At 43.6% G+C, this 72,089-nt stretch overlaps 2 protein-coding genes across 2 annotated transcripts; one reads left to right on the top strand and one right to left on the bottom strand.

The window, feature by feature from the left end:
* Positions 1 to 26,245: 26,245 nt before the first annotated feature.
* kcnj19a (potassium inwardly rectifying channel subfamily J member 19a) lies at positions 26,246 to 47,219 on the bottom strand (the record flags this gene model as incomplete). Its single annotated transcript, XM_080724984.1, has 3 exons — positions 26,246 to 26,916; positions 33,834 to 34,050; positions 46,554 to 47,219. 3 exons carry the CDS (start codon positions 47,217 to 47,219, stop codon positions 26,246 to 26,248), a joined length of 1,554 nt encoding a protein of 517 aa, XP_080581110.1.
* Positions 47,220 to 57,253: 10,034 nt separating this feature from the next.
* On the top strand, positions 57,254 to 70,825 carry znf281a (zinc finger protein 281a; the record flags this gene model as incomplete). Its single annotated transcript, XM_080724998.1, has 7 exons — positions 57,254 to 57,386; positions 59,875 to 60,332; positions 63,926 to 64,027; positions 64,361 to 64,487; positions 65,122 to 65,205; positions 67,924 to 68,042; positions 69,176 to 70,825. Exons 2-7 carry the CDS (start codon positions 59,928 to 59,930, stop codon positions 70,823 to 70,825), a joined length of 2,487 nt encoding a protein of 828 aa, XP_080581124.1. The 5' UTR covers positions 57,254 to 57,386; positions 59,875 to 59,927.
* Between the last annotated feature and the right edge of the window lie 1,264 nt (positions 70,826 to 72,089).

Raw genomic sequence — 72,089 nt, 5'->3', positions numbered from 1 at the left:
AGAAGTATCAAATTGATATTGCATTGTTTTTCATGATAGAAATACAAATACATTTTCCACTGAGAACAGAATGATGCTTCATAGCAATGCTGACACCACTTCACCTTAATTTGTGTTTGCACTGGTAACCAATGAGCATTCCAGTATCAACTAATGAACAGAAAAGGTTGCTGATACATCTAACCTCCCACAAAGGGATGGTGTCTTCAAAGTCTGCTTCACAAGCTAAATACAGGAGACCTGTGGTTTGCTTCTCAGCACACAAACCTGTCAGCATCATTTGGAAGTCTGACCGCAGTAGTGAGATGCTGTCAAGGCGGTGTATTTGGCTAATGTTCCCCCACTTAGGATTCAAGACAATTTGCATTTCACTAAAAGAAGCCATAACAGAATTTGTTTACTCTATTAAGTCTTCTGCTTGTACAGAGTAGAGAGCGTTGGCTAAAGCACACACTAGCACAGATGTATAGGCAGCGCCTGTTTTTGAGTCTGAGTTTTCTCACTTTGCTAAGTGGATCTGATTAAAGCATCCCCTGTTCTGAGCAGTAGGAGCGAGATCATTTAGCGACCTACAACCGGGTCGCGACGTGGTCGGTAGTTTTCAGCGACCGGGTCGCTAAATCGAGCGACCGGGTCGCTAAATCGAGCGACCGGGTCGCTAAATCACCGACCGCGCCGCTAAATCGACCGACCCGGTCGCTAAATCTACCGACCTGCCTGCAGTTTTAGGTCGGTAGATTTAGCGACCCGGTTGGTACATCTAGTGACCCGGTCGGAAGATTTTGCGCCCCAGTCGGTCGATTTAGCGACCCGGTCGCTCGCTTTAGCGGCGCGGTCGGTGATTTAGCGACGCGGTCGGTGATTTAGCGACCCGGTCGGTGATTTAGCGACCCGGTCGGGAGGTTGCGTGGCAGGTTAGCCTAACTGAGGTAAGGTTACTGAGGTTAGGTTTAGGGTTAGGGTTAGGGTTAGGGTTAGGGTTAGTAGCCCGGTGGTCGGTGGATTTACCTACCCGGTCGCTGGATTAGCTTCCCGGTCGGTGGAATTAGCGTCCCGGTCGGTGGAATTAGCGACCCGGTCAGTGGTTTTAGCGTCCCGGTCGGTGGTTTTAGCGTCCCGGTCGGTCGATTTAGCGACCCGGTCGGTGGTTTTAGCGTCCCGGTCGGTGGTTTTAGCGTCCCGGTTGGTGGTTCTAGCGTCCCGGTCGGTGGTTTTACCGTCCCAGTCGGTCGATTTAGCGACCCGGTCGCTGAAAACTACCGACCACGTCGCGACCCGGTTGTAGGTCGCTAAATGATCTCGCCCTCTCTCGTTCTGAGCCTCTAAATCTGTCTGATAGAAAATACATTGGATTGGTGAATATTTTCCTCCCTTTTGGACATTAATTTGAAAGGGAATGGAAGGAGTGCAGACTGGTGTTTTATTTTAAATGGCTGATGTTTCTGGCCTGACTGAGCTTTAACACTTTAGAACCAGACTCACTCATCACCCAGCTTAAAGTATACAGTAGTCGTTATTTCTCTACTCCGCCCTTTCAAGCCAAGTGACGCTCTGAATGTTGAGGATGCAATGGAGAAAGTATTAGACATGAATAGAACTACCATACAGTTTTCAGTTGTTACTTAGCAGATTGTGTTTTACTGTACATTTGGATTCTTCTTTTAATATACATTAAGATTCCTGTCTCAACGTTGTTTGTTGTTGTAAAAGTGTGCCACTTCAGTGCAGACTTGAATGTCACAATTTAATTCTGTAGTACAGCACTAAGCAGCATTTTGGGATTCTGTGATGTGCCTTCTACCAAAACAAGATGACATTTTTGATCACATTTCTGGGGTCTCTTTGATGAGAATAATTTCTTCCTGTCCGCCCGTCTACTTGCACTACATTAAATCTAGCAAATACTCTTGGGATTTTCTTCTTTTTTGTTGTTTTTATCTGTGTATTGTGAAGTCTGAACTCAAGTCAACAAACAGAGTCACTATAGCAAGGTTTAAGACGAACAATGGGTTGTTTTATTTTCAACGTCAATCAAACGTAAATTCTTAAACATCACCAGCTCCGGGGAACTCCCCGCATTTTTTGTGTCCTAGTTCATGCGCCCATACATTGTTGCCTAAAACAGAAAGAAACATTGCTATTAGAGCCATGATGAAACATACGGAACAATAAGGCAGGGGCGACAACAAGTGGAGTCATTCACTTACCGCCAGATCAGGAGAGGTCTGCACAGGAGGAGAGCCAGGTAAACAGTGAGGCCAGTCAGCTCTTAAATACAATACCAAACATTATGATTGTCGGATTTTCCTGCAGCCGCTCCAGGTGATTAACTGATTAAGTATGGGGCTTTTAAGCCGTGACATCATTTTGTAGTCAGACCTCCAAGCAGATTTATTGTCAATATCTGTCCCTTGCTATTTCAACAGATCCGAGACAAAAATAACGACTAAAGTATAATTCTACCACTTTCCTTTCAACAACAAAGAGAAGAAAAATTAGTAAATAGTAAAAATAGTAAAAGGATTCGCTTTTTTGGGGGGCAAAAGTTCTCCTCTGCCTACAAAATGATGTCACACTTAACAGCCCCATAGGGACATATTACCTCCCTTCGGTCACTCTGCCCAGGGACTGGCGCTCTCCATGGTGCTGATTCCTGCCTTTTACAAAGGGCGCTGCTTCATTGTCTCCACCAGCCGAAGGCTGAGGGAGAGTATGTTTTCCCCTCCGTCCGTCCGTCCGTCCGTCCGTCCGTGCGTCCGTGCGTGCGTCCGTGCGTCCTCGCAGTTTGCTAATCTCAGTCACCGTTGGCCCGATCGCTGCCAAACTGAGCACACACACTCCCTGGATGCCAATCTAGAACCTCTGCCCCACATTTTTCAAATCAGCCTCATGGTGGCGCTATAACATGCCGATTTGTGTGGCCTGGTTGTTACCAGCTAATCTCCGGCGCAGTTGGCCCGATCGCTGCCAAACTGAGCACACACACTCCCTGGATGCTAATTCAGAACCTCTGCCCCACATTTTTCAGCCTCATGGTGGCGCTATAACAGGCCGATTTGTGTGGCCTGGTGGAGACCTGTGCTCGGAAGAGCACTGCTTCTAGTTCACTTTTTATTCACTTCATGTTTTTCCTGACCTCAATTACACAGAGGCGATGATTGACATGAACTACGCCATCTCTGGTGACTAGGTATATTATCTTTGCTACTCAAAAGGCCACAGAACACAGAGAGAAAAAACCCTGCCATGGCTCCCTGGAGTAGAGTTCTCAGTTTTAACATTTTAATACACGCTTTAGGGACCAGGACAAAGACTTTTTATGATTGCTTCCAACTAAAAAATGTTTAGAGCGTGTTTAAGGACCTTTAAAATACAATATTGTTTTCTAAAACATCATAAAATGTCCAGTTTACAGTAGCGCAAGTAGTGATAAATGCTCACACAAGCATAACAAATGTGTAGTAAATAAGTAAAACTAATTAATTCAAAATATATTTTCTTTCCATTTGTGATAACTAATTACTGTCAGTCACTATTATACATTAAGAGAATGGATACTCTTCTAGGGGCTCATTAAAAGTCAAGACAGGCATCTGTGTAGTATTGTATCTCTCTGTCCTCCCACTGGTAAACGCCAGCCGTGTCTGACGGCAAAAAATGAATTGTCTGGAGACATCTGTCAGCCAGCAAATCGTCGTCGTCGTCGGTGGAAACCCTGTATGTCCAAAACCTTCCCTTTTTTGTTATTTTAAAAACAATTTAAAATTGTGAAAATAGATCTACAAGCACACAACGCCTCGCACCACTAGTTTTGTGCAACAGTCTTGTATGATGAAGCAGGGCTTTGCTTTACGAAAAAACTTGCAAATTAGAAACTTGGGTTAGGGTTATGGTTAGGGTTAGTGACCCTAACCCTAACCCAACCCTAACAGTGACAACATGTTTTCTGTATAAAACACCAGAATTAGCAACAAACTGCGTTTCTGATGGGAGTCTTTCATCTGAGTTTTAACTTTCAGGCAGTTGAATGTGCAAAGCTTGTCATTTTGATGGGAGAAATGGCAGGAGGGGAAATAGCTTTAGTTGGATAAAAGTTGTCAGTGTCAGTTCTTACATTTTGGTTGTTTTGCTCCAGGCACTAGAATATTCAAATCAGAAGTGTTTGAAACATCAGGCAAGGGTAAGATTCATTCTCTCATCCCAACCTGGGACCGCCCTAGGTCTTCGCGTTCACACATCAACTGCCAGGTATTAATGGATTCATCTGCCTCAGACACAGTTTTCAGTGTTTTTGAGTGGTGCACACTGCACACCACTCCAGAGGGTGGGTTCTACCCAGGTAGTGTTCACACTAGGGGTCTGATAACATGGAGCGGGGCGGAGCGAATTATTTTTGGATGACGTCATTTCCAGTTGTATTCTGTGATTTGTTGTCCTGGGATCACTCACGGTTGCGGAAGAGCGTGCTTTCATCGAATCACTGAAAAAGCTGTTGGCGGTGAATGTCTTAAAAATATGAAATATGAAAATATAACTATGTTGGCCTGCCTCTGCTTCCCTCATTGCAGATTGTCCTGATGGTCAGGCCCTCCGACCTCATTCTTTGAAGGATTATTGTTACCTGGCTGCTTGGAGCCATTGGAGGGTGGGGAGAAAGGTGGGGAAATCTCACTTTTTCGAACGCACATCATTTCGACAACGGAGCGTCGGCAGGTATCGCTACTCACCCCACAGAGGTTAGGGTTAGGTTTGGTTATGGGGCTTTTTTTAAAAGGCTGCTTTTTTTTTTTTTACATACAGTATAACTCTTGAACTGTAAGGTCATATACAATATAGCCTCGGAAACCCAGACTTTTATTTTGGTGATAGGAAGAAAACAGATCCCCTGGATTCCTTAGAGCTTAGATCACATATGCGGTTGATTTTAATATATAAGTGTAGATGTGATAAATGTCCTTATGATATGAATTAAAGAGAGGTGTGAAAATGGCTCATGACTATATTATGATGAAGGGAGATTAGAAAATGAGGCTATTGTTCCAGAGAAAAATGTAGTTAAGTTGGAAGAATAAAGTGGAAACAGGTTTTCCTATGACATTTGATTGGGTTTCCTGATGGTCCCAGAGTAGAAAATGTCTAATAACTGGTACTTTGTAATATCTTGATAATCACATCTCACGCATATTGCGCCCAATAATGTGAAAACGGGAGAGGGAAAATCTCCCTGGGAGTCTGTGCTCACTGAGGATATTGTTTCTCACCAATAACCTGTGATTCTGCTCTACTGATATGATGGTTATTATTGGTTATTATTTAATAGTTACATAAGGGGAAAGGGTAATGCAAAGTGAAATTAATTTTGTCAGCCTGGTCTGGCATAACATACAATCTTTGTCACAGGATGTCACCAGGCATGATTTGTGAAAGAAAGAAGCTTTTTTGGGGCATTTTATTTTGAAGTATTACTTATTATTCTAACCAATAATGTTTTAAGATACATATTTTAGTGTGCTGATTAAGTTTACAGTTTAGGCATTTAGCAGACGCTCTTAATCCAGAGTGACTTACAATAAGCTTACAATGACTAATACACAGTCTTGACATCCTGAATGACATTTAAAACGGAGTAGCTCTATAATTAAAAACAGCTGTGTTTGGAGTAGAGTTCTCAACGGGCCTGAAAATGAAGGCCCGGCCCTAACTGGGCCGGCCCGAGGCCCTACCCGGCCCAACTAGTTGGCATACATTTTAGGCCCTAACCTACCCTAAATATCGGATCGGGTTCGGGTATGGTCGGGTTTGGAAAGAATTTGAGAAATCTATCACAGAGTAATAGTAATACAATTATAAAAAAAATATATTTTCTTTTTTCATTGAGCCCGAGCCCTACTCGGCCCGACTAATTAGCATACATTTTAGGCCCTACCCTATCCTAAATGTCGGGTCGGTTCGGGTATGGTCGGGTTTGGGCAGTAGGAGTGAGACCGTGTTGTTGGAGGAATGCTCAGCAATTGGAATCAAGGTGAATGTAATCAAAAGGTTCATCTATATTCAAGAACCCTGTCTGTAGCTGCGTTTACATAAAGCCTTTTTTTAACGTGCATTTTGGCTTATGCGCATAAATCTTGAATGGAAACAACTGAAAATTCTAATAAATCGCTTAGAGGAGGAGGATTTTGGGGCTTAATCGAAAAAAGAAAAAAAACAAGCCAGGTATTCAAGCCATTGCCACAGTGTGCAGGCCCGCGGGAAGTCATTTACAGCAGGTCTCCCGAGAATAGCATTTCATCAGTGGATGGAAACACAAAGATGGTTTATTTTCATTTTCTTTGGCATCTAGTGTTAGGAATGCCCATATGGATAAGCTCTAAAAGTGTGAATAACAGATTTTTTATTTCACTAGGTGGACAGAAGAATAACATTCTCAAATCAATTCTAGAAATCCCACCTCTATCCTCTCTTGTTTAATACCTGTGTGTTCTCACGGTGTCTAATAGGTTTCACACCAGGTTAAATGCCCTGCGGTGCTGAATTTAAGATAAGGCAGGCTACTCATACAGATCACTGGGTTATGTAGGCCCGGCTGAGTCAGGTCGGAAAATAAGCCATTGCTTTATGTCTCCCTTGCAGAAAACACAGGGTTTAGCAGTGGTGTTGGAGAAACAACCCGCTCTTATAATGACTGGAAAGCCAATAGTCAATAACAGCTGTCAGGGAAGCCAGGGCTCGCTGGGATTGCATCCCACAGCGCCCCTGGCCTGCTCATTTACCAATACACATCATCCAATGGGGGAGTCTATTCTCTGAATCCGCTACAGAGCCCTTCTTTTTTGAGGAGGCATGCATGATTAAAGGCCCATACCGATGGGTTAGCCCATTGGCAGGAACTCACAGAATCCTTGGCCATTTTCCAAACCATGCCATAGCTTGTTTGATTTTCAAGAAAACCGTTTGATTTATTTTTTTTCCCCATGGGGTGGTTACAAAAAGATTAAAACAGAATCTATTGATTAGACCTAGAACCAATCAGAGTAGCGCAATGGTGGTACCTACATTTGCATACTGGCCCTGGTTGGTTTCTCACCAATAACCTGTGATTCTGCTCTACTGATATGATGGTTATTATTGGTTATTATTTAATAGTTGCTTTCGGGAACCAGCTGCAGGGTATGAACGAGTGAAGTCAGGACTTTGCTTCTTTATGTGGGTTCGTATAGCCTACATAAGGTGTCACATCTGTGCCGTGTCAAGCAGCTGACCAATTTGGCGGTCGACGTCATTCACTGTTGTTCCTCTTGCTTGCTGTCACTTGTTTTTACATAACATAAATAAAATGTTTTTCAATCAGTATTCGTGAGTCATCTGACTGAACTGCATTTGTTATTTCCTCCCAAGCTAATTTGCCATCATCTGATCTTGGTGCTCTGTTTGAGGTGATTCATTGTTGACAAGTCTGCACATCCTGCACAAAGACAAATTACTTTTCTGGGGCTTTTCAGATACTATGCTGTAGAACCAGACAGAAATACAGATACGTATATGTATTTTCTTGAGATAAGTGATAAGATGTAGAATAAGATATGAGACCTTTATTGATCTTGCGGGGGAAATTCTGTCCATCGGAAATTCAGTCGCTAAAGGCAGCACAGCACTTAACCCTAACCCACTAGTATTGGCTCAGTTTAAATGCTTGTTGGTGGAATGTGGCAGCAACCATAACTGCATTTCTCCCATTGTGTCGGGATGTCAATTAGAATCAATCAGGAGAGAGAAGCCATACAGGATACAGGATAAACAAGTGAAAAAGCAGTGAGCAGGCAACATTGGAACTGGAACACTATAAAATTGAAGTTGGTGGATACTCTTACCTGATTGGCTGAAATTGGCATCCCACCTGAAATTCTATATTTCAGGTATCTGATGGGGAGATTGTTTTTTACCAAACATTATCAATTACACTACCTTCAGATAAGGCAGTAGCTCAGGAGGCAGAGCAGACTTCTGGGAATCAGAAGGTCTCCGTTAGATCTTTGGCTCCTCCAGGCTTCATGTCACCTGGTTAAGAGTCCCTGAGCAAGACACTGCTCCCCCATGCACTCACTCTGGGCAAGCCACTGGAGAGAGGTGATTTCCCCTTGGGGATCACTACAAATCCTCTTCCTAATGCGAAAATAGAGGTATCTAGACAGGCAGACCGCGATCACACAGAGAATGCTCGGGTAAAAGAAAAGAGATAGTGTGGGCTGCGTGCAGAAGTGGGCAATTATAACTTGATGGATTCAAGCAGACATCGAGCTCTCGATCCACATCAGGAATAAAAATCCAAACAAACAGTGGAGGCTTTGGGTTAATTAAGTTGCAAACTAACTGTGACTGGCAATTAAAGTCACTTTTTGAGTGAGACCAAATGTGTGCATAAAAGAAGTGAATAATATGAAGTCTGAATGAGTGTAAATATTGCAACTTAAAACTTGGGTTAGGGTTAGAAGTGAAGCGTGGTATGTCCACGTTCAAAACAAGTTTGTCCACAGCGAAAAGATTAACACTAGCACAGTAAATCCACTTTCACTTCAAACACAAGTCTGCTTTCTTCAAAGAATGAGGAGAAAGTTCAGATAAACCAGTTTATCAACACTATGCCCTCTTAGGCTAAATCTCGATATTCTGACGGGCCGAAAATCGCCTCGTTTGTCCTAGAAAAGTTGTCCTTATGTTTAGAAATTCTAAACTCTGATATCCTTAAATTCTGAGAGGGAGAGAGGGAGAGAGAGAGAGAGAGAGAGAGAGAGAGAGAGAGAGAGAGACTGCTTCTAGCATTTATAGTATACAGTAACTGTACCAATACCGAAACAACGGTCTTAGACACATTCCCATTTAGACCTGAGGCTGATTCAAATGTTTTATTCAAACTATAAAATAATAAATTTAGCTATATAGGTTATACATATAGCAACAACTCAAATGACACAGATGCTGTCCCGGATTGAAAGATGAAGAGCCTTTTTTGAAAGGTACAACAACGTAGGTTTAACAGGTCTAAATGCCTCCAGCTCCTCATATTACTACAGTTTAATATTTAATCAATTATGTATACATTACTGAAAACAGCGTACTTAAAATTGATTTACATCTCCCTGCTCAGGAATCATGGGTTCAACTTAAAGTAAACACAACCTAATCCAACCCAGAGTTCTTTGTGCTCTCGCATCCACTGTGGGAGAAGAATACCTGCTCTGGTTTCTCTGACATGAGTCTTGCAGCTATATTTTCTCCATACCTTCCCCCTTATCCCTAAACCTATTTGCCTTTTTTACAATTTTTAATAAAAAATAAATAAAAACAAAAATAAAATAAATACTTCAAATAGCCGATCTACATCGACACGTTGTGAGCTTGTAGATCAGCTATTTGAACTATTTAAAATGTTTTTCAAAATAGTAAAAAGAAGGCAAAGAAGTTAGGGATAAGGGGTAAGGCATGGACGAAAATTGTGCCCTTGCTCTCTTTGCCTCAGATATGTCCATCAGTGTTCCCGACACCCCACCTCTGCACCAGGATCTGATCCAGGATCACCATTCTAGCCACATCGACGCACTACAGACCCACTCCATTCGGGAGCGTGTCGATATTGCGACGTATCATTTGTTCGACGTCCCATTAGTTGGTGAATGTTAACCACTATGCCTTAACCTAACCCAAACCTCAGTAAAACTATGCCTAACCCTAACACTTAGTCGAAATATGACACATACTGTAGAAATATTGAGATTTACCCCTCCATTCTCCAGTGCTGACGACGCCACTGCCAGGGCCAGCATTCAGCCCTGTGCAGGGTTTTGTCGTCACAGACCCAGGTGTGGAATTCCTTGACTACCTCCCTTAGAACATGTAGCTTGCTGGCATCCTTCAAAACGTCCCTGAAAACTCACCTTTCAGGAGGCAAGAGAAGGAGGTAGTTATCACTTCTCCAATAGACAGGCGAGAAGTGAGCGAAGAAGTGAATTTCCAAAAGGGCCTTTTGGTGGAAGCACTGAAAATAGCAGACCTCCAAGCTCACAGCGCGTCGTGCTGCGACGCGTTGTGAGCTTGGAGGTCGGCTATTTTCGGTGTGTGAAACCACACTGAACTAAGCATAACCAAGTCAGTACTGATGATGTGGCGTAATGGCATGGATTTCTACACAGAGAGGGCAATTCTTTCAACATAAGATTGAACGCTGTCTTCAGGTATGGCATGGAAAGAGGGCATTTGCATTTCTTTCACCATAGTAAAAATTGCATTTATGGTCTGGAAAGGGCAGTTTTTACAGACAGATAAAAGGGCATGGGCTCAAGCCCCCTTTGATGTCTATGTGTGCACGTGCCTGCCTTGTCCCTCAGGCTGCACATCCATCCCAACCCCCCACCGTTTACATCCTCCTCCATCCTAACCCAGCAGCCCCTACAAGGTCCTCCTCACTCATGCTGAATTCAGCCTCGCTTTCTTCACCTACCATATCATCTGCTCTGAACGCCGTCTGGAGGACTATTTTGTTGCGGTCAGGCAGAAACCTGACAACATAAATATTTTAACTTTGTGTTTTTTGTCGTAATTATTGCCCTATTCACCATACAAGATTGTCGCCCCCAAAAGTAGCAAAAATAGTGGTCGTACAAGTTCACAACGCGCCTCGTGCGATGCGTTGTGAGCTTGTAGATTTGCAATTTTTGCAATATTGGAAATGGTTTGTGTGACTGTGGAAATATTGAACCAATGAAAAATGTAAACGAGAACCTGTGACTAATAAGTACATCATTGGAATACAGCTTCTATTTTTTTCCAATTGAGATTGAGATTCCATTTTGCACTGTCATGTCTTAATAAAATGTTGCTTTTGACAAGTAACATGAGCAAATTAAGTATTATTGCCACAGTTGATTTGCAGAGCCTGTCACAATGTTTTGTGTACTGCTGGTCACCTGTCTTCTGCCTTTGCCTGGCATCGTTCACTTCCCAGTGCAGTGAGTGAATCTAGCCTGCTTACTCTTAAAAGTTGCTACAGACACTGTTTTTCCCCCCTTTTTTTAAGAGCAAAGTTTATGTGAGTGCTTTGATGGGAAAGCATCACGATGGAGAAATCACATCCAATATAAACACCTACTGGGTGTGAATCGCTCGTTACCTCATAGGCTAGCCACTGCCCACTGCGTCTTTGATCCGGTCGATTTGAAGAATGAATCCAGCTTTTTGAGGTGTGAACATGGAGAATGCAGAGTAGGCCTAATCATAACTGTTTGGCTAAAGATCCGATACATGGCATATTATGGTTATTATATTATGGTTTTAAGTAGAGCTGGTCAGTCGTGTGCTTCATGTGAGTCAGACAGAGATTGATTTGATCTACTTTTGTGATTACAATAGTGTAATTTCATATGCTCGTCATATTATTTGAGCGGTTCTAACCACTAATACATGACTTTGTGTCCATGTGTTTTTCCAAGTGTTTTCAAAGCCACTTGTCCATATTCCCTCCTGATTGGCTACCATTGCCTTCTAAAGTTTGTGTATGCGACCCGGCGGTCGCTTATCTCCCGTATAGGGAGTCTTACTGGTAGAGTAACCAGAGAGACACAATGTATGTAAATGTGTTTCCCATTTTCCTGGTTAACCAGTGTACTCACAGTGTCTTTGTTTCTTGTGTGCATATACTGTAAACATATTGTACTGATGGTAGTATGGTTATTTAATGTGAAGGTGAACCTTTTTACACAGGAGAGTTGGCAGGCTGACAGATGGGTGGTGGATGTTCAAGTAGCCTGTGTTTTCCTGGAGAGTTTGGCTGCATTTCAAAACAATGGCTGTGTAATGGAGATGAGCAGCACGCTGTGCACTAGTGGGTCAGCCTGAGAAGGAAACACAGAACAGGGCTTTGCATATCCAAGCTCAGGAGGTGCGAGGAAGCGACTGCACATCAGGCATAGTGATCTCGTCTTGGTGCGTTGTGACAACGCCGTCCAGTGGAGTGAAGCTCCTGCAGGATAATGAGTTGGGATTTGACAGAGAGGGGAGACAGATGCAGACAAGACAGACAGCAACAGAATGAAGGATACACAAAGGAGATGGTGTGTACGTGCGTGTGTGCACATACACATTTGTGTGTGTGTGTGTGTGTGTGTGTGTGTGTGTGTGTGTGTGTGTGTGTGTGTGTATGTGTGTGTGAGAGAGCGAGAGAGAGAGAGTCTGTGAGTGTGTGTGCGCGTGCACGCACGCACGTGTGTGTGTGTGTGTGTGTGTGTGTGTGAGAGAGAGAGAGAGAGAGAGAGAAAAATAATGTTGATTTAGAAAAGTAGGTTGTGCTTTAACAATAGGATTCCCTGTGGAGTGTTAAACCCAAAATCCAATATCTGGTTCTTTTTATTTGGCTCATATAAAAAAATGCTTAAACACGTTTCAGCACAGAGCCTTCTTCTGAGCTTTTAAAGTATACAAGTTCAATTCAGCAAGCAATATATACATGGGCAGTAGAGTAGAGTGAGGGAGTGTTGTTTGGGTCTTTGAGAAAGGCACATTTTGTGAGAATGGTGACAGAACAAACAACAGGATTTGTTTTAGTTGTTTCCTTGATGTACTGTATGCACCTTGCTCACTTACATCATCCATCTGTTTGCCAAAGAATACATTTGTCAATGCGTGTTTCCTCCCTGTGAGATTTTTTCTTTTGTGGTTGGAAAGTATCATAAATTACATAAAAGCGATTCAGTCTTGCTATATGACTCAGGCATTGCCAGAAAGGAGAACATTGTTGGCAATGATTACGGTTCTGAAGTGTGGCATGTGAAGATCAATAGCATTTCTTTGTTTTTGAGTCCTTTCAAAACCTCAATTCTGTGAGCTGACTATGGCGATCACTGTATCAATGTATCAATGTATCACTGTCTGCAGCATTGTAGCATCACTATCCTCCATCTAGGCACTGTAGTTGTAATGCAATGGTTTGATTTCAGGAACTCTCATTCTCACTGCTGTGCTGTGATAGGATAACCACATGAACCCTCTGAACATTTTAATACTTCTTGTAATTTCAAAATGTATGTGAATGTGTGCGTGCACGTTTGCACGTGCGCACGCCGCACGGTATGAGTACATGTGCGCACATTTTGCAATTTATGCAATGACATTTTATCGATGTGTTCGCGTGCACGTGGCGAGTATAATTTCACAGACGAGATACCGTCAGACAAATGACTTGGCCGGGGAGAAAAATGCTTATCAGGCACAATATAGCCTGAAGCAGGTAGCCATAAACCGGCGGAAGGGAATAAAATAGTAATAAATAGATAAGTAAGCAGAAAAGAGCAGGAGTAAATAGATAAATGGAGCATGGTGTGAAGCCATTACTCATGTTTACAGGTTTGAAACAGCAGTACCGGAGGAGGCGTTAGTAGAGATACACCGTAAAATTGTTAGTGTTAATTTAACTCTTTAAGTCTACAAATGGAACCAAATGGACCTGGAACACTCACGATTTTACTGTGTACTACTGGTGAATAAGATTAAACTTGGCAGCACATGCACACACACACGCACGCACGCACGCACGCACGCACACACGCACACGCACACGCACACACACACACACACACACACACACACACACACACACACACACACACACACACACACACCTCTTATGAGGAACTCTCATTACTTTTTGTTCAAAACCCTGAGGTATAGTGTATGTAAACGTGTGTGTACCGGTATGTGTGTGTTTGTGTGTGTTTGCATGTGTGCATCTGATTGCATATGAATGGTTAACACGTCTATGTTGTGCGTATAGGGGCCTATTCTAATTGTGGTGTTATGATGGTCCTTGGGGTTTTATCAATGCAGTTCCCCATTTAGCCCTGCTATCTAAATCCCATGCATACTTGAATCTCACACTCACAAATATAGATTTGAAAATATAGATTGCCTCTCCTTTTAGGCAGGAAGTCAATGAAATGATGTTGCTTAATGGATGTTTTTTGTAGTTGACACTGTGTACGGGTTTGTTATCTGACTAGGCTGCTCATTATTTATGTGGACCATATCCATTATCCCCTTTGTACACCATGCAACTCACAGGGAGGAACAACATTTACCAACAATAGCTATAATGTCATTTTATGTAGTTTCAGGGTTCAATTTGCAGGGTGGGCTGGGTAGGAATCTGTGCTTCTGCTTTTGATACCCCCCTCTGGTCATTCATTTGTTTTTTTGATCCATGTTTCTGGTCACACTGAATTAAATACATGCATTTACTCTACAAAAAATAAAATCACACCTAGTGTGAAGTGTGCAGTGCTATTTATGAGTTTAATTTCATTAAGCGTCACGTGAAGCTTGGCCATTGTGACCCTGGGCGTACAACAAACTTTGATCGCTTCGTGCCAAGATGTAGGCCAGATGTACTGTAGGCCACGCTTCAGAGTCCAGACAAAGCCAGATGTTGGAGCTTAGCTCCTTCTAGCGCTCAAAAATATGTCTGATATGTTTAATATCTTTGCTTGATACTATCACAATTTCACAGTTTAAATGTAAAAGCGTATGTTTAACGATCCATATTTTGGGCACATGTTCAAATGTGTTTTTCAAAAACACAGAAAATGGCAGCCCTTCAAGCTCACAAAGCATCGGGGTGTGACAGTTGTTTCGCTGTTTGTTGTGCAATAACATAATAGCGTATATAGAGCTAACGTGGTTAAGAAACCCCCACCCCCATGTAATCTTTTTTACAAATCAATCCCTGCGTACTTACACTCCCCAATGTCACAAACACTGCTTTTACTGAGTGCCATCTGGCCCAAGCATCTCATATGAAACAGACATTTCTCCAGTAAGGCGAGTGTGGTTGGACATTTTTAAAATATTGCCTACAGTTGTATTTGCGTTGACTGTCTGGTCCGGTAAGAGTGACTGTGATGAATGGAGACTTCATAGCATTTCAGTTCTAGTGAGGGTATCTGAGGCCAATTCCCACTGGCTTTGACATGCTTTAAAATTCCCTCTGAATTCAGAGTGTTCCTCCAGCCCCTGCGCCCTATACCCAGCCCCCCCTCCGTCTCTTACAGCACTGTGCAGGGTGGGGACTGGGGAGTGATTACCCAGGTAGGATTGTGTTGCAGCCAGGGTCAAAAGGCTGGGTTGCCGCGGTAAGGCGGTTATTGATTGATCTTTCGATCTTGTGGCCTGGTTACGCAGGGCGGAGCAGTGAGAGGTCCTCCCCAGGGAGGGCGGCTGGGAAAGTGCGTGTGCTGTCTATGAAGTGAGCCACTAATTCCACTAACACACACGCACGCACGCACGCACGCACGCACGCACGCACGCACGCACGCACGCACGCAGACACACACACACACACACACACACACACACACACACACACACACACACACACACACACACAGGGATGTGCAGAGAATGTTAGAGAGGCAGGGGCTGAAATTTCTAAAAGGGACTTGTGGTGAAAATATTGAAAATAGCAGACGCACTGCGACACGTTGTGAGCTTGGAGGTCTGCTATTTTCTTTACTTCATAACTAAACTATACATAAAAAAGGCAATACTGGAGATGTGGTGTGGAATTCTGGACAGTGAGGGCAATTCTTTCAACATAAGATGCTTCATTCATGTTCAGGAGAGTTTGAACAAGGCAATTCTCTTGAATGCTGCCTTCAGGTATGGCATGGAAAGGGGACGTTTGCAATTCTTTCACCATAGTAAAAACTACAGAGAGGGCACTTTTTACAGTCGGATAAAAGGGCAGGGGCTCCAGCCCCCTTTGATGTCTGTGTGCACGTGCCTGCTCTCACTCGCACACGCACGCACGCACGCACGCACGCACACACACACACACCCAGCCCACGGGCAGGTATTATACGATATATTTTATGTAATGTATGCATGGAAAAAAATCTATGCAGTCAGTCAGCCATTCATTATTTTGTTGACAGTGTTTTTTCTCCATTGTACTGTAAACCAGATATTATCAAATGCCTTGCCGTAGCAGATTTAAACAGATGTTGTTTATTTGCCTTTTTTGACCTTTCTTAGCAGTCGCTTGGAGACTGTTCTCCATGGATAAGCAAAGATAAATCACAGTGATAGAGATCTGATATCAAATATCTTGTGCTTGTGTGAATCAGCACTGTTGTTTCAATGTGTGTGCATAGTCTAGTCTGTCCCCGGTTCATATCCACAACCACGCACGCACGCACACAGACAGACAGATTGAATAATGTGCTCCAAATTAGAATTAGAATTACATTAAAAAAATACATCAATAATATTACAATTACATGAAATTCAAGTATCCCGCTTGACACGTTTTTGATGAACATGTGGTGCATCTGTTTGATGAATGCTGTTATTATGTGCTGCTAGTGAGCTGCAGCAAACATAACCTCATGCATTCAACATTCATTACCGTAATGTCACACTGACAGGCTGTGCACTCCAAGAAACGGGAGTGTGTGACTGTGTGTGTGTGTGTGTGTGTGTGTGTGTGTGTGTGTGTGTGTGTGTGTGTGTGTGTGTGTGTGTGTGTGTGTGTGTGTGTGTGTGTGTGTGTGCGTGCGTGCGTGCGTGCGCTTGCATGTGTGTGTGCGCATATGTGCGTGTCGTGTTGTGTGTCTGTGCATGTGCACGGCTGCACGCATGTTTGCCCATTTGTTCAGCCTACTATGTCAGGCACCAAACAAGATAGGACCCAAAAGCAGGACAGAGGCAGGTACCAGGTTTAACGGGTTTTAATCAGACAAGGGGCAGGCAAAGGCAGAGTTAAAGGGGAAGCAGGGGTCAGAGTTCCGGGGGGGTCAGTCAGCGTGGCGTCAGGTTCAGAGGGGTTAGGCTTAGGCGTTATCCGTGGGTTCGATCCGGGTCCAAAACACAGGCGGTCTGTCCAAACAAGCAGAGATACAAAGGCGTTAGGCAAGGGAAAATCCAGGTACAGGCAAGGTTTCAAAGCAGGTAGATATACAGTATAGTCAGGTTTAAAGCTTGCTAACCGAGAGCTAAACTGGTCTGATCTGCAGGCAGGAAACAATGGCACGAGTGAGCCATTAAATACTGTGGCTCCTCCTCAGTGGAACCAGGTGCAGGTGTGGACACAGGTGTGCTTGAGCTCTGACGGGTGTGGGCGTGACAGGAGCCCCCCCTCCCACGGACGCCTCCTGGCGTCCTCCGAGGTTGGTCTGGATGCTGCTGATGGAAATCACGGATGAGGGAGGCATCCAAGATGTCACGGGTAGGAACCCAGCACCGCTCTTCCGGACCATAGCCCTCCCAATCCACCAGGTACTGAACACCTTTACCCCGCAGCCTGGACTTAAGGAGCCGACGTACAGTGTACGCCGGCGAGCCGTCAATAGAGCGGGGCGGAGGAGGCAGCGGGGTGGGGGGGGACAGGGGGCTCGTGACCACTGGCTTGACACGGGAAACGTGGAAGGTAGGGTGGATGCGCATGGTCCGGGGCAGCTTGAGACGAAGAGCAGAGCGATTAATAACCTTCCCAATGGGGAAAGGCCCAATGAAACGGGGTGCCAATTTACGGGACTCAACTCGAAGAGGAAGGTCCTTTGCAGACAACCACACTTTCTGCCCAGGACGGTAGTCAGGCGCCGGCACACGGTGACGGTCAGCGTGATGCTGGTATCGGGAGACAGTGCGGAGCAGCTGGGAACGGGCTCTCTTCCAAGTCCGCCTACAGCGACGCACAAACTCTTGGGCAGAGGGAACTGAGACCTCCTTCTCTTGGTCAGGGAACAAAGGTGGCTGATACCCTAGAGCACATTGGAAAGGTGACAGGCCAGTAGCAGATGTGGGCAACGAGTTATGGGCATATTCCACCCATAACAATTTTCGGCTCCAGGTGGACGGGTTGTCAGAGGTCAGACAGCGCAGAGTGGTTTCCATCTCTTGGTTCATCCTTTCCGTCTGACCATTAGACTCTGGGTGAAAACCAGATGAGAGGCTGACCGAGGCACCAACCAAGGAGCAGAAGGCTCTCCAGAACCCAGAGGTGAACTGGGGTCCCCGGTCCGAGACCACGTCGAGTGGAAACCCATGAGGACGAACCACATGCTGAACCAAAAGCTCAGCAGTTTCCTTGGCGGTGGGGAGTTTGGGAAGGGCAACGAAGTGGGCAGACTTAGAGAACCGGTCCACTATAGTGAGAACGGCAGTGTTGCCGTCTGACGGAGGAAGACCAGTGACAAAGTCCAATGAGATGTGGGACCAAGGCCGGTGTGGGACAGGAAGTGGTAGCAGAAGGCCAGACGGGGGCTGGCGAGAAGTCTTATTCCGGGCACATACCGGGCAGGCTGCAACGAACGACTCAACGTCTTTCCTCATGGTGGGCCACCAGAAACGTTGTTTCAGAAAATGAAGGGTGCGCTTCATACCAGGGTGGCAGGCGAGATTAGACGAATGACCCCACTGTAGCACCTGAGGCCTAACAGGATCCGGCACAAACAAGCGATTGGGGGGGCCATTCCCAGGATCCGGGTGCTGGCGTTGAGCACTACGAACCTCTGCCTCCACCTTCCAAGTCAGGGCTCCTATTATGTAGTCGGAAGGAAGGATGGGCTCAGGATTGGGGTTCCCCGGATTGGGGCTGAAAATGCGAGACAAAGCATCAGGTTTTGTGTTCTTGGATCCAGGACGATAAGACAGAGTGAAGTTGAACCGGGAGAAGAACAAAGCCCACCGGGCCTGGCGGGAGTTGAGCCGTTTAGCTGTTTTAATATACTCCAGGTTCTTGTGATCCGTCCAGACAATGAACGGTTGTTCAGCACCCTCCAGCCAATGTCGCCACACTTCAAGGGCCAACTTCACGGCCAACAGTTCCCTATTTCCAATGTCATAGTTCCTCTCCGCAGGGTCAAGTTTACTAGAGAAAAAGGCACAGGGATGGATTCTGTGGTCTTCAGAGGAGCGCTGAGATAGCACTGCTCCTACTCCCACATCAGAAGCGTCCACTTCAACAATGAATTGGCGGTTCGGCTCAGGGTGGATCAGGACAGGGGCTGACGTGAACCGGGTCTTGAGGTACTGGAACGCCTTCTCAGCGTCCAGTGACCAGACAAATGGCACTTTGGAGGAGGTGAGGGCGGTGAGGGGGGCCGCCAAGGTGCTGTAGTTCCGCACAAAACCCCTATAGAAGTTAGCGAAACCAAGGAAACCCTGAAGAGCCTTCCGGGTTGTGGGCTGCGGCCACTCAACCACCGCTCTAATCTTCTCTGGGTCCATACGGATGCTGTCAGCAGAAAGGATGTAGCCCAGGAAAGGGACAGTAGTCTGGTGGAAAGCACACTTCTCTGCTTTCACATAGAGGCGATTCTCAAGAAGGCGCTGGAGCACCTGCCTCACATGACGATTGTGGTCTTGCTGGGTACAGGAGAAGATCAGGATGTCGTCCAAATAAACAAAGACAAACCGATTTAACATGTCACGGAGAACATCGTTGACAAGAGCTTGAAAGACAGCCGGAGCATTAGTTAGGCCAAAAGGCATGACGAGGTACTCATAGTGGCCACTAGGGGTGTTGAAAGCTGTCTTCCACTCGTCACCTTCTCGGATCCTGACCAAGTGGTAAGCATTGCGAAGGTCAAGCTTGGTGAAGATAGAGGCTTTCTGGACACGCTCAAAAGCAGAAGAGATGAGAGGCAGTGGGTAGCGGTTCTTGACGGTGATGTCATTCAAGCCCCGATAATCAATACAGGGCCGTAAACCTCCGTCCTTCTTCTCCACAAAGAAGAACCCCGCTCCAGCGGGTGAGGAAGAGGGGCGGATGATTCCCGAGGCTAGTGACTCTGATATGTACTTCTCCATGGCATCGGTCTCAGGGGCAGAAAGCGAGTACAGGCGACCACGAGGGGGAGAAGTATCAGGCAACAGGTTGATGGGACAGTCATAAGGGCGATGTGGGGGTAAAGACATGGCCCGAGTCTTGTTGAAAACCTCCTTTATGTCCCAATAATCAGGCGGAACCCCTGACAGGTCTGGGGAGTAATTAGACAGAGCAGAATCAGGGGGGAGTGGGGGTTGAGCTGACCTCAGGCAGTTAGCGAGACAATACTGCCCCCAGGAGGTAATCTTGCCACATGACCAGTCTATGGAGGGGTTATGCAAAGCTAACCAGGGACGTCCTAGAATGACTGGGACATGAGGCGAATTAATAAGGTGCAGTGAAATAGTCTCACAGTGGTTGCCTGATACACGGAGCTTAATAGGAACTGTTGACTGAGTAACCAAACCAATAGATTTGCCATCTAGGGCTCTGGCTTGACAGGGTTTATCAACAGAAGTGACAGGAATGTTTAACTGTTGAGCTAAAGTGGCATCAATCAAATTAGCATCTGCACCAGAATCAATTAAAGCCTGGGTTTCCAATTGAGAGTCATTGCAACTAATAATAACAGGCTGGAACTTTGTAGGGGAGTTAGGGAAATGAAAATTGCTCACCAATAATTCCCTGGCTACTGGTGAGCGTTGCCTTTTGCCGGACAGGATGACACAATGTGGCCCGGACGGCCACAATAGAGACAGGCTTTCTCCCGGAACCGCTTCTGGCGCTCCTCATCACTTAAACGAGCCCGTCCAATCTCCATGGGCTCGGCTCCAGAATGAGCTGGGGGTGGGGTGGTGACGCGGACGGCACCGGTGAACGACGGACCCGCCGCTGCGGTGTTGCTGGGAACGCGGAAGGAGCGCTCGCTGCGACGCTCACGGAGGCGCTCGTCAATCTTCACCGCCAGCTTCATGAGAGAATGTAGGTCGTCGACGTCATCCCGAGTGGCGAGTTCGTCCCGCAATTCGGGCGAGAGACCATGGTGGTAAGCGGTGAGCAGAGCATCTCCATTCCATTTCGTGCCGGCTGCCAAGGTGAGGAACTCAATATTGTAAGCTGTCACATCCCGTCTTCCTTGACGAACAGCATAAAGCCTCCGAGCAGCCGTCTGACCAGAACCAGGATGGTCAAATACACGCTTGAACTCTGCCATAAAACCATCATAAGTCCGGTCGGACAAAGGAAGAAGACTCAGGTGCGCGACAGCCCAGTTCAGTGGGCTGTCAACAAGGAGGTTCATAATGAACGCCAATTTGTTTTGATCAGAGGTGTAACGGGAAGGCTGAGCAGCAAAAGTGAACTCACACTGGACCATGAACTGACGAAAACCACAAGGATCACCGGAGTACTTAGCAGGAGTTGGAATATTCGGTTCACTGCTGGGCCGTGGCTCGGAGTTAGAAGGAACGAGCGGCGTTGCCAAGGCAGGTGGGTTTGCTGAGGCTGGTGGCTGGGCAGGCTGGGCCTGGTGAGCAGCAATTAACTGATTTACAGCAGCATTTAGATTAAAGATGGCAGCTTGCATTTCCTTGAGGTCGTGGTCGTGTTTACCCAGTAGTTGGCCTTGTAAGTCCAGGGCGGACGGGTTAGAGTCGGGACTGCCTGCTGAGTCCATGTCTGGCCTGCAGATCTGTCAGGCACCAAACAAGATAGGACCCAAAAGCAGGACAGAGGCAGGTACCAGGTTTAACGGGTTTTAATCAGACAAGGGGCAGGCAAAGGCAGAGTTAAAGGGGAAGCAGGGGTCAGAGTTCCGGGGGGGTCAGTCAGCGTGGCGTCAGGTTCAGAGGGGTTAGGCTTAGGCGTTATCCGTGGGTTCGATCCGGGTCCAAAACACAGGCGGTCTGTCCAAACAAGCAGAGATACAAAGGCGTTAGGCAAGGGAAAATCCAGGTACAGGCAAGGTTTCAAAGCAGGTAGATATACAGTATAGTCAGGTTTAAAGCTTGCTAACCGAGAGCTAAACTGGTCTGATCTGCAGGCAGGAAACAATGGCACGAGTGAGCCATTAAATACTGTGGCTCCTCCTCAGTGGAACCAGGTGCAGGTGTGGACACAGGTGTGCTTGAGCTCTGACGGGTGTGGGCGTGACATACTAGCACACTTCCTTATTTAACCAAATCAGTGGCCCAAATGGCCTTTAGTTACAGCACAGTTATATGGGCTCAGTGATGGTTTGAACCAAGTCTGTTTCACATGGAAGCATTCCCATCCCCTGAATGATGGCGAAAAAAAAAAAAAAAAAAAAAAAAGAAGAACACCCAGTGCGAGTGAGCGGTGCCATAGGCTGCTCAACAGCGCCACTTGAAGGTAGGTCACCAAGTGGTATTGCAGCCGTACTCATACATGCAGACAGACAGACAGACACTTGGTCAAATGTTGGGCCGGTAGGCACCGCTCAAAAGCCTATGAGAAGTCAGTGCCAGAGGCAAGGTCTGAGTTGGAGAACAAGACAGAGACATTCGTCTAATGAGTGCTGCTGAGGCTGCACCCATCGGTGCCACAGTTCAGTTATTAAGTATTCATATGTCCTTCCAGGTATTTTAATTCTGCAGTGACAATGGCATTAGTGTCAGGGTAATTATAGTCAAGACCGATTCCCTCTGAAAATTCCCTCTGGGTATTTAAACCTCTCTGCCTGCCTCTTCATTCTGGCTCTCCTGGCTGTGTGAGTGTGCGGCTGCTGATGTTTTTGCAATCCACCACCTCCCCGGCATCCACCTGTAGGCTCTGTTTCTATCCCTTTGGGGGTCTTAATTCATTCCCTGTAATTCTATTTGGTATATAACTTAACAAAAATGTTAATGCTTACAGGGAATAAATAGAGACAGAGGCCTGACACCGAACTATGCTTCATATACAGTATATCCATGCTCAGTTATGCTCAATGAAAATATATTCTAATATATAAATATATTCTGCCTCTTTTTCAATCCAAGAGTTATGTCTGACTGAACTAGGGAGCGTGTCGATGGTGGCAGTGGCTCAGAGAGTAGAGTTGGAAGGTTACTGGTTCCAGTCAACGACGTGTCCTCGAGCAAGACACTGAACTGACGAGCAGTTGGTCCCTTGCATGGCTGACACGACCGCCGTCGTGTGAATATTACGTGTAAACGGAACACGGATTTGGATAGAAATGCAGACCATTAAATGACATCAGTAAGATACTGTTTTGAGCCATGCTGTTGTTTTATAGTACGTTAAATGACATCAGTAAGATACTGTTTTGAGCCATGCTGTTGTTTTATAGTAATCAGACCATTTGTATTCACTGGTTTGTAATTGAACAACCAGCACTACAACAACCACAGCGTGAGCAGTAGTAAGCCATTGTATGTACCGTATGTGAAATAGCTCTGTTTACACAATACTGTACCCCCGCCAACTGTATATGTTCCCCTTTTTCAACAGTTTTTATTATAATATAATAAAGTGTCAACATATTATGTTGACACTTGCTTTGAGTATGTATTGAGTAGTGACCACACACACACACACACACACACACACACACACACACACACACACACACACACACACACACACACACACACACAGTGATGTTTTTTCTTTAAGCCTAATTCATACGTACAGGTATGAAGGTTTTGCTTTCTGACAACATCTGATTTTCAAGTACAAGTGAGATACCAAAAGTTTTACTTATGCTCCCTGTAAACTCTGAGTGTGCTGTCACACCAGGCAGGGACTCATAAATGGACAGGGGATGTCTGTACTATTGTGCCATTCAAGCAGGAAAAAAGTGATCCTTCCATTGATTTCTTTTCCTTTGTGGTGCTGTGGGCATGTTTCTCTTTTATGCAGAGTCTCACAATGTAGGTCCATAAAGACCTTTAATGTGTGTGTGATGTGTTCTGTGTCTATATAGCCTACCTACAATGCATCCTCCATTTCCTTTTAGAGTGCTATAGGAGGCATTTAGGGGCCATATAGAATTTAATGGAAATGCATGGCTTCATTTAAGGTAGGAGAAGCTATTCATTTTACAATGGGTGGGCAGTAATTCATAGATAATGCATTGGTGACTTCAGTTCCTACTGCTAGAAACCTTGGTGTGGTCCTGGACAGCCAGCTATCATTCAAGGCACACATTCCATCAGTCACCCGGTCCTGTAGGTTCACACTCTATAACATCCGTAAAATCAGACCCTTCCTCACCCAGGAGGCAGCCCAGCTCCTCATTCAGACATCTGTCATATCAAAGCTTGACTATTGTAACTCTCTCCTCACTGGTCTCCCGGCATGTGCACTTAAACCTCTCCAACTGATCCAAAATGCCGCGGCACGACTGGTCTTCAACCAGCCTAAGTTCTCACATGTCTCTCCCCTTCTCCGCAGCCTCCACTGGCTCCCGGTTGCGGCCCGCACTGAATACAAAACACTGATGCTGACCTTCAAAGCAGCCAAAGGTATGGCTCCTCCATAACTCCAAAACCTGATCAACCCCTACACCCCCACCCGTTCACTTAGATCAGCCAACACAGGGATGCTGACAGAACACTCGCTAAAAACTCCAGGGCAAAAATCCACTCGTCCGAGACAGTTTGCCCTCCTGGCCCCCAAGTTGTGGAATAAACTCCCTGTCACACTTAGAACAACGGACTCACTCGCTAGCTTTCGCCGTGGACTGAAGACTCACCTTTTCAGACTCCACCTAAACCCTTAGCACTACAGAAAATAATCAATGACCATACATGAAGCTAGTTAGCATTTGTTTTTGTTTTTAGGTTTTTAGAACTTTGATTATATTGTGTTTTTTCTAGATAGATATCCATTTGCATTTGTTATATTGTTGATGATGTACTGACATATTATCTTGTTTATTATTGTGATGTTACCTGCTTATTGTAAGTCGCTTTGGATTAAAAGCGTCTGCTAAATGCCTAAACTGTAAACTGTAAACTGTAATTAAAGAAGCCATATGTAATCTGCAGTCTGGTAGCATGAGTTTCACAGTGATTGCTTTACTTTAATGGGGACATAAAAGTAAAAAACATTACCAAACTGTTCCGTGCCGAGGACCTCCGAATAGCAATAGCGTCTGACTACAAGGATTTCTGGAAATTTTGACAGTAGTGACATGACATGACCAAAATAGGAATGGCAGCAATCTTATGAATTTAATTTTCCAATTGACCCCACTGCTGCCCTCTGTCGGATCTGTTCCCTTTGGCACCACGCCGTAAAAAGAACAGTGGTGTAAAGTAACTAAGTACATTTAATTAAGTACTGTACGTAAGTACAATTCTGAGGTATTTGTACTTTACTCGAGTATTTCCGATTTCCAATACTTCTACTCCACTACATCTCGGATCCAAATATTGTACTTTTACTTCACTGCATTTATTTGAAATCTATAGTTACTAGTTACTTTGCAGATAAAAAATATTATATTATAAAACATACATTAATCCACTTTAGCCTTATTTTACATAGGCTATTTTCAAACAATGTACTTTTACTTTTGGTACTTTAAGTACACTTTGAAGCCAATACTTTTGTACTTTTACTCAAGTAGGCTACATTTTGTAACAGAGTATTATTATATTGCAGTATTGATACTTTTACTCAAGTAAGACATGTTAGTACTTTTTCCAACTCTGAAAAAGAAGTGATGAGATTGTTTCCGCAGGAGCTGAAATGAGGACATTAGAAACCACAACACATGACACATGAATGAATGAAGAACTGATGCACCAAAGACCTAAAAGGATTTCTAAATCAAGAAAAAAAAAGCTTTGTTATCCTATATAGGCTATTAATGATTTCAACAAAACTAAAACACAAGGAGGTGAAAGATCATCGCATTTATTATCATCTCAATATAATTTATATTGTGTTAAAACTAAGAGATCAACGATGAAGTGCAATGGTGCAAACATATACATTTTGTGTACACATGCACATGTAAGAACATTTCCTTGAGTGTACTCAATATTATGATACATACATACATTTGTTTAGAATCAAGGCTGAAGTGTGTGTGTGTGTGTGTGTGTGTGTGTGTGTGTGTGTGTGTGTGTGTGTGTGTGTGTGTGTGTGTGTGTGTGTGTGTGTGTGTGTGTGTGTGTGTGTGTGTGTGTGTGTGTGTGTGTGTGTGTGTGTGTGTGTCTGTAACAAAGCCTGCATGAATTATTTTGTTATTGAACACAAAAATCACAGTAATTCCAGTAAAGGTTGTCTCTCAAAAAAAAGAGAAGAAAAAACAATAATTAGTCAGTAAACCATCAGTCTGTACCGGTCCTTGACGTGTTAAAGTACAGTGCTAACTCATGTTTCCATTCATATCTCGTTATGCCTGTCTATGGTCAGGGGCAGTATGGGTTGCCTGCTGGTCCTCTGGGAGAGGCTCAGGCAGCTTCAGCGCTCAGCGTTCATCTTCCGTAGCTTGGCAGGCAGGTTGTCCTCCGGCCTCCGTCCGGCTGACAGCAACGGGCTGTGCGCGGGGAGTGGCGCCTTGGTGGTCGGCGTCGGCGGCGGACTGTGTTGCTGGTACAGGTCTCCGGTGGACTGAGTCATCGGTTCAAAGCCCACCGTGAGAGATTTTAGCTGGAGGCGGGTCTCAGCCACGGGGCCGGGAGAGCTGAGGCGCTGGATCTTGAGCGGCAGATCTCCGGTGCTGCAGGCCTTCTCCGAGTGCTGGGAGCTGAGCAGCAGGACCTTCCGCTGCAGATCCTCCCTTCCAGACGAGCTCATCCTCTCCAGCTTGCTTGGCAGTCGGCCCCCGGCCCGCCCCGGGCGTCCGCCCTCCTCGGCGGTGTGGATGCAGTCCACAGAGAACACGCGGTTTCGCCGGCCGCCTCCGCAGCTTTCTCCGAGTGCTGGGTTGGGAGTTGACATTGGGGAGGGTATAGAGGTCTTCTCCTCGTATTCCTTGACACTGTAGGGTGGAGTGGTTACCTCGAATGTGTTGTGGAACTGTGAGTAGTCCACCCTGAAGAAACCTTCCTCCAGGGACATGACGGGCAAGAAGCGGTGGCCCCACAACACTTCATCCTCTGTATATGACGTCCGTGCCTGGCAGGTCATACCTGAGATGGAGAGAGACATGATCATGATGGACTAATTTACTTTTTCCTCAAGACATGCTGGTAGCAGACTGAATACTGCGTCGACCACATAATCACAATGTGACAAAAAGGTACAAAAAGGTCAAAAAGGTTATTTTCCTTTTTACATTGGTCTTACGCATAAATCAATTTCTCTTAATAGCTTCTTTGCAAGTCAACTACGACAGGCATAAGAAGGGTAGGGATGGAATAAAAATATAAAGATTCCTTATTTTGTATTGTATCCAGTTCCAGGCACGTTGCATGAATTAACTTAATGGAATCAAATTAAGTGCATAATGAGTGGCTGAGGATCTCTTTAATGTGTGTCTTTTGGGCATTTCTGTGTTCAACTAGCCACTCCTGGATCCACAGATGCGTTATTGTCTCCATGGTGAGTCATTTCTGACAGACCTTCTCTACCATAAAGGTTAAGGTAAGTGAGTCATACAGTACAACTTATCTGTGTTTCCTGTGTGAGTTGTGATAATTGGCAGTTGTTTATGTCTGATCAGCCTAATTAGCACTCTCTCCTTGTACAGTTCATGCTTCAATACATCAGTAGGAGGAACCATCATTTCAGCCTTTTTACGTAACTAAATGGTTTTGCATTCACACCGTTTTAATGGTTTAAATTGCCCCTGAGCTGGAAAAAAAAAACATAATTTATTCATAAGTTGAGCTCAATTTCCAGCATTATCTCCCTATATTTCAGTATATTCACTGATGAAGACCAGTTTCCATAGCTTTTAGCCATGCTTTTAAACCATACCATTCAACTGACAACCTATATTTATTGCGTACACATCATTCTTTTACCAAAGAGCACCTAGTACTACTCCCCGACTTCATCTCTATATATTTGTTTAATGTTCCATTAACAGCCATAAAACTGAGCAGCCTTCTTTCGTGTCCCTGAAATATCGCAAAGCTGAAATGTTTACCCCTGTGATGTCACTGTGGTCAAACCTGTGACAAAAACCTATCTTCCAGATCTTTTGCCGCTAACCTTGGGGGCTGTGACATTGTCTTTGTTTACTGTTTTTACAGCAAAATAGTTGTCTTGATATCATTATTAATTGCCCCCAAAATATATTGTGGTAATTGTCTGGACACAGAGAAATACCAAAACAACAGAATGTTCTCAGTCAGTATGGATTCGTATCATAACCTTTAAATAGTGCTGTTTGTATGACTATGAAAACCATCAACAAATAACAATTAACTGAAATGCACACCAACAGCGCGATTAGTAATTCCTTTAAGAAACAGAAGTAGGACTGTAGGAGTGTATGATACCAATGAAAGCTTACATTCAAATGACAGCAGTGGCTACTTCAATTTGTGTCTAACATTTCTGTTTCAATGACCATACATGAAGCTAGATAGCGCTTTTTTTTAGGTTTTTAGAAGTGTTTTACTAATTAGGTGCATGGTCTACCTTGGTTATTGTTTTTCTAGATTGATATTCCTATGCATTTGTTATATTGTTATATTGATGTACTGACATATTATCTTGCTTATTACAGTATAGTGATGTGTATTACCTGTTTATTGTAAGTCGCTTTGGATTAAAAGCGTCTGCTAAATGCCTACTAAAACTGTAAACTGTAAACTGTTTGACCTCAGCTCTCATAACTATTAAAATAGTTCCCTTGACATTTCCGTCTGCATCAAGGGCTCTTCCCAATCGATAGGCACTTATGATTCAATAGTGCCTTTCCTGTACCCGTATGACTATGCTAACAGCCAAACTGTTTTGTTAACCACTTGAGCCCTAGCATAACATCCCTATTCTGGGGAAAACCCCAGAACTAATCCAGATCTACAAGCTCACAATGCCTTGCATTATGAGTTTATCGGCTATTTCTGGAGACTAGAGGTTTGGGCCCCTCACATGTCACATCTAGAGTTCATGCTTAAGTTGGACCACCGATCCAACCAATACGTGCATACAGTATATGGAGATCAGTGATGTCATCAGTACATGCCCATATGTGCATGCCCCCTTTGTGCCCATATATGGAGCTGACCGAATTGTTTGAGCCTGATGCCATGATAACACATCGAGGTTAGACAACACACTCCATATTTGGGCGTAGCTGTACTGGGAACTCCTTTTATGGTTATGGCTGACTGAGTCATAGTGACATTACAATGAGCTAATGCGGACATTCTATCCCCCCGGCAAATCTCACCGGGTCCTCCGGCGTCTGGAATGGACGCGGAGGGGGACATGACTCTTGCTGCTGTCCGCTTTGAGTAAATGAGGAAGTGATCCGCAGTGGAAAACGAGTGATAAATCATAGAGATTTTATAATTATAATGGATTAGCCTAAACAAACGAGTTCACATGAACAATACTGATGTATATTAATAAGATATCTGAACGGCTACATACATTTTATATACAATTAAAATGTTGTGAACCACAGTTACAGGGGGGCTAGCCCAGGCTTTTCTTCTTGAAATGGCTATAGTGGCATGAGTGTGACAACGGCCCTCCTGGAGATTTAGTGTAGACAGGAAAAAAAACAGTCCAAGTACAGAGCCAACTCCAGTTTACTAATTCTAGACTCTAGAGGGTTGAAGTGCCCTACATCTGAGCAAAGGTCACTTTAATTAGACCCGAGGCGGGGCTGTGACCACAGCCTCTCTATCACAACAGCACTACAGTTTATATACAGTACATATATAGTATACTTATATGTACACACATCACACCTCGGTCTGCTCTCTTCCATTCTCACAACTTAACAAGTACAGTAACAAGGCTAGTTAATAAACCTTACTATTGTCCCTCTTTCCTTCATTAGCACAACCAAGGGTGCAGTGGTTTTTATATTTGTCGTATTCAATTCAATCTTTATTTCAGACTCAAGGTCCATATCACATTAAAAAAATAACAAGATACACAACTCATTAATAAAAACAAAATCAGTGCAACCTACAGCAGCAAATATATGCTGACAGTCTGTAGAGGCTGTTGCGCCAATAATGAACAAATTCAATATTTATACTATACTTTATATATATTATACTTTATATTAGGGATGGACATCGGTATCGGCCAATATCAAAAATCGGCAGGTATTATATCAAACCGGCCGAATCGGTGACCGGCAGGTCACTGACATAAATACCGGTTTTATGCCAATTGTGTCTATGGCACTGCGACTAAAGTAAACATTAGCAAGTAGCAGCCAGTCTACTTAGTGGCAGCCTATAGAATACAGATGGTGCTGATTACCTTTGCAATGTAAGGATATATTCCATAATCCTGTGTCAATGTTGTCTCCAAAAAGAAGGGGGGAAAAAAGCATGCGTCACCTGCTTTCCTCCTGCCTAGTCCAGACGGTCATATTAGACTGGATATTGTCTGTGATTTTGGATATTGTACTATTGTGATTGATTTAGCTTTAGTGTTCTTCTAGCTTATTGGTACTCAAATTGAAGTATGTCTTGTAGGCCTACTTGGCCTGAAAAAAAGGTTATTGGAGCAAACCTATTTTCTAGTTCTTAGCTAAAGAAATCGGTATCAGAAAAATCGGTTTTGGCAGGTCAGACCTTCATAAAACCGGTGGATCGGTATCGGCCAAGAATTTTGCAATCGGTCCATCTCTACTTTATATACTATACTATCTGCCATGTGTCTTTCTGATTCCACAGCAATATATGGCCATATATTGATGCCAGTTTTGTGGTATTATTCTAGTGTTGTCATGTGAACATTCTACCGGCGCCTGTTAATGTTAAGTATGTTTCATACAAAAAGCCCCTGAGCGACTAAACTTGGCAGACAGAAAATTAGAGAAGGGTATCCCTGAAGAGGGCTTTATGTAAAATGTCTGGCGCCAGCCGCCAGCCTTCACTGGCACTGCTAAATGGTGTGGGTCTAATAATGCTGTGCCTGTTCTGTATTGGAATCTAACCGCTAATATGTTACTAGAATCTGAATCATGCAAGAACACACACACACACACACACACACACACACACACACACACACACACACACACACACACACACACACACACACACACACACACAGAAGAAAAGATGGAACATGCACTATATATCGTCGGGCAGAAACCTTGTATCTCCAAGTTTCAAATTTGAATTTTTTATTTTGTAAAGCAAAGCAAATGGCAGATCTACAAGCACACAGCGTTGTGTGCTTGTAGATCGGCTATTCTCACTATTTTAAATTATTTTTAAAATAACAAAAAAGGGAAGGTTTTGGACATACAAGGTTTCCACCAGACAACAACGATATATTATATGTAAATTGAAAGAGGAAAGCTCAAACTGTGGGTCAAATTGTTATGCCATCATACAGAGTTTGAGACATAGAATATGGTATGTCATGCAAAGCAGGGGGACGAAGGTTCCATAGCCATTGTTTACCTGGGGTCATTTTAACTTAAAGAAAAGCTCTCATTTAAAGCTAAATGACAGTCATCATAAAATACTGAGGTCTTTGTTGCAGCCTTGAAGTACAATGTATAGATTCACGGCTAAGTGCGTCCATTTATGGCTGAATGCAAGTCTCCATGAGTAGAGGCAGAAGCTTCTTGAGGCACTAGATTGAAATGGGAGATTGTTGGTTTGCACTGCCGCACAAAATTAATTTTGATAAAGCTTCGAGAGAAATGACAGGGAATCGTATGCATGAGAGAAGATGAATTCCCAGCAGTTTTATTGCATTTGATTTCTCAGATATTAGTTTGTGAAAATCAAACACCATTTAATTTTAGCTTTTTTCATCAGACATTGGTGATAGTGTACATTTCAGTCGGGATTTGACGGACTGGTTATTAAGATAAGATGACGATTTGGTTAATTATGTAACTGTATTGAAATAATTGTGTTGTTTAGTTAATATGCACCGCCAGATGTAAAAGGATTGAAACATTATTACAACTTTTGAAGCTTTCTTTTCTTTTTTTTTTAAATTATTTTTGTATTTTTGGAGCTGTGTGAAACACAGGCTCCCTATACGTAGCTTTGTGGGTCTGTCTGTCTGTGTGTCTGTCTGTGTGTGTGTCTGTATGTAGCCTGACTTCGGCACGCTACTAGTCCCACAGTTTTGCCACCACACACTCGCGCCATATGTCAAATCGACCGGCTTACTCGGGAATAGTGGGCTAGTAACTTGCTAAGAGAAAGGTTCAATAGTTTAATTGATATTAATTTATTAGTGAATTAATTTTCCCCATTGACTTATAATGGCAATCGCAAAAACTCACATTCAATTATTTGTCTCTCGCAAACCATAGGGGCTAGAGTTTCAAGACTTGGAGAGGAGGTTCATAATGGTTTCAAGGATTAAATAAAAAATAATTGTGTCATTTGGCCGCATGGTGGCGCCATAACACCCCACTTTACGTTTTGGCCTGTAACTCTTGAACCGTAGGTCGGAAAATTAAAAATATTTTTTCCCTGGATTCCTTGGGTCATGACGCATCTCCCCATATAGGCCACGCCCATTTGCGCCATGATAGATTTTCCGCCATCTTGAATTTTCTCCAAAACACACTTTTTGCTCCTTTTCCTACATATTTTCTTCAAATGTCACACAAATCGGTACACACACACACACACACACACACACACACACACACACACACACAGCTCCACTTCACACGGGTGTGATTTTTTCAATGCAAGCAGAGACACCTCTAATTTGGTAGATCCGTGTGTATGTGAAACTTTAATCTAGTTAATCAATGCAAATCGGAAATGCATGCCCCACACGGTTATGCAATAGCTGATGTACTTGTTGTATCCGCCTGTCTCTCAGGTCATCTGCGATGCGCAACAAGTTTGAAGTCAGCCGGACGGACGGTTCTCGAGATAGACGTATACAGAGAGTTCAGACCTTTAAGATGAAGAATGTTCCTGGACATAATAAACAGCATCAGCCATTAGGCCAATTACTGTATGATGACAATTCGCTGATATAATTGGAAAGAGTCAGGGAGACTATGACAACGTTTAATTGTCAGCAGGGGACAGGGTTGTATGTTTATTAGGGGTATAGGAGTGGTTCCATGTGAGAGGATAATAGTCTCTCTTAATAGGCTACCTGTCTGGTGGGTTAAGGATGATCGCGGAGGTCTTAGCGCACAGAGGGTGATACTGTCATAGTGTCTCAGTCTGGCTCCTCATATTAGAGCACACACACAGAGAGAGAGAGAGGCTGATTTAATGACATTATCAACAGAGCACAGACCGTGCTGCCTGCTTGCCTTCTGTGCTGATCCCTTTCTGTTCTCTGAGCCTATTCAGCACAGTGGCTCTTCCTATAGGACAATGTCAAAGTCACGTTATGCAGGGATAAGGAGAAGCACGGATGGAGGCACTGAGGGACAGGGACTGAGTGAGGAAAGACAGTGAAATCAAAGAATTCCAGTACCGATGTATGTGTTCCCATGGACGGAAGGTCGGTGTTGTTTGCTGGAGACCTAGCAGTGTGTCTGCCTGCATTTTACCGCCTTGGCGGTGTAACACATCATCTCTCGCTATCTGTCATGCCTCTGCTCTTTGCTGTCATTTGAAAATGGAGTGGAACTTCTCCCTGAAACCCATCCTGCACATTTATCAAAGTGACACTCGTCTATATGGTCACAGGCTTTGCATAATATGCATAAAACCGACATCCCTCATAATTCAATCAGGAAGCCGCTCGCCTGTGTTTTCACCCTCGTCATTTCTCCAGCCTCTGCGATCTTCAAATGCACTAAATTGAGAGAGCCAAGAGATTCTACAAGTCTGGAGTACCCAGAGTCTAGACAGACATGATGTTACTGTAAGCCGGTGTGTAGTACAACTTCTGTATCTACACAGTGAGTGAGAGCAATGAAGGCATGAAGGAAATTGCGAGGGTGATTCTTCACCTGTGGTCTCCACGATGCCCTCCAGGATGACGACAATCTCAAACTGTTCGTTCTTGAGCGAGCGCTGGGACAGGTCGAAAAAGGGGCTCTTGGGGTTGATTTCATGGCAGATGGTGAGAGGGGATACCAGGAAGAGCTGGTCCGCACCCGTCCCGAAACCCACATCCAACTCACACTGGTCAAGAGGCAGGAACTCCCCCTCTGGGGTTTGACGAGACTAGAGAGAGAGAGAGACAGAGAGAGAGACAGACAGAGAGAGAGACAGAGACAGAGAACAAGAGGGAGGGATACAGTAGATGAAGGAGGGAGTAATTAGATGCATGATATCACTACATGCACACTGTATCATTTAGCATCAATTTGTAAATTAAGCCTGAGGATTTTACAGTGTGGAGTTACAGCAATTCGGTTTGCTTGATACATGGAATGATGCTTTTATTTAATAGATGACTTTACTTTATACGTGTAAATGCAAGGAGCTTGTTGTCTTAAGCAGAGAAGATCAAGCACCTTGCAGTTATTTAAATTATGCATGTTCTGCTTGGTACAGTGGTTTGACAGCAAGGAACAAACTGCAGGTGAAACAAAATAATATTATCAGTAAATGCACCCGGCCACCGCCCAAACTCATGTTGCTAGTTATGAATTCAAAAGGGTAGGACTGCTTTCAGTACAGCTCAGACTAGTAGAACAACAAAAGCGATCTCCTCCGTTACACACACACACACACACACACACACACACACACACACACACACACACACACACACACACATATATATATATATATATATATATATATATATATATATCTTGCCAACCTGAAGGTATATTCTCTCCCACCCTGGCCACAATATCCACTATGGGCTGCATAACTGAAGTGGCGGAACTTGGAAGTGCTGCGTTGTAGCACCGTTCTATGCCATATCAGCCTCACGTCATAACCAGGCTTTTCTCTTCACAGATGAGTAATTCTCTCCTGAATATTCATAGATGCTTTGTTTGCATTGGCTACCGACTTGGCCCTTCACATTGATTTCCTGCAGGACTTCCATGGGGTGTAGGAGAAGACAGCCATGTTTGGACAGGTCTTGCCCGCAGAGTGCTAAGTGGTGCGGAAGCATTTAATTGCCCAGATGATGGTGGGGTAACGGCACTGACGTCTGAACAAGAAGTTTCTTTCTGTCGTCCTCCATAACCATAACCGATCTGTTAGTTTCCTGTACCAATCTGTTCACCATTATTCATTTAATGAGATCTCTCTCTCTTTCTGTTTCCTGACTTCATTATATTATTTCCCCTTTAATGAGATCTCTCTCTTTCTCTGTTTCCTGCTCCATTCTTCCTCTTTAAGTTTTCCCTTTTCTGACAGGGAACATAGTGTGCATGTCATCATAGGGCATTCAAGTAATTTTCTGAAGCCGAGGTTACTTCAATATGAAACTCCTTGCAGAGAATTTGACATTTTAACTGGTCTTCGTTGCTGTCCAGACGGTGTACAAGATCATCACCATGTCAAAAAAGGTACGGTACACATGAACACAAAAACGATCAGAAAAACCATTCATTAAAAAGAACTGAAAAACAGCAGCCTACTCTACACAGAGTAATCTTTCTCTCAGTATCAACACATCTGGAAATAAGGAAATCAAATGATAACTTTAATGTGTTTCTAAATTGGTTTTCTCTGGGTGATTTGATTTCAGATGAAAACATTATCTTCAAATGTCAAGATGACCTCTAAAGCCACACAATAAACCAATAAAGGCTGAGATCTGTGGACCTAGTCAAGAAAATAACGGTAAGGACAATGAATTCAGAGTTTCGAACAAAACTCCCTGATAATTGACATGTACAGTATGCCACCAGCCACTTACACACATACAGTACAGTATAGCTCACCTTTCATTTACGCCCCGTCGTACAGTGGTGTCACACACCAAAATAGTACATCTACAAGCCCACAACCTGTTGCATGCGCAACACATAAGCCTGTACTGTAGATCTGCTGTTTTCAGTGTATGACAGTGTCGACACTAGACAAGACGAACTCGGGATCCCTGAATCTCTGCCCCCCACATCTACAGTACCTGTCTAGCATCAGGGTCTTGAGCTCAGCAGCGTTTTAACTCCGCTGTCATGCTGCAGTGTATCTAGGTGATGTGGCTCCTTCCCCTCCTGGGTGTGCCTTGTGTTGGCTTCCGCAATGTCAGTTTTCTTGCCACCAGTTCCGGGTGCTCAGCCAGCCTGATGCTCAGCCAGCCTTTTTTATATATATATTTCTTGGGGGTAATATGCCTTTATTTATAGCGTATAGTGGAGATTGACAGGAAACAGGGAGAGAGAGATCAGTAAAGATCGTGGGTAAAAGGACTCAAACCCGCAATTCATTGTCAGGCTAGATAGGAGCCGAGGTGCCTGGACCACTAGGCCCGAGACCCAGCCTCATCATTCTGTCTCTGTCCCCTCTGTAGAAGCCCCAGTTTTTGATGTAGTCAGCCCATGTGACCGTGAAGGGGAGGCGTGAACACACGCCTGCGTGCGTCTGCCGCTGCCACGGTGTGGGTATGTTCATTGAAAATAATGGGGGCAGCTGTTTTGACGCGTGCCGTACAGTAGCTGACTCCACTGTATCTACGAACAGACGCCTCTTGAGGTCATCTCTGCATGTCAGATTTTCACACTCTCCTCATCACATGCAAGGGCGACACCTTGGCTCAAGTGCGACTATAGATTGCCTCTATCCTCTGAACCATCTTCTCAGGCTTCGTAGGCTCAACCTTTTTTCATGGGTTTCCCCCGGTGTATGGTGTCAAAAGCTTTTTGGAAGTCGATGAAGGTGATCACCGCTGACGGGTTCCGCTTCCTGACACCTTCCAGATCAACTGTCTGCCCGACAGTTGTTCGCTCAGGGCTATAGCCATTCTGTGAGTTTCTCTGTGGAGGGTGTAAGACAAGTCTAAGACTGTTGAGGGTCATCTGGTTGGCTGTTGTGTTTAGGCGACTTGTGAGCTCAAGCTGATGCCCCGGTAGTTATCCATCTTGATAATGTTGCCTGACTTTGGTATTGGAACGATGATCATTGTGTGCCACAGCTCTGGCAAAACGTGTATAGTCTTGGTTGATAAAATCCAACACTATACTGTACTTAAAGGTGATACACCATGCATTTAAAAAGTATTTATGTCATATTGTTTATGTCCCAAAAACGTTTTTCAAAAGGTTTGAGGCTAAATTACCACTCCTGAATAGAGAGCCTCTCATTTTTGAATGACTCTCAGAGCATTTTCAGCTGCAGTACCATCTTTGGCCTGAACTGCGCCACCCCCCCCCCAAAATCCTTTTGAGAAAAAAAAAGATAAAAAAAAAAAAAAAAAAGGTTTTTCTTCAAAAACGGCCGTTTATGACGTCACAAACGGCAGCAAATCTGGACAGCCTGTTTTGAGAACCCGTGGGATGCTTTTAACCTCCACCTTCCCAAAACCAGAGAAAGACACAACGGTCTGAAATGGGACTTTGTGAGGATAGAAGGTGCTAGTGGGACCCCCAAAAAAGGTTTTAAAATAGGAAAAGTGACTTTTCATGGTGTATCACCTTTAAGAACCACTGGTGACACCCCCCCCCCAAACACACACACACACACACACACACACACACACACACACACACACACACACACACACACACACACACACACACACACACACACACACACACACACGTGTATGACCAGTGTTGTCATGTCCACATGCCTCCAACCTGCCTCTACTATTTGTGAAAGCTGAATAAACATATATAATGCTGGCTGGGAAATATTAAAAGTGATATATTATATAACTTACACTACTTTCATGATTAGTCCTACACAAGTGGGTCGCAGTCCCGATTACAGTGGCAGTAATGACGAAATATACACAAGCAGACAATTCTTGTGAATTATTCAAAAGCTGCGTTGAAAATGAAAAGATTGATAATTTATCTCAATAATGGATTGGTTAATTAAAACACCTGTCATAGATATCTTGATGTATCAAACATCATTCCTCCAGAAGCATTTCTCTTTTCTAGTCTTGTTACTGACGCACACTGAAATCCAAACAAGTCTTACCGTGCCTTTCCTTGACTATATTATGTGTTATAACACAATCCTATCCTGACCTCTTGGTGACATTGCCCTGTAGTGTATCCACCCAAGACGCTAACCGTGAATGAATGCAGTTGCCATAGAGTATTACTGTTTATTTATATCTCCTATGAATAGCAATGAGTCGCTTGTTTGGATTTATGTTACAGAAGCCTACAGTAAGTACGTAAATATATGTAGACTGTTTGACAGTAAACTGCTGCTGCTATTGCCTGCTGCTGCTACTGTCTTAGTGTTACATGATGTGGTTGTTTTTTTATGTTGTAATTCAATGTTTTATGTTTTTTAGAGTAGCCTACTACAGTTAAAATAAGACTGAGCTTTATTGTGTTTTTATACTCAGTGACATTGCATGTGTTATATATTATGGAAGTGCTGATGTGCTCTCTTCTTTTCATCAACAAATAAGTCCATTCAGGGGACGCCGATAGCTTAGTGGTTAAGGCACATATCACATATAGAATCTGATGCAGCCTGACAGCGAGTCACGGGTTTGATTCCCGAGCCCAACAACCTTTGCTGCGTGTCTGTCAACACAGTACTATCCAAATAAAGGCAGAAAAGCCCCCAAAATAGAATCAATCAACCTTCAGGTTTGAAGGAGGGGAGGGGTGGGTGGTGGTGCCGTTGCTGATCAGGAGTTTATATGCCAATGAATGCTATTACGTACACTGACCATTTTGCCACTGGCTCTTCTGTATAGGTTATCCTACAGTGGCTCAGAGCAATCCTACGCTTGGCTCCTTGTCTCTGTCGGTTAAGATTAAAAAGATGGATGACTGTAGTGTAGTGTAAGCAAACACTGACAAGCTTCATACAGAAGTCCCTTTGGCACTCTCCTACACGCGACCGCAGTTTTCCCGGTGAGCCTGTGCGCAACGGTGGGGGCCGATGGGCAAGGAGGGTTGCGAGCTTATGAGAAACAACTAAAATAAGACCTTAAACCATTCAATGGAAAACATTAAATGAACTTCTGAAAAGCCTACTAGGCTTTATGGTGAAAACAGTGGCGTGCATTAGCGCAAGATGAGGATAAAGGAAATCATTAAATGGGAAACATTAAATTAACTTATGAAAAGGCTTCTAAGCCTACACTAGCCTACAATACAAGTAAAACTAGTGGAACCGAGATCTTGCCACAAGTGAATAATTGTGGTTGTAAACAATAACACAGACAATATACATTTCTAGTGGGAAGAAGATGTTATCATCATGGCCCCAAATAACTTTTACATATCTTGCAATTGGCGACGAGTCTCTTCCGAAATCGGCAAGAGTGCCTCTCAATTACAATACATAAAGCTATATAACCTCTCCATCATCGGCAATAGTCAGTGGTGTGTGTGTTCCCCACACTCCCGCGGCCCCACCGTTGCGCTCAGGTTCACCGGGAAAACTGCGGTTGTGAAATGGGATGTGGAGTCAGAAGACATGGTGGAAATACTAATTTAGATATAGGTGTAGGCTACATATTGAACACACACACAGGTACAGGGGTTTCTCTACTACTTGATTTTACCCATCACATAAACTTGTGTCACCACTGCACTAAGAAGGCCTCATGCCCGTGAGGAGAAAGGGTGAAACTCACAGGTGCCACATGAAATCCATCTGGTTTGAAGAAGATCTGCGCTTTCTAGTCAACTTCACTCGTATGCCTGTATCCTAAAATTGGCTAATGGCCGGCCGCACTGCGATTCAGACATAAACATATATCGTTGTTGTCGGGTGGAAACCTTGTATGTCCAGCCGGGGCACCTGATGGAGGGGAAAGGAACTGGTTGGAATAACGTGTTCCTCCCACGCGCTACGTCCAAACCGGGGAAATCCCCCCTGTCAGGTGAAAAGAAGCAACTCGGACTACTCATGCATAGAAGGAAGCATGAGGTCAGTCCGTTGTCTCCCCAGGCGCGGCAGAGTAAGAGAAGAACCCAGGATTACAGCTTTGGTAATTGGCATTGGGTGATAAAATGGGTTACAAAATCGTGAAAAAATAAATAAATATATATATATATATATATATATATATATATTATACATCATTATTGTTTTACTATATTATATTATGATATACTATATTAGACTATTATTCATTATTATTGTTATTGCTACTACTTATTATTAGTGTACGACAGTGTCGACACTAGACAAGACGAACTCGGGATCCCTGAATCTCTGCCCCCCACATCTACAATACCTGTCTAGCATCAGGGTCTTGAGCTCAGCAGCGTTTTAACTCCGCTGTCATGCTGCAGTGTATCTAGGTGATGTGGCCCTTCCCCTCCTGGGTGTGCCTTGTGTTGGCTTCCGCAATGTCAGTTTTCTTGCCACCAGTTCCGGGTGCCTGATGCTATTATATACGTATTTGCTTGTAGCTCCCTCTCTGTCTCTTTCTCTCTCTCTCTCTGTGAGGGCTGCATAGCGGCCCAAACCTGTATTTCTCTGAAAAGCCTCATCAATCAGTTGGCTGAGAATGAGTGGAGGAGCTTGGAGGTGACAGCAGGATGCAGACACGGTCATGTTCATTAGAGGACTGTGGAGGACGCCGGTTCACTTGCAGAAATGTTAGACAAAGTAGAGGGCATTTAACATATAAAGGCCATCTGGGGGGAGTATTTTCACATAATCTGAAATCTGCTTTTATTGCCACAAATGAGTGTGTTCTTTGTGTTTGACTGAGACTTCATTCCCACTGGACATGAATAATACAAATTGCTTCTGTGATAATTCTCTATGTCCATAAAATAACCTTTGATACAACATTGAGGGTGATGGTGGAGAAAAAAAGAACAGATTGCAGGAACGCTAACATCACATCACCTCACATTACAAACCTCACACATGGTTTCCTAGAAAGCCTCAGAATATAATAACAGGAAGATAATTGAGTGTGTGTGTGTGTGTGTGTGTGTGTGTGTGTGTGTGCGTGTGCGCGTGTGCGTGTGTGTGTGTGTGTGTGTGTGCGTGCGTGCGCGCTCGTGCATATGTCTATGTGTGCTGTGTGAGTGAAGTGTGAATGCTTGCGTGTGTGTTTTCCCTCTGTGTAACTTTTGCCGGTTCCCACTAGCTTCCCCAGTTTTCCTCCCCACTGAACACAAGACCGGGAGCAACTTTGTACATTACAGTGCCCTGAATCCACAGTGGTGTTTTCCATCAAAGGCAACGCTACTTAACTGCTTTTGTTTTACTGTATGCATCCTAATGTAATTATTAGGGCTGGGAAAATTAATTACAGGCTTTGTAATGAATTAATCGCAATTAATTGCATTTTAATCGCATATTAATATTTGACCCGAGAAGCATTTTTTTCAAGTAAAACACATTTTGTTGTACGAGTGAATCAAGGAGTGAGTTTTTTAAATCTACATTTCGCATCCACTGGGCCAAGCAAAGCGCTCTGATCGGCAACTTCTCCCTTTTCGTTTGTTGTCTCTTCTTGGTTGGTGCATCGCTATGATCGGTATGCCAGAAACTGAAGGTTCTGTGTTGCAAAAACTAAGTGCGATTAAAATGCGTTAACCACGTTAATTTTCTGTAATTAATTAATCTCAATTAATCAGTTAAAGTCCCAGCCCTAGTAATTATATAATTGTGTTTCCTTTGCTTGATGTTCTGGCCTGGTAAAGCACATTGAATTGCCTTGTTGAAATGTGCTCTGTAAATAAAATGGCCTTGCCTTGCCTAGATGCCCACACTCATACGCTCGTTCTTTTTTTTTTTTTTTTTTTTACAACCATATATAAACTATACATTCCCTGTGAGGAGGAGAGCGAAATGCCAGGACAATCACTAATTAATGCATACAAAGCCATCTTCTATCCTTTCATCACCTCTACAGCTCACGTATATTGAGCCAGTGTATAATTGCGGCGTCTCGTCTCTCATTAGAAAAAGAAGTGGAAATCAATCTAAGTGCTTGTGTCTATAGTCTATCCAGCCCATCCCATGATAATTCCTCTTACACCTTTGGAGCACAAAGCATTGCAAATACCATGAGAAGAGTTGAGGAAAAAGTCTCTTTTATTATTGTTTGTGTGTCTGTCACTCTCCATCTTTCTCCCTGTCTCACTGTCTATCTCCTGCTCCTCACTCTAAACTATATTGTCTCTCTGCTTCTTAAGCCTCTTCATGCCATGCTGGTGTCATGTTTTTGGCAAGGCGTTCCACCACAATGCCCTCTGCAGCCGACAGCGATGCCCTGCGAGGCTGGCTTTTGACAGCTTATGGTGTGACTCTACAAGACAGCTCCCGCTGGTCTGTCTCCTCTGCTATTTACTGTCTTCCTGTAATCATCCACGACGTTTTAGCATAACCGCGGTAAATCACCATATACGACCAGTGACTACAAACAAGCTGTGTTTCTAAATGGCGTCAGCTTACAATCAAAGTTGTACGTTAATCAAAGTGTCAGGAAAAAGACTAAGGGCTCTATCTTGCATCTTCCGGGACCATTGCTAGTTTACCGTTACTACTGACGCAGTTGTTATTTTCATGCCCAATGCCCACTTTGTATAATTAGATTACCATTTGGCTCATCAGGGAGTCCATGGGCATTATTGGTCTTAAAAATAGGTGTCTGGTGCATCGTTGGCTCATTGCTATCTTGTTGGCTCATTGCTAAAATCCATAATCCCGTAAGCGATGGGTCTTTTGACAAGGCACGGAAATACATTTTCATTCATTCATTCACAATACTCACATTAAACATGGTAGATTATGGTGTGTGTGTGTGTGTGTGTGTGTGTGTGTGTGTGTGTGTGTGTGTGGTGGGGGGGTGGGGGGGGGGGGTGTTAGAGCATCACTGACTAGAGGAAAGGCCATGCGGGATTGCGGGGGCCCAAAATCAGTACTAGGGATCATCCTGTAATCTGCCTGTTCGATTATATCATGTCTCGTGTGCAAAGAAGACATTTTGGCCTGGGGGGGAGTAGGCCTCATGGGGTCACTCAATGTCTACTGTACACAGCAAGTGTGTTCAGTGACTTTAATGCAATCCACCCTCTGTGTCCCATCTTTTGCCCTAAAGGTGGCACTAGACTAGAGGAAAGTCAGTAGAGTTACGTTGTTTGGGAGTTGGTGTGAAATGTGTGAACTTAGCTAAGTCTGGACTGACAACCAAAACAGAAGAAAGATAAAATGGTAAATGGTGCATTTATATAGCGCTTTTATCCAAATCGCTTTACAGAGATTGTGCATTACATTCACCCATTCACGCACACATTCATACACCGGTGGCGGAGGAAACCATGCAAGGCACCAACCTACTCACCGGGAGCAATTAGGGGTTCAGAGTCTTGCCCAAGGACCCTTCGACATTAACTCAGGGGGAGCCCGGATTCGAACTGGGAACCCTTCGGGAACCCTTTGTGCTCTAAAAACGGTTTCTCTACCCCTAAGCTATGCCGCCCCTTGGTCCAAGCAAAAGCCCGGCATGCCAACAACGAAAAAAATGCCAAGCATAACTTCTGACTCGGGCTTGCATAGAGCTTTGAGATCCTTATAGTCTACTGTCCATAAAGAACACACATGCATGCGCACACATGGACGCATGTGCGCGCACACACACACACACACACACACACACACACACACACACACACACACACACACACACACACACACACACACACAGCTTTCTTTTAAAAATTATGCACAAAAAATAACAGTACTTCTTCCAGTAACTAATCTATATGAAGAGGAATATTGGTAATTACATTTATGTTCAAATTGGAAGCATCAGACAGAAGGTAGCTATTCAAGAGCACCACCACCATTTCTCCATAAGTACTGCACTGTAAGCGTTCAAGCTCAACCGCAATTGCTATTTTCGATTTTCTTTTCTTTCTTTCAGTGACAAATAGCAGTAGTCATTCTCAAACAATGCTATTGTCATGAATCCTTCTGATCTCCCTGCATTCATTTATCCCGTTTACTCATTTGTTTTCATCTTCAATTTGTCACTAATCATTTGAAGTGTCATCACCACATTCCCTCACCTAATTTTCTCCACCCAATTCCCCACCTGCAGCTCAATCTCTCATTACTCCCTCAGTATGGGTCCATCTCCACCTGTTCCTCACCAGATTGTCTTTTGCATTATGCTCGGACAGCGGTCCTGCCTGGTCCGTGCTCGTCAAGTCTGTCTTCACTGCTTGATCTGCAGGTTCTAATCCCTGACGGTTATTAACCATATATGTAGATAAAAGAAGAAGCGCTGCGTGGGTCCGTGAGTAATATAGCTGTAAACGGGTGCCCTTTAGAGAGGATATAGTTACTTAGGACAAAATATCTAGTTCCATTCTGTTATAAAGGTATCAAAAAGTGCAATGATGATCCAATGCAGCTCTGTTCAGTTCAAAGGAGAAAAAGGTTTATTTTAATTCATGGCTAGGAAGATTAAAAAACGACCGACGCGTTTCAGCCAAGTCTGGCCTTCATCAGGTTTAATCTTCCTTGCCATGAATTAAAATAAACCTTTTTCTACTTTGAAATGAACAGAGCTGCCTTGGATCCTTTCTAAGTTCCCATTAACCATATATACTTTCATGTACTGTATGTCGAAAATAGCAGAGATGATACATTTTCACCAGTTTCAAATTATTGGAATGTTTCCCTATTATGACATGCCCAGAATATGGTTATTAGGGTTCATGTGGTTAAGTTTGTCTGCGGCATGTTTCTGACCCTTGCTAGTTTACTGTATTAAACTTTGTGAACCAACATGGACTGATGACAGTGTTGTCAAACAAACAAGTCTATGAATATATGAAATCGATGAAAATCTGCATCACACATTTATACAATAGTATAGTATAATAGAGGGGTCCCTGCTGTATCTCCCTCTCAGCTAAGGGGTCCTTGGCCTGAAAACGTTGAAGACCCCTGCACTAGTGCATTATGAAGCTCAAGAAGGATGCGTTTTCTCGGATGCTCAATGTTGCCACAGCAAAAGGCCTTTGAAGAGAAAGAACAATGCTGGGCCACAAAGCCCTAGAGCTATTCTATTACAGAAAATACAGGGGAGAAAACAATATGTGCTGTGTCTAATGTACTTCACAAACACATGAGTGGGGAAAGGCAGGTGGGGTTGCAAATGTGTTTCCTTTGAAGAGGTTGTTCTCCAGCGCATAGACTACTTCTGTTCCCCTCAACAAAGCTGCTCTCTCTCTCTCTTATTCATATTCTGTGGCTCTGTATGTCTTTTTTATCCATTGATAAAACCATGTGTATAAATTGACTAACACATTGGAGACCTCGACTAAAAGTGCGTTGTGCAGATTCACTTCACAGTAGGCTATGTAGTTAAGAATTTGAGGCACAACTTTATGGGAGAACCAGGTGAAATCATTATGTACTTTATGGCTGTAGGGCTTGTTCTGTGTCTGCCTGTGACTACACGGAATACCAGGGCTCTCCCTGCCTCCCTGTCCCTCTGCATGCATCATTAAGCTGACCAACACTCTGCTCAATGTGCTGTGCTGATGTGGATGTGCGACAGAACATGGAGATAAACAAGCTCCAAGCACCTCGCCAAAGCTGTTTGTCTTCTTTACAGTCCATTTTGCACATTGAACATAATTGTAGATGTGACTGAAAACAGCTCCAGGAAAATAAGCACTTAAATGACAGTTGCCCTTATTTTTCATGGAAATGCCCTGCACGGTTTATGATTCACGGTTGCATGTATTTTTTATGCAAGGTTCATTAACTCTATGGTATATGGTATATGTAAAGATGTGCCACAGTATTCATTAGTGTATATTGATTGCCTACAAATTAAGGCAGAGGAAGAGAGGGAAGGGCCCACTAGTAATTGTTTTGTGACTTTAGTCATCCAAGCCGCAGCACAATGAATAGCCTCCATTATATTCATGTTTTTCTGTGTTTTGGTCCTTTTAAAGTTTAAATTAGGCTTCTACAGTGGTGATTCTTCCCACTAAAAAGACTCCCCATTATCTCATCACAGTGGTCTGAGAAGCTCCTGGCTGCCACTCAACCACAGGGATGGATTATAATAATGCCATCTAAAGCCTTGTTTAACAAGGCAGACGTGTGTGTGGGACCTGCTTAAATTAAGCATGGAAAATATTTATCCTGGTCTTTCATGCAATATTTTCAGTTCCTTCTCATCCTGGGCTTGAACTTTTAGATGAAATGAGGATGCAAATTGATTATTGAAATTGAAAGGTCCACAACACTGATTATTTGTATACACTCAGATCTTGAGTGCCAGCTTGCATCCTCATTTCATCTAAAAGTTCAAGCCTAGGATGAGAAGGAACTGAAAATATTGCATATTATGAAAGACCAGGATAAATATTTTCCATTTAATTTAAGCAGGTCCCACATAGCATGTTTTGATTGGGATGAGAAAGGATTCTGCCATTACAAGTCACTCGCCCTCCCTCGATTCTGTCCTAACCTTCACCTAATTCCTTATGGAACAGCAGTGGGAATTATAGCATTATTTCTATTTCTATTTTTTTTTTTTTGGGTACAAGCATCTTGGGTCATGCAGTTTATGGTCAGTAAATAGCGCCGTGGCGCAGAGCGCATCTGGCGCTTGTTTGCCTTACCTTTATGAGTTTGCACCTGATCTGCGCTGACACCATATGGCTGTTTCGTAGGTTGCCGACGCGGAACATGAGGCACAGTTTACCATCGCGCTGAGAAATCACTGCGTCCTGGCTGAACATCAGTGTCTCTGCGCGTTTCTTGGGTTGGGACATTTTGATGAACATACAGCCGATGAGAAAGGCGTCCACTATGGAGCCCAGAAGTGATTGGAACAAGAAAAGTATGATCCCCTCAGGGCACTTCTCTGTGATGTAACGGTAGCCGTACCCGATTGTGGCTTCGGTCTCAATAAAAAATAGGAAAGCTGAGGGGAAGTTGTAAACATTGGCCACGCACGGAGTGTAAGATGAGTCGTGGCCATGGTTGATGTCTCCTCTGATGTAGGCGATGATCCACCACATAGATGCCATGACCAGCCACGCTATAGTGTATGTTAGGATGAAGATCAGCAGGTTCCATCGCCATTTAAGGTCCACCAAAGTGGTGAAAAGATCAGAAAGGTATCTGCTGGTCTCTCCGCCAAGGTTTCCGTGCTGAACGTTGCAGCGTCCGTTCTTGTCCACGAAGCGCTGGCGTTTCTTTTTGACAGGCGCTGAAAAAGTGGTGTCCCTGTTTGTATTTACAACCTGATAGTCTTCGCCAAATTTTCTACGGAGCGCAGCCATGCTTTCACCTGAGTTCTCCTGCTTTTGTTGTTTCAATCCATCTTTATGTTTGTTAGTCCCAAAGACTGCAGTGCGTAAAATGCGCCGTGGCCATCCCAGAGCGCAAGGATAAATCCTCAAAATGACCAGTGTAATTTTAAATACTTTTAAACAATATTCCCTGAGTTATCTCACAGTAATGTGTGGTGTGCCATAAAAAAATCAAGACAAGTGAGTTTTGTGAAGTTCAGCTCAGATCCAATCAATGATGTGCAATGAGCGAGGTAGCCTACGAGTGGCCTATCCTAGTTGTCTCCCATTCACAGCTACATGCGGGTTGTCGAAGATCAAAGAGGAGTGTAGTGAGCGATCTGTGGAAGGGAGGGAGAAAACTGAAGGTCTCTCTCTCTCTCTCTCCCTCTCTTTCTCTCTCTCTCTGGATTTTCAATTCAATTTAAAGGAGCTTTATTGCCTGACATAGAAAACAACATGCCAAAGCAAAAGTGAAAAAAACAAACAAAAAAAAAAACAATAAAAAAAAATGTAAAATGTGATATTAGGCTATAGGCCTATAATATATGGGAATAAATACAAGCGTAACTCTCTCTCTCTCTCTCTCTCTCTCTCTCTCTCTCTCTCTTTGTGACAGAAGTCAGGATTGGGAACGATGCTCTTCTCTTTGTATCGGTCCTCGACTCCTCAGTCCTCACCTTAAATATCGGGCTTATATCTTCAGAAAAGGAAGACAGTGAAACTCAAGGTGAATTAATTTAATAGCACAGAAAATCTGTGAATTGGAGCCTGGAGGAGGAAGTGAAGTTGAACGGTTCATTTAGAAAGGCTCAGAAGCAGCGATGCAGTTTTTTTGGAGGTGAATGGTTCTTGGGTTGCACTTTAGTTGGACTACGCCATCTACTGGAGGAGGGATCTATGTGCATGCTGTGCACCTATAGGGGCTTTTAAGCCGTGACATCATTTTGTAGGCAGAGGAGAATCTGCCCCCAGAGCATTTTCTGTCCCTCGCTATTTTCAACAGATCCGAGACAAAAATAACGACTAAAGTATAATTCTAACACTTTCCTTTCAACAACAAAGAGAAGAAAAATGTGTAAATAGTAAAAATAGTAAAAAGATTCACGGAAACTGGGGGCAGAAATGCTCCTCTGCCTACAAAATGATGTCATACTTAACAGCCCCAATTTTATTTATGCCTGCCCTGACTTAAGATAAATATTTTATTGTCTCCACCAGCCGAAGGCATGGGGGAGAGTATGTTTTCCCCTCCGTCCGTCCGTGTGTCCGTCCGTCCGTCCGTGTGTCCGTGCGTCCGTCCGTGCGTCCTCGCAGTTTGTGTGCAGCTAATCTCAGTCGAGAGAGTGTTTTCTACTGGTGATTCAGTCCGAGTGTATCAAAGGGTGCGCTCGTTTTATTGTCCACGACATTGCAAGCGGCGCGAAGCCGCGCGAGTTACGAAGCCGTGGTGAATGCAATCGTTATATTTATGCCCAGGCCGTAAGGCCTGGGCAAGCCCACGATAAACGCCCGCGCAGTCCACCCGGTGTGCATTTCCGAACGCACCCTTTGATACACTCGGACTGAAACACCAGAGGAAAACACCATCCCAATCTCAGTCGCCGTTGGCCCGGTCACTGCCAAAGTGAGCACACACATTCCCTGGATGCCAATCTAGAACCTCTGCCCTACATTTTTCAAATGGGCCTTTTCTAGCGCCACCTAGTGGCCGATGTTCGCAAAACACATTTCTGTGCACTACTCTTACAGATTTTGTCCAAAAATCCTACAAATCGGTAGGCAGTATCTCAACAGTCATGTGATCGACACGGATCTGTCCGATTTTGCATATTCCATCCTGATTGGCTAAGATTGGCTTCCAAAGTTTGTAGGATTGAGCCGTTTTGGACAAAATGCCTCAAATCACAAACGCAAAGTGCAATTATCATGAAATCGCGCACACACATTCCCACTAGGCCGAGGAAGAAATACCACTTAAATCTTTTTTAATCAGCCTCATGGTGGCGCTATAACAGGCCGATTTGTGGTTTTACCTATAACTCCACCGATCAGTTTCAAACTTTGTAAGCGCACTCCCTAGAGGCTAAGGATAAACCTTTACCCTGCATTTTTCACATCAGCCTTTTATAGCGCCACCTTTGGGCCGATCCCACTTCCACGCCCATTTCGCCTCCACTTCAACTCATAGCTAGATCAGATGTAGGGAGAACGTAGGGAATAATACCGCCCATAACTCTATCATTGGCCCCCCGTTGCCATGGTGACCGGTGATTGGCTCGTATTCCCAGCTATGGGACCGGCGGATCCAATTTCAACCGAGGGGGGCGTAGCCAGAACACACACACACACACACACACACACACACACACACAGCCCCTAGAGAGCGCAGCCCCTCCGAGAAGTGCGTCCGGCGGTCAAATATGTCCGACCGGAAACGTGCTGCGGCACAATAGTTCCACCACAATAGTTCCCCCCCCAAATTTTTTTTTTTTTTTTTTTTTTTTTTTAACTTTTTTTTTAAATTTTTTATTTATTTTTTTTCCTTTTTTTTAATTTTTTTTAACTAGATGTGAGCGGCCCGAAGGGCCGCGACCCTCTAGTTTTTCACATCAGCCTTTTATAGCGCCACCTTTGGGCCGACTAATGTAAAACACATTTTTGGATATTACTCCTTGAGATTTTATCCAAAAATCACGCAAATCGGTACACAGTATCTCTATAGTCATGTGATCAAGTCCGATCCGTCTGTATTTCATATTCCATCCTGATTGGCTAATATTGGCTTCCAAAGCTTGCAGGATTGCTCCGTTTTTGAACAAAATGCCTCAAATCATCAACGCAGCTTGCGATTACCGTGAAATTTGCCACACATATTCCCACTAGGTCAAGGAACAAATGCTACCTTTTTCACATTGGCCTGTTATAGCGCCACCAGCAGGTAGACTTTAGTAAAACTCATTTTTGGAACACAATGCTTCAAATCATGCATGCAGCATCAGATTGCCATGAAAGATCTAAGGTGAAGAACATATGCCACTACTTACAAAAAAGAAGCTTGGCTAATGGGACCCTGGGTGTACAACAAACTTTGAGCCGTTTGTGCCCAGATGTAGGCCAGATGTAGGCCTCTGTGGCGGTCCCAGATGACAGTAAAGTGACAAGGCTTTGTGAGCTTGTAGATCAGCTATTTTTACAATATTCAATGTAATGCCTCAACTCCTACAAAACAATTCCAAGTGCTTGTTGGAGGTCTCCAGTTAGCTTGAAAAGGTTGAGAACCACTGGCCTATAGACTACAACCAAGGTCCACTGTTTTGCATGCTGATGCATCATTCATAATTACAATCTCATGGCAGATCTTCAATCAGACCTGATGTGGAAAAACAAGCACTTGATAGATACTTAAAGAGGTATCATCTTTTAAATAATTACTACTACTACTACTACTATTCTCCCAACTAAATAGTACCCATGGACACCAGTATGACAATGGCCATTAATAGGCATACAGATTGGACTTCACATTCTCCACATCATCAGTAATTCACGAGACTAAAAATACAATTAATTAATTCCCTGATCAGATGAACTACACTAAATTGATTGATGGGATAAGAAAAAAGAAAAAAAATACCTGATGTAAATTACTTGTCTGACATAGCAATGAAACGATGACAGCATGTCATGATGACTCATTATTTATTTGAAATTATGGATTATTCCTATCAAATTATGAATTGAATAGTGCTCTTGTCTTGTCTAGGATTTATTTGTTTTGTCATGATTAGGCTACCTGACAGTTATTCCTGATAGGGTCCTAACTCCTGACATCTTGGGACAATTATGTGAAATTTGCTCTTCTTGATTCATAGGGGGCTTGGAGGCACAGAGTAAACTAGAAAAAGTGCTCCTCGGAGCACAGGTCTCCGCCATGTCAGGTAGGTTATTGTGGCCTCCTGGTGGCGCTATAATTAGCAAATGTGAAAAGGGTGCAATTCCTAGACGGTTCATGGCGATCGCTGTGTTCATGATTTGAGGCATTTTGTTCCAAAAATGTGTTCTGTTCAAATCAAGCTGCTGGTGGCACCATTTCTCCCTAGGCCTTTCATGGCAATTGCTGCATTCATGATTTAAGGCATTTTGTTACAAATAATTGTTTGCCTAAAAGAATTGACCTGCCTTCAGCCTGGTGGAGACATGATTGACTTTTAGAGACATATACTTGCCAGACAACTTGACTCGAGCTTGAGTAGAACAGGAGAAATCCTTAAGACCGGTTATGTTTAGTTCATAGGAAAATTATACGTGCTGGTTACCATGGTAGCGGATGCGACAAAGAAGATGACAAAGGCTCTGAGTTGCTCTTCAACCAGTAGTGAATTTCAGAGCCTAGACAGGTCTGAGAGAGAGAGAGAGAGAGAGAGAGAGAGAGAGAGAGAGAGAGAGAGAGAGAGAGAGAGAGAGAGAGAGAGAGAGAGAGAGAGAGAGAGAGAGAGAGAGAGAGAATTATTATTCAAATCGTTCACCACAAAGACCAGAGGTTACATGGGGATAGCATGACTGTTGTCTGGTATAGCCCTGAACAATGCTGAAGGATGAAGATAATAATAAAAAAAAAGCTTTTAAGACAGGATCAAGGCACTGAATATTGTTGATCAGTTACACATGTCAATCGAGCCCAATCATTTTGAACAGGGTTCAATTATTTTTCATTTATTTATATTTTTAAATAACTTAACTGCCAGCCTGCTCTTTCATGGCCACTAAGGTGTAATTTACATACATCAGTTGTACTATGAAGTATGCCATCCAGGGTATAGGCCAAAGTATTTTGGACTCAGGAGAAAGCTCTGTCTCTATAGCTAAAGCAGCAGGCATGATAGAAGTTTTCCAGACTAGATACAGAGGGGGACTGCCCATAAGTCTGAAATCTCATTAGTCCTACATATCATTAGTCTGAATTTAGTTAGGGTTAGGTTTTAGGGTTATGTTTAGGCATAGTTTTACTGAGGTTAGGGTTAGGGTGAGGGTTAGGGTTTGGGTTAAGTTTAGGCATAGTTTTACTGAGGTTAGGTTTGGGTTTAGGCATAGTATTTTTCACCAGGTTAACATCACCAGATTCTGACTACTGGGATCTGTGGGATGTAGGAACAATGAGATTTCAGACCAATGCCATGGCCGATACAGAGTACCCTGCAGTGATGCCATACCTCACTCCATCCCATTACACCCAATCAGCTGGAACCAATTGCAGAGAAGCTTTGTTGGAATGAATGGAAGTTTTTTTCTTTCTTTCTTTTTTTACTGGCGTCATGGTCCAAAACACACAAACTATAAATGCACTGAATTACATTTTGTGTTGCTGCTGTAGGTCCAACTTAACATCAGCCACACGGTCACACCACCACCTATTCATTTTACAATAACTGAAAGGGGGAGATACGGAAGTTCATGCTTGTTCAATTGCTCAGAAGCTGCCCAAGTATGGCTATGATCCAAATGGTGAATGGAAATTAGAAATGCCAGACGCTGTCAAATGATTCTTGCTAGCAGGTAGGTCTCCCATTTAGGAACAACAGAGACACTCAAAGACCAATCATTGAACCTTCCCACCAACAGATTGAGGAATGGAATATGATGCTTGCATTCAAAATTGTGGATGGGGTTTTATCAGGTTGGGATGTATACGAGGGAGCAGAGAAAAGGCAGCCTTGAAATGCTATGCACACTGAATTATTGATGAAGAGACAGAATTGATAACCATCTAAGTCATGTGACTCACAAATTGTCTTAACCACATAAAGCGTCCCTATTCTTGGCATGTCATAATAGGCGAACATTCAGGGAAAATAGGTGAACATCAGGCAAAAGTGCAATGCGTTTTGAGCTTGTAGTTGCAGCTATTTTCGGTGAATATTCACCTGTTTGTACCTGATGTCGATGTACAACAAAGAATGCAGGGTTCAAGTGGTTAAGATAACAGAGAAACCAATGGATTAGGCTACAGTTTACTGTTTTCAGCCACCTAGTAGCTTCATAGTTCTGCGGGCAGATTGTCTTTGTCTCTTTCCCTTCTACAGAGATGACTTTACTTGTCGTGGAGTCGTAATGTCTCTGACCTCAGTGTCACATGTTGTGCACACAGCCTGTCAGAAGGTAACCAGTGATAGAAAGTGGAGCCTTCCTCTGACATTTTCTAACCTCAGTGATGCAAGCTGAGCTTTACACTGACTTAGATGACATTAAAGTGACATACAGTAATACCTGCAAGCTGTAACCCCCCCTCTCGTGTTGTGTGTGTGTGTGTGTGTGTGTGTGTGTGTGTGTGTGTGTGTGTGTGTGTGTGTGTGTGTGTGCGTGCGTGCGTGCGTGCGTGCGTGCGTGCGTGCGTGCGTGCGTGCGTGCGTGCGTGAGTTTGTGCGTGAGTTTGTGCGTGTGTGTGTGCGCGCGTGTGTGCGTGCGTGTACATGTGTGTGTGAGAGAGAGAGAAATCACTGTGTGCTTAGCCTTTAAGTAGTATTTTCAGTGACAGCTACAGTAATATAATGACAGCTAATATAAGTTAAATAACCCAAAAATACACAGCCACAAAAATCACACACATATTACATTGTAAGCCAAAAGCATGCAGCCATTGTACAACACACAGTTAGGCATATATTGTATACTAAATACAAAATATGTGTGTTGCTCAATTGAATTTATATTGAAATGATAAATAGATTGATGTATTCATCCTACGAGGGAACTTCAGTAAAACAAACATTTCCAATGAATAGCCTACTACTGTACATTAAGTGCAGGCTAGTCACTAATCCTATGCCATACATGAGGCAGAGAAAAGCTAGATACTTGAGGTTATCTCTGATTATCCTGTGGTTGCATGGCTTAAAATACACCCCAGGCGAGAATTGTCACACTGTGTGATTTGATGAATGAAACTCTATTGCATATTTAAACAGCCTGAGATGAGTCATTTCAAAGATATAGCCAGCGGTGTTGGTTGTCATCAAGGATGCATATGAGAGGATTTGGGACATCAAAAATGGACTCGGCTGACCTTCTTCACATTAAGGCTACAGGCTCCTTTTCAATTATGCTGCTCTCTCTGAATTAATTGGTTCATTAGCACAGGCAATTAGGAGTGAGGAAGCAAGTCCCAAATAAAAGGAATTCAGTGTGATGTGCATTTAGATGTGTGCCCAGTTCCCACTCATTCACCCAGCACCTCTAAAGATTTGCATCCAAATGAGATTATATTTCTTAATATCGTCTCAGTGGTTAATCTGTCCTTACTCCTCTTATTGTAATGTCTTCCCTATTTTCAGGATAACTACTTGTTTTCGTAGGCCACTCTGTTCAGAAGAGACCACAACTCTAATTAGTGTGTGCAGCTATTTAAGGAATTGACTCCCTTTGTGCTACATACCGGTATGACATTGGTATCTGAAGTATCAACCAGAACGACCAAAACAAAATTGTCTACACAAATGTCCTTAAAGGTTTACTTTCCAGCATGCTGTCCTCAACATGACCAACGTTCACATACTGGTGTATGTCTGATGAAGATCCCACTGTGACCAAAATGTCACATTTCCTAACCTTTAAGGATTTAATTGCGACCGTCAGGTCGCACTTACTACCAAAACCTCCACCGGCTGTCTGTCCGTCTGTGTCTGTCCCTCCGTCACACGTCACACGTCACACTTCAACACTTCAATTCTCACATGCCCCTCTTCTAGCGCCACCATGAGGCCGATTCTTGAAAAACAGATTTTTCGACACTGCTCCTACAATTTTTGCCCTAAAATCACGCAAATCGGTACACACTTGCTCTACACTGATGTCATCAACATGGATCTGTCCCATTTAGCGCCACCTTCAGGCCGATTTTTTAAAACACATTTTTGGACACTGCTCCTACAAATTTGCCCCTAAAATCACGCAAATCGGTACACACTTGCTCTACACTGATGTCATCAACATGGATCTGTCCCATTTAGCGCCACCTTCAGGCCGATTTTTTTAAACACATTTTTGGACACTACTCCTACAGATTTTGCCCTAAAATCACGCAAATCACTACACAGCATGTCTACACTCATGTCATCAAAATGGATCTGTCCCATATAGCACCACCACCACATCAAATGTGATTTTTTCAAACACATTTTTGGACAGTGCTCCTACAGATTTTGCCCTAAAATCACGCAAATCGGTACATAGTATGGCTACACTCATCTCATCAACATGGATCTGTCCCATATAGCGCCACCATCAGGCCAATTTTTACAAACACATTTTTGGACACTTCTCCTACACATTTTGGCCTAAAATCACGCTGCGACCCGACGGTCGCTTATCTCCCGATTAGGGAGTCTTACTGGTGGTATAGTCTGTTACTTTATCGTTCATGGACGATGTCAAAGTGATTTGAGAAGAACTGGTTTAGAAGGCATTCGTGGAATTGGCCTCTAGTCTTAATGGGTTAAAAGACTGTATTTACTAGACACAAAGGATTCCAGTAGGGAAAACAACAAAAATTACTAAGACCCATAGAGAACGTATACAATGGTCTCTCTGTGCAAGGGTAAACAGAATGTAGTTGTATATCATGTAATAGTCAGAGTTAAATATATAGCCTACTCATGATGATTTTACAGGGGTGGAAGAAGTAGGCTATCAAGTAAGTAAAAGTAACAATACCACAAATACTCTGTTACAAATTCTAACTTGAATAAAAGTACAAAAGTATTGGCATCCAAATATTCTGACAGTACCAAATGTAAAAGTACCAACTGCTTTATGATCCTCATAAATGGATCATCATATTATTATTGTAAGTAGGATATAGCTGGTAAAGGTGGTGCTGACTTTGTGTGACTGTTGTGTAGCTTAACCTACAGTATAATAATAGCCTACATCATAATGTATCAGTAAAGTTAGCCTTACAAGACTGTCATATGACCCAGTATTGATCCAAGGCTACAGTAAAGTAGGCTGTTTTTAATAATAATCTAAATATGAAAAGTAATATAGTAACTACAACTGTCAAATAAGTGCCCTTTCTTTGTTTGTTTTGTTTGATGCTTTTTGATTGATTGAATACTTAATAGTCAGAAATGTAAACAGCACAAGGTAGGCCTACTGTCAGACGTCAAGGCTAGAATGATAACACAAACAAGTCCTGGGGGCTTGTTTCCATTGTGGTCCTATGCTCAAGTTAAAATAAAAAATAAATAAAGATTTTACTCTAGTAGCCTACCAGTAACTTAGTTACTTTCCATCACTGGGATTTGCCTGTGTTTGATTGATTGATTGAAGACTTTATTAGAAGTTTGCATAGGAAAAGGTACAGTTTCATGACAGTACAGTTCACTGGTCCAAGGTCAACTAAAAGGATACGCCAAAGAAAGCTTATGGCTTGTTTCAATTGAGAAAAGAAAATCATATAACATTGAATGACAGAACACAGTACTATGCAGAAGATATCAGAAAAACAGCCGTTAAAAAATCACAATGCAAAATAAATGGCATTTACAATAGAAAGGTCAGGGGGAGGTAAGGATAGGTGAGGTGTGTGTGTGTGTGTGTGTGTGTGTGTGTGTGTGTGTGAGAGAGAGAGAGAGAGAGAGAGAGAGAGAGAGAGAGAGAGAGAGAGAGAGAGAGAGAGTGAATGAATGTGTGGAGTGGAGGGTCAATCATCATAAGGCACTGGCAGTGGTGTAAAGTAACTAAGTACATTTACTTAACCTACTGTACTTAAATTGTTGAGGTATTTGTACTTTACTTTTGAATTTTTCCAATACTTTTGCTTCCACTCCACTACATCTCGGATCCATTAATATGTGTAGGGTGGAGGGTTCATTCATGGCACTGCAGTCTATCATCATAACAGCAGTAGGTCAGTAGTGTTGTGCTCTGCTGCCCTACATCATCATCATCATCATCATCATCATCAAGGAGTCCAGACTCCGTGCAATCCGTGACTCTTCGCAGGACCCGTCCGCTCGCCAGACCCAGAATCCCCTGCGCTGAGGCAAGATGGAAGAACACAGCAGCTGCGGGAGAACAATGTTTTGGCTCTAAAGATACGAAACGAACAGCCGACGGTGAATTAAAGAAGCCAAAACGCCCGATCGTGGTCATGCACCGGTAAGAGGAAACTACAATAATCTATTCCGACGGGGCTTTGGCCGCCGGAACGTGCAGCGGTGTTACGGGACAGACAACAAAGCGGCAGCAGCAGCAGCCAGCCAGCAGTAACGTTACATTACCGCTAGTTAGCAGCCTGCTGCTAGCCGTCTCGGCTAACCTCGGCTAGCATAGCTTTGACGAGCATCATTGTTCTGTTGAGTTGCATGGAGCCATTTGTTATGGAGTCAACATTACTGCACCATCACTTACAGTCGCTCCACTGTCCATCAGTTGTGAGCGGCCTAAACAAAACGGCACGTTTGCAACCGCGAATACATCTCTAAAGCGAGTATTTAATGAGGGAGATTTATCAACGTAAACGTTCCTCTTGATCTTGTTGCCGACTCTTTGCCTGTTCTGTTTGCCGTGTGTATGTGTGTGTGTACTCGCACTTCGTTTTAACGTTAAACCATTTTTTCTTATTATTTTATCAAAAATTAAGTCCACGATGCAATTGGTTATAACGTTAAGGCGATATCTTGGCGTTCTTGGTAAAGGGAGGTTTTAGTTGACGCTTTGACGGTGTGTTCTCCATCAGCGCAGACGTCCACTAGCTGCCGTTATTGCATGGCCATATTAATAATTGCATGATCCTGCATCACAAAGAAGGGCCCTGCAAGAGTGGTTAGCCTTAATGGCTAACTCGCTAGCTAATTGCATGACTGACTGGCAATGGTTTTCAAACGTTTTCATATCAAGGACCCCTAAATTGACACGTATTAGCCCGCGGACCCCCATTTGAAAAGATACGCCAGGGACCCCCCATAAGAGAAGATTTGTACGGCTCTAGCAGTGATTCACAACCACCAAGGACCCCCAGTTTGACATGCATTATAAGCTACGAATTAAATTTGTGAAATCAATGTTAATTTAACTCTTGAGTGAACTAATGGAACCAAATGGACCTATTATGGTCAATTTGGTTAAAAAGTTCCTGTATGTTTGAACTTGGTATTAAGGCAGGTTATTGGGATTTGGCATCAGATGTTTTGTGGTGTTTAGTTTACACTGCACAGGTAGAGAGTAAACGGTTAATTTAACAGCCAAATGCATGGTTCTAAAACATGTTTGGTATAGTTTAAAGGAATCCAAAATCATGGTTTTGCAACATAATTATATCTTTGCCTTATTTTCTGTTTTGTACATATCTGCCTCTGTCTATATTTTATAATTGTACTAAATAATACAAATAAAATATAATAGTCTGCTATGAAAAACTCTTGATACATGTGTTAATTCCTAATACCCTTAGTAAGGATAAGCAGTAAAATCCTCTGTTAAATTATCCATTTATAGTATTATAATTTTTTGTCATACGCCAGGGGTTCTCAAACTTTTTAAGGCCGTGACCCCCAAAATAAACGCATATGAACTGGGGACCCACACTCTGACATTTAATGTGACCCAGTTCCACAGATAAATATTGTGAAAATAGCAGATCTACATGCTCACAACGACTCGCACTGCGAGGCGTTGTGAGCATGTAGATCTGCTATTTCTGTCGCGATAAAAAAACACTCGCGATAATCGTATTGTGCACTCATGCACTGGGATCAATTCACCTTCTATTTGCCGAGCTGCATATCCGGTACCACATTCTCTACCAAATCTCTTGCGACGTGTTGTGAGCTTGTAGATCTGCTATTTTTTGGCAAATGTTCTGCCCCAGGCGGGATGTTTTGGATATTTTGATCGTGATAATATCGTAAATCGCGAATTCACGATCTCTTTTGTCACAATAATCGTGATATGACATTTTCATGTCGTCCCATCCCTTGTACAGATACCCTGTATACACTTATGTAGGTTTGTTTACCGTTGAGTGAGACATTTTTTTTCATTTTAATTTGGGGACCCCACTTGGGGTCCTCCTCACCCCAAGTTTGAGAACCACTGTTATACACTATTCACAGCAACAATGTTTCAAATGCAGTCAGCAGGCTCTCATTGGCAGATAAGTGCATTCAAATAGGATGTCCCGGTGAGCCGGCCCATCAAACAGATTAACGTGGAGCTTCAATCCTTGCTCTCGTCCTCATTTGATATTGTCCACTACTGCAGTTGCAGTGACCTTTTTGGTGTGGGAAAAATGTATGCACACACACACACACACTGTCTGCAGTGAAGGAATTTAGTGCTGTGTGTATCCAATGTTTTGCATGTTTCCACATGTCATGGATCCAGACTGCAGTCCTTTGTTGACCCACAAACGCTCATTTTTAATCCGACTAAGCACTCGGTAGAGAGATCAGAGGACATGAGAATGATTCCTAAGGGCCTAGATTACCTAAGTCCATAATTATTGTCTCGTCAGCTATCATCTGTATTTATACTTTTTCTTGATTACTACTGATGTGTACTTCTTAAAAGAAGTATATAGTATATTTTTCATCACCTCTGATTCTATAATTGACTCCTGCCCTTTTTTTTCTCTTTTCTTTCTCAGGATGACACCGACTGGCACCCTGTAGTTTTCCTGCCGGCCCGCCCACATTCACCATGAGCATCATTCAAGACAAACTAGGCAATGAATACCTGCGCTCCAACGGGGGCATGGACTCCAACTTTGGCCCCGGCATGATCATGTTCAGCCACCTGCCCCCGGTGACCAGCTTCACCCGGCTGGCCGCCCAGTCTGTCATGCAGGACCTTCCGCCCCAGGAGATGATCTTCAAGAAGGAGCGGGACTCGCCCGATTGCAGTGGGGGCGTCCTGGGGGCCGGTCTTGGGTGTGGGGGGGTGGGAGACTATGTGCACGCCATGGGCATCAAGCAGGAGAAGCTGACGGAGCACGACTACCGTATGCCGCTCTACCCCGGAGGGCCCGGCAAGAGCACAGAGCTTCTGGAGGTGTCCGTGGGGAACCACCAGGGTCTGCTGGTGCATGACCTCAGCATGGGCAATGTAAGAGTCTGACCAGCACACCAACACTGTCAAACATCTGAGGTCTAGGGCAGGGCTCTTCAACGTTTTCAGGGCAAGGACCCCTTAGTCGAGAGAGAGAGAGATGAAGCAGTGACCCCCACAACCTTATCATAGATTCCATATAGTTTAATCGTTTGACAGCACAATCATCAGTGTATTTTGGATTCATGTCAATTTGTGTTTTCAGATATTCAACGACTTGAACGGTCAATACTTCATAAACTTGACCTTTCACTCTGTCTGCTCTTTTTCTCCTCTACAACAAACCTCTTTGCCAAAAATAGCCGATCTACAAGCTCACAGCTTGTTGATCTGCTATTTTTGGCTTAAGTTCTAGGACGCTAGGGTTCAAGTGGTTAATATAAAAAAGGAGAAAAAAACAACCCCCTGTAGTAACTCTGAGGACCCCCTGTTGAAGACCCTTGGTCTAGGGCCAGGTAGAATACCCCCCCCCCCCCCCCCCCAGCAGTGTAGTTGATGCTGTTGAATCTAGAGCCTAGATGAAATATAATATAGAGTGTATGCGCATGCATAAAGAGAATGGCAAATCGAGTGACAAAGTAAGTTTAACGTCGTTTAATGCAATCAGATAGGACTTTTCTGTTTGGATGTATGAGCTGCAAAGGCCAGAAAGTAGTTTTTTTTGCCACTCAGTAGGCGTTCCCACCTAACTTTTTAACTCTTATTCACAAGAGTAATACGAGTGGTGAAAAGGAGGTATAAATGTTGGTGATTATTATTATCATTATTACCTCTAATGCTGAAGGGTGCCAAACTTGTCAAACAGCTGATGTTTTAAAACACGGGTGGTGGTGGAGGAGGAGGAGCCTGAGAAAGGAGGGGATCAGGGGAGGAGCCTGTATGGGGCTGCAAAGGTGGTATAAATCTGCTGAAGGCGTGACATGCAAATTATAAATCACCCCCTCCTCCCTCCACTGCCATCTCTTCTTGCCAGAAGGATGATGTCATCCAGCCTCGGCATGAATGAAAACATCTTGGCAGGAACGTGGGTGTCTTGTTTGAGATTTCACTTAACCCATTTTTTAGGCCTAAAATTATTGAATGCTTTAACCAGTGAAAAATAGCAGATATACAAGCTCACAGCGCGGCACCGAGTGCCACGCTGCGAGCTTGTAGATCTGCTATTTTTGAAAAAGTCGTGAAAATGTGTGCAAATCTTTGAATATATGTATTTTCAAAAGCGAACGTTTGTAACTCAAATTTTGCTTCTGGGTGGTCCCTGGAACTAAATATTTTGGGATGGGGGTCCGTGGCAAAATAAATATCATTTTGGGGGTCCTTCACATGAAAAGGTTTGAGAACCACTGACATAGTAGTCTCTCAAGAACAGACTAACTGAGCTCCAGTTAAATGAAAAGGAACTTTTCTTTGACGATGGCTGGCCAGATTGTTGACATACAAACATCGGTTTTTCAAAAAATCTTAGAAGGATTCAAAAGACACTTATGTAATCGGGTCAAAACCTAATTTTCACAATTTTTCAAAAATAGCAGATCTACAAGCTCGCAGCGCGGCACTCGGTGCCATGCTGTGAGCTTGTATATCTGCTATTTTTCAATAGTTAAAGCATAAAATATTGCGTCATAATGTGTTCAGGCCTAAATGGGTTAATTTCACATACACACCTTTGTGTAACAATAGATGGGCTTTGATGGTCAACAGGGTCTCGATGTTGATTATAAAAAGACGGACAACAGAGAAGACCATCCTGCAGTTTGATATTTTTTTTACATGCAACTTGAGTGGTAAGATTTTATGTGAGAACAAGACTGCAGATAATTTGAGGCCCTTTTGCCTGTCTGGCAGCACAAAGAAAACATAATGAAGCAAGAATTTCAAGCCTGCTCATATAATTAGGATAAAAATGTGCTCACACTGACGAGAGCTGTTTTGAGGAAAATAAGGCCTACAGTTATTTGAATTATTTTCATTTTGGCATGCTCCCCAAATCTTGTGCTGCTTATTCTCGCCATGAATACATTTGTTTGAGCATGTAGCCATTTTGCAAACCCTGAGGCATGTGCTTTTTAGGTCGAGGAAATCAGACTTTGTTTTGGCTGGTCTGGCTCCTAATGTAGGCTAATCCCAATGACTCGGTTGATATTTGAGAACTTTTGCATGTGAAACGACATTCTACTTATCCCCATATGGCACTGGAGAGCAGCTTATTCAAGTAATAAAGTTTAATCGAAACGGAAATGTCAGTTTTGCTGAGTTCCCAAGATAAATCATTGATAGTTGGGAACCAAATAAACACTTTACCTGCCTGCAATTCCTAGTGTGCAGAGCACAGATGGAACATTTATTCCGTTTGTACACTTGGTTAACTTAATGCTGAGGTATTTATTGTGTATATTGGGTCCCAAATATTGAGAGAAATCACACCCAGCAGTGTGAAGTGATATAAGTGCTATTTATGAGTTCATTTCATTAAGTGACCCTGGGCGACCTTTTCCTCGGGAAAAACAGACAAAGCCAGATGTAGGAGCAGTTGGCTCTAACAGGAGTACCAAAATATCAAATGGGTGTCTGTGTCCAAAAGCATTGTTGAAATTTTCATTCTACAAATGAATTCCTACTTAGGTTCTGTGAGGATACATTCTCATATAGGGTCTCATTCTGAATTTTTAGTTTAGGTGTTTCAGTTTCCAGATTAATAGCTTTGTCACAGTGAATGGCAGGCACTTTGTTCAATAATGGAGAGATGAATTGAAGCTTTCTCGACTCTCTGGAACCACAATTAATACTAGGAGTCGAGTATCCTAGTATTGTTGTTTGGTGTAGCAGAGTGGCCCTAAAGACTAAAAGTCATCTTGACTGAGGGGGAGATTTCCCTTTGGATGAATGCGTGGTAGATGTTTTTGTTTCCTATGTGGGATACCTGTTTAACTTATTGACTGCTTTACCACAAGTTTCCCGAGTTATCCCATATGTCCAGGCCGCCAGGCTCGAGTTTCCTGAGTTTCGGGCCGTTTTTGTGACGAAATTGCATGTTTAACCCCCATACCAACCCCATCTTTCAAACATGGCAGCTATGTTTGTTTACATATGAAGAAAACATAATGGCTGCGATCTCATGAATGCCTGAACTGATTTTCAAGCAGATTTTTTTGTTTGAAAGCCGTGAACAGTGTGCTCACACGTGGTGCATGATCTAGGCATGGGCGTGCATGATCCGTGCACTATGAATTACATGGAAGTCTATGGAGACTGGTGTCATCCTGGAACTTCAAAGAGATTTTTTAAAAAGCAGCGAATGAGTTAAAATCCAGGTGGTTACATTAGAGGCTCAACCGGAATCTGGGTTTCCGGGAGGTGAATTTATCGGAGTAGCCCTGCCTGAATACCAGAAGCCTAATTTCTACCATAAGACTTGGTAGATGAGTTTGGATTTCCCTTGCGGCATACCTACGTTCAAATCCAGGTGGTTGCATTGCCACCAACATGTCCATATGTTTGTTTTGGACTCGAGGCCCTAACCTTCAATCAACTGATTTCTATTTGTCTGCCTGCTCTCAACGCCTCTCTCTCTCCCATTGTCATTGTCACAGCTGCCAAGTCGCTTAGGAAAGGAGCCCAGTGGGAGAAAAGGTCGAAGGTCAAATGGTGATGGACAGGAGGCAAAGCCCAGGAAGAAACGAAGCGAGGCAAGGGTTGGTTATGTCCCCATTCTATTCCTTTAGTAATCCATTTGAGAACACTTATCTAAATTAATGCACACATAAAATTCAGCAAAATTACAACCCTTACTGATTAGGTATATGATGATGAATAGATTTGATTAATCCCCAGAGGCGAAATTGCAGAACATTATATCCAAATATTAGACAGCAAAGAGAGCATGTATGACATGTCACGCCCAAAAAAATCCATATGTGCATTTTTAATAGGTTACTTGCAAAATATATGATTATGAATGTTACGTTTTTGGCTCATGAGTTGACTGTCAGCATGTGACACTATGTTTCTCCTTGGTCTGTCTGTAGCAATCAATGATGCTGGACGCGGATGGAGGTAGCTTGTCGCCCGGCTCCAAGCCACACATCTGTGAGCACTGCAATGCATCCTTCAGGAGCTCCTATCACTTACGAAGACATGTCCTCATCCACACAGGTACTGAAGATGGAGGATAGTCTCCACTCTGTAAAATGCTCAGTGTTCACCCATTTTGGGCGGGAACCGCTTTTGGTGTTTTTACCCTTCAGAACAGGAACCCCTTTTGGGGTTCTTGTTGCCATGTACAGTATATAGCAGCATAATGTTTTTTGTAATTTCATAATATGAAATTCCATGAATACAATATTATTGTATTCATGGAATTATTCTGTCCAAAAGTGAATGCGCTTGTACAGAATAACGTACACAGGCAGAATTGATACAAGGCTTAGGGCTTTGGCACCAACATCACTTGAACAAGTTTGTTTTTCAGCATTTTGTGCATTTAAGGACCATATGGGTGGTCTGGCATCTTAACCTTATTGACTGTATACTTAATATTACTGCCGAACCAAAGATTTAAAGCTTTCCTGAGATCATAGACATTCTTGAGATATAAAAGGATGTAGAATATAATAATAATGAAGATGGCGTGTTATGCACCATTTTTGATAAAGAAATGTACCGTATTGACATTTATTGCCCTTTTCAGATTAGTGGTATTGCAATACGAGGGTAAAATCCATTCTAACCAAATAAAAGCACCTTTGGTCACATTTCATCCATTCTAACCACATGTAAAACATTTCAGGTGAAAGACCATTCAGGTGCAGTCAATGCAACATGAGTTTCATCCAGAAGTACCTTCTCCAACGGCACGAAAAGATCCACAGTGGTGAGTGTTGCATAACAACCATTCATTAACACTTTTGCTGCCCCTTATTTTGAAGCGATGAATTTTCCTTGCTGCCGCGCCGCTTCCTCCATAGGCCGTCGCTCTTATTTTGAAGGGCCGGGTGGGAATTTGTGCCTATTTCTTTTCACTTTTTTTTTCTTCAACGTTTACCCCATCTAGTCAAGTGACAGTGTGTAGATGAGAGGATGTCATGGCGGCCCCCATGCGATAGCAGATTGAGCTGTAAACATGCCAGCCTTGGGATCAAAATGTATTTTTTCGAGTAAATGAAGTCTCTTTATGGGAAGATCAATGGATTTCTAATGGAGGAGCTTCACTTCGCGTGCACGCCCTGTGTGCGTTATAAACAAATCGCGGACATCGCTAATGCAGAATGGACAGCCAAGACGTACAGTAAGTCATAACAGTGTTACTGTATTTACAGTAAGAGTGACGAGCTGACATGTCAACGGCGTCATGGTATTAACCCTTTCATTGACGAGCTGACATGTCAACGGCAACTATAAAGTTAATAGGCTGGACAGTGTCTCAGGGCTTAAAGTTCTCCGTCCTGGGGACGGATTTCCGTCTTGAGGAGTCCCTAGGGGCTATTTAAGAGATCAGAGCAGATTCGCAAAAAAATAAAAAAGTCGAGCCATCTGCGCTAATTATTTTTATAGCATCAGTTCCACTGTGGTGCGGTACAGAGTGCTGGTGTGTCATGTACTTCTAATTCAGTTCAGTCCAACTACTTCCTGTAAGTAGACTTAAAAATAAAACCGGTAGCTCTTATTTTGAAATCCGCTCACTGTACTGAGAGTAAATGGCTCTGTTTGTTAGCAAGGTTGTTGCAGCTGTACCGGGAAGCTAGTAGCTACGACGATGCACAACAAAACATCACATGGATTACTCGCAATAGTTTGGCTAAAGTTCATATTTATCATAAGAATAGAAAATCATGCTCCTATGGCTTAAACGATGTACACCGTTTGGAAGTGTGTTAAACTTTTGGGACCTCCGCTCCGCTGCGCTGGTGGTGTTATTATGTCATGCTGCAAAGTAATGGGCGAATTGAGACGTCGCTCTCTATGTATGGATAGCAGTGTCCAAAAGAAATCACAGGAATAATGGAAGTCACTGGAGTTTTACGCCATGTAAACAGCAGGTAGGCTATATTATCTAAAAGTGTGTTTACAGAGAAGGCAGCCGTAATTGACAATACATGTTTGCTTACGTTATCTTGCATTAAAATAGGCAACGGAACACTTGTTATGTTTGCAAATCAGAAATTCGAGGGTATTTATTTGTCACTCTTAAAAGTTATCCATAAAGATGCTAATGCAATACTTCAGGCCGGGGTGGTGTTTCATTTGGGAACGACGCGACGTCGTATCATGATGGTGTTCATGGCAGTAGGCGGAGGTTTCTCCACTGCGTCGCATTGTTTCTCTCATAACATTACCCACGTGTGGTTTTGGTTCAGTCAGCGACAATATAGCGGTTAGTTTAGTTGTGAAGGAACTCAAGGAAGGCTGCTCAGCACGGGTCGACTTGGCTGGATGAAAAGGTTGACACGGGCTAGCCATTCGCCATTCAGGTCCTGGTGTCCGAAATCTGTTATGGGGGGGGGGGGGGGGGGGGGGGGGGTGCAAAAGTACATTTCCGTCTCGGGATTTTTTTTGCTTTAAGCCCTGGTGTCTGGATTCAGTGTACCTGCTAATTCTGCCTACCGTTTTCTTTTCCACCATAAATAGAGTAGCGATGTCCTGACGTTAAGCTGGTTGCACACTGACTGCACTGCATTTTTTCATTGCGTTTTGGAAATCCGAAATCCAGAGGCCAGGGAGAGAGAGAGAGGAAAGAGAGAGAGAGAGCAAGGGACTCAGTGGCGACAGCTGCGAAAATCAGGAAAAAAATAAACCCTGGTCTGAAAATAAATGCGAAACGGGCGTTGTCACGGAGGTGGCTCTGTCACTCATATTTGATACAGTGAGTTTCTGGTGAAAATGTAACTAATTTGATGGCAGTAACATTAGCTTTTTCTCGCCGTCAGTTGATTTTTCGTATCCATATGAGTCAACCGACGAAATCATCAACTTATATGACGCGATAGGAACATTTTCTATGGGAATTCAGAACGGGACCCAGATAGGATGTGTAAATGACGTCAGACTTCGGTGCTCTACTAATGTCCTCCTTCATCATACAAAAGTTTTGCACAATTATTATTATAAAAATAATAAAGGAAGGTTTTGCCCTATAATATAACCAGGCCCGTCCTACAGATTTTTGGGAGGGGGGTCAAGATCAAAGACCTGGGCCCCCCCCTCCACATGGGCCTCCCTCTGTTTTTCGCCCACGGGCCGAAAAATACGGGTTTTTCATGGGGAATTTTAAAGTAAAAAAAAGAAAACAGTTAAAAACAGTTCTACACGGTGGCAGAACCGTTTAGGCTTAATATAATAGGGTTTATATAAAGCATGATGTCTTAATTTTACCTTGGGAGAAAGTTCTTTCACAGTCACGCAAATCTTTCCTACACAAACTAGACTGCTCCCGAGTCCCGTTCCACTGCAGGGCCCCCCCATTCCGGGATGGGGGACAACAGTACCCTTTGCCCCCCCTATCGGTGGCCCTGATATAACCTGGACTAATATAACCTGGACTAATATAACCTGGACTAATATAACCTGGACATGTGCTGTTTTTGGCTGTCAGGAGAGAAGCCTTTCTGCTGTGATGAATGCAACATGCGCTTCATTCAGAAGTACCACATGGAGCGGCACAAGAGGACACACAGCGGAGAAAAGCCATACAGATGTGAGACCTGCCAACAGGTTAGTGAGCTTGTTTTTGACAGCAAATTTTTATTTAGTTTTAGTCATAGTCTTTTGAATAAAATCTCATTTAGTTTTAGTCATAATTTGGTCTCCTGAAAAGTTTTATTTTTAGTCTAATTTTAGTCGACTGAATATCATGAGATTTTAGTTGACTAAATCTGCAGTTGATTTAGTCAACTAAAATGTATTTTGGCAGGCCTTGATGGCATCATAATGACTGATTTTACACTTGGTTGCATGCTGAAAATAGCCGATCTACAAGCTCACAAGCAACACCTGAGAGCAACCAAACATAAAATGACTTTCTCCTCCACTAGTCCCTCCTTAACGTTTTAGTCTAGTTTTTATTTTGTTTACGAAATTGTCAATATATTTAGTCTTAGTTTTAGTCATCACAGCTTAGTTTTTATTTAGTTTTCGTCAGTGAAAAAAACGCAGTCGACACACATTTTTCGTCATAGTTTTAGTCGACGAAACCAACACTGGCTTTCAGATAGGGCTGTCACAATTATTACATAATCGTCTAATCGCAATTATTTGACATACTCGCGATTAATTTTAATAATCGTTTCCATGTTGAAAAATCTTTCATCTTTTTTTATTTATTTTTTATTTTTGGAAATAGCAGATCTACAAGCTCACAACGTGTCGCATCGCGACACGTTGTGAGCTTGTAGATCGGCTATTTCCACTATCAGTGTTCTTTTTTTAATTATGAAGTTGTCAAATATGTCAGTGATTTCTTTGTATATTTAGATTATGTGTCATATCTACCAAGTGCAACTTCAAAGCCTAAAAGCCAAACCGAAATGTAATTGTCAACGACAAAAACACAATTAAATCGTTAATCGCAATTATTTGAGTGACAATTAATCGTTGTGTAAAATGTCATAACCGTGACAGCCCTACTTTCAAATGGCTTCAGGTTAGATGTAAGACCTGCCAACAGGTTAGTGAGCTTTCAGAGGGCTTCAGAAAGTCAATTGTTGAGTTTCCATCCGGATTAACTATTAACTGAAGTAGACTATTTGTGTTCCTAGACACATTTTGCTGTTCATTATTATTATTCTTTTATATTATGATTCAAAGCATACATGTTTTATTTTTTATTTTTTTTTCCTGTCTTGCAGTATTTTTCCAGGACAGACCGATTGCTTAAGCACAAGCGAACCTGTGGAGAAGCCATAAAGAAGGGCCTGGAGCCGGGAATGCTGGACCTGGGATGTGCAGACATGGGCCACGGCAGCTATGGAATCACTCAGGGAAATGCCGGTACCACCGGCAGAAAGAGGGGACGGTCCAAAAACCCCGGAGAGGCAGGGGAGCGCAAGAGGAAGAAGGGCGCTGGAGGAGGAGCAGCAGCAGCATCAGCTGCAGTGGGGGGGTTGGGGCCCTCACACATTCATGGTGCGGTATCGGGAGGATACAGCGTCCATGACTACTCTATGGAGAATCAAACGGTGTCCTCCTCTACTGAACCAGGACCCAGCATGCACCAGGGCCGAGCTCCAAAGATGGCATTCAAGAAGGCCAATCGTAAGGGCCTGGACAAGGTGGGACTGGGCCAGTCCAGGCCGGACTCCATGGAGCAGAGCGGTGGTGGGATGGACGGCCTCGGCCTCGGGCTCATGCAGCCCAACAGCGCCAAAGCGGGCCCTACCAGCAGCAATTACGATGATGCCATGCAGTTCCTCAAGAAGAGACGCTACCTTCACGCAGCAAACAATGCAACCACACCAGGTGTAGGGGTGGTGTCCGCTGGGGCCGGCAGTGACTACGATGTCAACCACCTGGCAAGCCAGCAGTCAGTCATCCAGGGTGTGGTGTCCGGGGTGATGGACGGCGACGCACCCCTGAGCCTGCTGGACTCCTCCCCCATGGGGGTGGACAAGCACGACAAGTCAGGCATCCCCGATGAGGTTCTGCAGAGCCTGTTGGACCACTACACTCAGAAACCCGACGGCTCACACCACGACGTCCACTTCGACATCAGCGACCAGCACGTGGAGCTTCATCCGCACGCTGACGACGGCCGGGACATGGGCCACGACACGCCCAGCCCGTCCGGAGACAAGACGGTCATCATGCACGAGTACTCTCGCTTCCTGCTGCAGGCCTTGGAGCGCACCAGCCACAGTGCCAGCTTCCCCCTGGGCCCTGCGCCTCCCACCTCCTCCGGCCCGTTCACCAGCTCCCACCCGGGCAACCCCCTTTACTCTGACAAGAACATCTACACTACTTCCCCTCTGGAGTGTGGCTACGGCCAGTCAGTGGCCTCCCCCTCCTTACCCTCCTCCGTGCCAAAGTCTCACTTTGCAATGCTGTCGAGCTCCTCGCCGCAGCACAGCTTCCACCTGAGCAGCCTGGAGCCTTCCACACACCAGCAGCTCACCCCCTCTCAGGAGCTCACCGACCACTCCTCCTCCTCCCCTCCTTCCTCCTATCAGATCAGCCCGTCTGACCTGAGCAGCCACAAGGACCAGCAGCCCATCAAGAACGGCACCACTACGGTTTTCACTCTGGCCCCGTCGCAGGACCTGGCCTCTCTGGACAACTCCTCAAAGCCTTCCTACCAGATAGAGAACTTTGCCCAGGCCTTCGGCTCCCAGTTCAAGTCGGACGGGCGTGGCTTGTCTTACGGCGCTGACTCGGGTGGGGAGGTGGACCACAGGATACGGACAACTGTGTCTGAATTCTCAGGGTATAGCAGTTTGTTAGCTGACGTCAACGAGCCAGTAAGTACAGGTTCCAAAACCCCAACAAGCCAAAGCTACAGATGAGGGGCGCTGTGGGAGGGAGAATGTTCTGTTGTTGAAAGTTCATGTTTTTGTTTTTAAAGAGAAAATGTTTTGTAGTGCTCCTATTTTATTATTATTGTTATTATTATTTTTTTAAGTGATGTTTTATTTTAATTATTATACTGCCGCTATGTTTATATTGCCCCACTCCTCTTCCCAGGATGAGCCTGCTTGGCCTCCTACAAATGCAATTTGTTTTCAGAATCCTTTTTCTCTTTTTTTTTAAACGCTAACTACAGTATGTAACGAGTCTGTTTTTATTCATTTCATATTAGTGTCAGTAGGTCTGCTTGTTAATCGTTAGATTAAAAAGTACTTTTTAAGCGAGCATAGAGTAGCAATGGACTTGTTTCGCTTCCCACGAGCTGACGTGTTTTAGCAATCAACGTTACAATTGTAAAATAATAATGACATGGAGAATAACGATGGCAGGGAATAGCCCAGAACTGAAATAGCAAAAAAAAAAAAAAGTTATTGTCTGTTACAAGGTTAAAAGTATTACTCAGGAAAAAAGTGTAAATGGAGAAGCCTATGAGGTGCATTGTGCGCTCATTTCAATGGTGTAAGTTTGCAACTTCAAAGAGGATTTTTTTTTTCTGTTATGTTTTATTCCTTGGTGAGTGAGTGTGACAATAACGGACTGCCGCCAGCTCACTTACACTGAGAACACTTTCCACTTGGCTATATAGAGATTATGGTACTTTCTTGTCAATGTGAAACTCACGTTTTCTTCAATAAGGGCCATATATATATTTATAAGAATATATATTATGTAAAATAACAGATTTAATCATTCTGGGGAACTGCCAGGTGAAGTAGAGGAAGAAAGGGGGGTTGTTCAGGGAGTAAATGTTGTCCTTGTTATTTTTTTGGAGAACAAAAGTGATGCTAGGGCTTTTCTTTGGCCAATAGAGGTTGCTGTTGGACAGCGGTAGAATGGCCTTCCCCTCCTCAGCCCCTCTTCTTCCAACAGTCTCTTTTCTTTCTTTAAAAGAATCCAATTAGCACTTTGAGCCGTTTATTACATCAAGTAAACCTACCCTGTTGAATCGAGAAAGCTCAAGCGGATCAGAAACGGAATGGCTTTCTCGAGATGATGTCTGTTGGGTTTGGGTGGATACAGATAGGGGTTTCTGGGCTTGATCATGTCCTGGTCTGCGACTGCAATGCCCTTTGTTTGGATGGCATGCTTTGTATGGTATGGTTGGGTGGGGTGGGCGGGGTTTATATGGAGCAGTGGGAGGGC

This window comes from Nannobrachium achirus (assembly GCF_963921795.1).
Source record: "Nannobrachium achirus genome assembly, chromosome: 4".
In the NCBI taxonomy this organism is placed as follows: Eukaryota; Metazoa; Chordata; class Actinopteri; order Myctophiformes; family Myctophidae; genus Nannobrachium; species Nannobrachium achirus.
This window is presented reverse-complemented; position numbering and strand designations above follow the sequence as displayed.